This window comes from Pinus tabuliformis, chromosome 1_2 (genome assembly GCF_031772625.1).
Source record: "Pinus tabuliformis cultivar Carrire ecotype Pingquan chromosome 1_2, CPIR1, whole genome shotgun sequence".
NCBI classification, from domain to species: domain Eukaryota; kingdom Viridiplantae; phylum Streptophyta; class Pinopsida; order Pinales; family Pinaceae; genus Pinus; species Pinus tabuliformis.
The window spans coordinates 982,336,846-982,408,934 of record NC_142298.1 but is presented as its reverse complement, the minus strand read 5'-3'; the positions used below and the strand labels follow the sequence as shown (position 1 = coordinate 982,408,934).

General features: G+C 37.0%; 1 protein-coding gene, 1 long non-coding RNA gene and 2 pseudogenes across 2 annotated transcripts; 1 reads left to right on the top strand and 3 right to left on the bottom strand.

Annotated features, from left to right (window-relative positions):
• Positions 1-28,599: 28,599 nt before the first annotated feature.
• LOC149209310 (BTB/POZ domain-containing protein At4g30940-like) lies at positions 28,600-45,898 on the bottom strand (annotated as a pseudogene).
• Positions 45,899-46,382: 484 nt separating this feature from the next.
• Positions 46,383-48,311, bottom strand: LOC149209309 (glutamate dehydrogenase 1-like; annotated as a pseudogene).
• A 420-nt stretch (positions 48,312-48,731) lies between these two features.
• On the bottom strand, positions 48,732-50,282 carry LOC149209308 (vesicle-associated protein 1-4-like). The gene is made up of 6 exons (XM_089398570.1): positions 50,137-50,282; positions 49,869-50,047; positions 49,755-49,797; positions 49,415-49,496; positions 49,179-49,294; positions 48,732-49,089 (listed from the first exon to the last, which is right to left on the bottom strand). The coding sequence occupies exons 1-6, from the start codon at positions 50,245-50,247 to the stop codon at positions 48,841-48,843; spliced, it is 780 nt and encodes a 259-aa protein (XP_089254696.1). The 5' UTR covers positions 50,248-50,282; the 3' UTR covers positions 48,732-48,840.
• A 9,656-nt stretch (positions 50,283-59,938) lies between these two features.
• LOC149209307 (uncharacterized) lies at positions 59,939-60,875 on the top strand. Its single transcript, XR_016252209.1, has 3 exons — positions 59,939-60,026; positions 60,475-60,581; positions 60,791-60,875. It is a non-coding gene; the product is annotated as an uncharacterized LOC149209307 (long non-coding RNA).
• The last annotated feature ends 11,214 nt before the right edge of the window (positions 60,876-72,089 follow it).

Genomic DNA, 72,089 nt, shown 5'->3' with positions numbered 1-72,089 from the left:
GGAAAATTAATGGGTGCATGTAGCTTTCGCCTCCTTATGCTATTTGGGATGGACAACTATGCAAGACCCATGTCATATTCACCTGCCTTGTTCGTACCCTTAATCTGAACAGTGGAGGTTTGGTCCACGTGAATCGAAAGAAATTCTTAGCCAATCTAAACCTTGACCTTGTACCCTTTTCAACCTATCAATCATTCCGTAATTTCTGTATTTTCATGGTAACTCCACTTGTGAAGGTTTTTGTCTTGTGCCTTCTCCATCTCGCCACGAGGTTACAATATGCTTACATCTAGACGAGGCATCGAATTGAATCCATGGCTGATCACCACATTTACCAGATGACACTATTTCACCTTCACTATAGTTACCTACTAATTTATTATGAATTGACCCCTGCCGCATACTCTATTCATAACATATTTTAGATCAGGTTATTATAGAAGTGAATGTAGCTTATTTTAGTGTTCATAAAGATAGTATCTTGGGTAATGATGTAGTGTTCCATCTTTCACCCATCTTGGTTATAGACTCAAGGGAACGATGAAAATATTAGGGGTTTTCGAGCCACCTTACGCAACTCTTGTGAGGATATCAGCTTCAATGTCTATTCTTTCCTTGCCGCACTTACATGTATGTTTTCTTTTGTAGGTTTACTAGCATTCTAAGGATAAAACTTCATATCTCTCATGTACTTATTAATTTTGACTCACAGATTGGGTTTATTATTTTTTAATAGAGCTTTTTCTTTGTTTTGTGGTGATGCTCCAATAGAGGGCAACGGATGCATCCCTGGTGGAAAAAAGAGTTGCGTCAATGATAATAGTGAACCCAGTTTTATGGTTATGTGCAGGTGTAATCAATTACATTTCCTGGCTCTTCCAATGAATTTACTTCCTCCTACAGGTGATACATTTTTGTTCTTATGTACTTATCTACTTTGTATCGTTTTTGGTCCCTATCACTACCCATTTATGTCTTGGATTGATATAGGTTGTGGAGTTGTAGGTCTTTGCAATCCTCGCTAGGAACACCAACACCTGCCCCAAAATTTCTCTTTCACAAAAATTAATGGAAAGTAGAATTGTTTCCTCACAATTCTATGAAATATTTATGCTCTGTATATCAAATTGTTCTAATTTGAAACTAATTCCTCTTTTATGCTTCTCTATCATTTCTTACAGGTAATAACCTTGTCCTCCTAGTTGGTCAGCTAAAGTTTCAATGTCGATGCTAATTGCAAAACCCAACTTTTTTTTCTAGTTCAGTCTTTTACTATTTTCTTATCATGCGATTTTCTAGTACTGGAACTAGTCTGGAGCTCATTATTGAGCTAACTTTGCCTAGATAGGGTATGACAACCATTTATGGTTACTGATAATTCTTATGGGATAAATTCCAAGCTGAGTCCCTCAATTATGTGAAACTGACTCTTTTGTATTACAATTATTACCAATATTTTTAATTTATATTGTCTTTCCACTTCCAACATATGTTGTAGATTTTTTGTTTCTTCTTCTATCTTTTTGTTATAATGTGCATTTGTCTATGTCTATTCCAGATTTTCAATACCAAAGTCTTTGATGCGTGGTTATCGTATCATAACTAGAAAGAAGATTAAATGTCTAATATTATTTGGTAGAGTTCTTCTCTATCTTATCATACATTTTAATATACCCATTGAGTGAAATATGTATTTCTTTCCCTTTCGATTTTCTTTTCTATCCATAGTTTTTGTCACCGGTCCTAGTTATATGGCATGTCTAGATATTTACATTAATTTCTAAGTTATGTACTCATAGCTTGAAGTTGGGTCAAATTCACTTTGTCGTTGTAGTGTATCTGAGACAAATTTTTACCCTTATACGATATCCCTAATAATTTATCCTTTCCAATACTCTACTCATTCTGAAATTCATAACAACTATTGGGAATTACCCCAATTACCAATTTAGACATATAGTAAGTTGATCTATCTCTTGAGCATACATCTCTACTTATTGGTTATATCACTTTCAACTAAAAATGATTAATTTTTTATTGAATGTGTCTCATGTACCATCCACCATGGAGATTTTTTCTTTTCTATATAGAATCTTTACTACTACCGAATAAGCCATGACACTAAAGACTTGAAAGTTCCAAGCTTCTCTTCCTTCCAATCAATTTTATTTTTTTCTTCAAGAAATGCCGTTGCCTCACCTAACCCATTAAAATTTTTCCTTCTATGTTTTTAAGTAACATATCTATCCTTATGATGACCCTTTAAAATTATAACATGGGTTCCTTTTCTATTAGTTACCAAATTCCTTAAATTCGTAAGTTAACACTATCTACTGTTGTTTTTTCCATGGAATAGCTTGGTTTTTAAAAGAACAATAATCGTTTCTTGTATGCGATAATGCAACTTCACATAGGTTCATTCCTCCTTTTGCCTAAATCTATCCTTAAATTTTTTTGTTCAACACTACAACATCCCTACTATATATATATATATATATATATATATATATATATATATATATATATATATATATATATATATATATATATATATATATATATATATATCTGTGTGTGTGCACGTGTGTATAGATATATATACAATCTTAAATAATTCCCATTCATAGATCGAGTTTTGCATTTCTCTTTGTCCGTAGTATCTATTATAACATGCTTATCATCACATAATTACGATATCCCTTCTAGTCCTATCTTTCTCATTGTAAAAAAATATTGTCGCAATATATACATATTATACAACTTCCATCACAAATTCCTATTCGTTTACTTCACATTGATCCTAACATATTATTATTTGGAAATTCATTGGAATATAATATAATATACATGTTATTCTACTTCTCTATAATAAAATCCTACTCCTTTTACTAATTATAGAACCTATCACCTTATCCATTCACCAAACTATCTCCATTGTTTATAAATTAGATCACATACCATTCATACACATATTTCATAGCCAACCACTTATAAATATTTATGAGATTATTTCAATTTCATACTAAAATAATCACATAGAATTATGCACATATATTCTGAGAAATTAATTTTCGCAGATCGTACTTAATGAGCACATTATCCACCAAACCACGAACTGCACCTTCAGTTCCCCGTGAGATGAGATCATTTTCCCAGCATCAAGGCCCCCTGTTGATGTCTTCAATATGTATTTAATACCTTTCCTTCTTGATAAGGTTTCCTTTAGTGGCATCCCGCTTTGTGGACCTTTTCTTATCCACTTGCCTAGGATTTTAAATAAAATCCCGCCTTTCTCTCCCACAGAGTTTTTATTCTTTTCCATGTTTAGCATTTTTCTCCAGCTAAACAACTTAATGGATCTTTGTCTCCCATCCATTAAACTTTCCTATAATTTCATCTATAATTATTATCATGAAGGCATGACAAGCATCTCATTTATAAGTCTCTCATTCTCAAGTACATAGATCTCATTTATTTATTAATAAATATTCACTTACATATTTATTCTAAGATTTTATTCCTGTGGATTTCCTGCAATTTTATCCAATATAGCTCAGTCAAATCAAAACAGTATTATAACAATGGAGAGATATTACACAATCTTCGCAATCAAAGGAGGTCATGTATCTGAATTCAATGGAATCACCAGAGGGACACTCTCTACTAGCACTCTTTTTATAACTCCAACATTGAAGAAAATCAACAACTCCATACATGGTTCCATGAAACAATCTATAACTCTTCCTCTCCATCTCTGAGTAGAAACTACAGTGTTGCTTCCAAACGAGTCCTACCACAAAAGACTCTTCATGAAACTACTTGCATGTGAGTCTATAAGAAAGAAATATGGCTTTCAGTTCGTGCAACTGTGACTTCTCTCCACATGAACAACTTCTATTTTCTTGCATATCCATTAGACTTCAACAAAAAAAAAATGCATTAAAAAAGTGATACAACATTCTAACAATCTTTGGAATTGTACAAAGTATAACAAGGACTTCTCGGAACATGACTATCATTACAAAAGTAAAATTGAGTTACATGACCACATTGGGCACCTAAAAAATGTGACAACTTTTAATGATGTAGGAAATGAGTTCATGGGAGTCATAGAAAAAGATATATTCCTTATTTATATTGAACCAAATGATCTCCAAGAAATTTGTGGATCGATTTTAGGTTGCCGCGTCTTGCTAAGACTTTCCATCAAAACTGACTTCTTCAATGATGTTGAGTGCTTGCAAACAATACTAGTTAATTCAGAAGAAATTCAATATGGATCTGCATGCAAGGAAGTCCTAAAGGACATTCATGCAATATCTATTGCACAACAAACTGTTATTAACCACCTTTTAACTTACTTCATTGTTGCAAGGAACTCTATTGTTTGTACATTAAGTATCATATCTATATAGATCATTGTTGAATCAATTTGCCTTAGCAATACTCTCTTCAATAATTCCAACATGTGTATGTTTACCCCTTCATTAGAGGAAATTTCAACTCAAAAATAGCCACCTAAGAAAAAAAATTAAGAAATTAATAAAATAATACCATGTAGACAATTTTTTAATATATCATTTTTATTATTTTACTTTTATAAAAATTACCCAAATAAATATGTTGTTTATAAAAATTAGGCGTATATATATTTTATATTTAAAATAATTTATTAGCATAATATTTAATAAAATTTAAATTAAAAGAAAACAAATTTAAAATTTAAATTAGTTACGCGTCATTAAAAATAAATAGCCGTATATATATTTTATATTTAAATTAATTTATTAAGAAAATATCTAATAAAAGTTAAATAAAAAAAGGAAATTTAATATTTAAATTAACCAATTAAATGCTCTTTTATCTAAAAAACAGTGTCTCTGTGTATACATATATTAATTTATTTACACAAGATTTAATAAAAGTTAAATTAAAAAGTAAATTTAAAATTTAAATCAGTTACGCATCATTAAAAACACACTCTAACCATGATTTACCCTTCATTAAAAATATTCTCAATACTATAACTTTTATTTAATAATATATTAATGGTATTTTCAACTTTTAATATAGGTGAATTATATTATTAAAAAATATGTCGGTGCTTAGTCCCACCTATATCTCTTTTGAATTGTAAAGGATTTTGATTGGCTTAAACATTATGACATGGAAAGTCAATGTTAACTTTTTAAAATCAAATTTACTCTAACGCACAATCTACATAATGTATGTATCAACATCTGTAGGGTCTCCAATACATATTTTTTTCGCTTTGTCATTTACATGTCTATAAACTGAATGTTTGCTTGTTTATATATTTATGCAATCGTTCAATGTTGGTCAAAAAAGAAAAAAGGAAATAGAAATTTTCTTATGTTTCTCTATTTCTATCAATGTTTGATGCTACAATAATGTATATTTTAACAATATGCTTGTTCAATAATTCCAACATATGTATGCTTACCCCTTCAAAATTTACATAACCTATATATCAACATCTTTGTCAATGTCAATTTTATCTTATTTGTAACACAATTTATATTCATGCTAACACAATTTTGATTCATTATGAATTCCTTATGTATCCAAAATAACGATAACTTATTTTCTACTTGCTTAGATATACCATGCAACAATGAAAATGCAGCTAACAACACACGAAGGTGTCTTCCTTATGCACAAAACAAAGATACAATAAATGTACGTCGATGACTTCTTTATAAAAACCGCAAAAAAATGATTGCCTCTACTACATCCCTTCCCACCTCAAGTTATCTCCCAACTGCGAAAACTAGTTCACTTCACCTTCATAAAAACCAATATAACCCACCCCCTTAAGGATTAACACTGTCGCTTTTAACAAAGGATAGATAAACTTTGTAACATGCATGTTTGCACAATATGAAAAGAATCATACCTAGGTATGAAAATAAGGATTTTACATGGAAATATTTCTTGCTTTCATTGTGCATCATCTAAAATTACCATTGATTTTCCTCATATTAACAACATGGACCCTCGTGAACAACCATATGTCCTTCATAATTTAACCAAATCCTATTTTAAACCCTGTCAAAGTATATTTGATTCTACGTATGATCCTGATGTTAAGCTAACTCCATTAGGTATCGAGTCTTCTTCTTTCGTACCAATTCTCCCAAATTCATGTACTAAACTTGAGCACCTTTGTGCTTATTTGCACTCAACCAATCCAAATTCAACCAGCTCGATTGACTAGCTCGGAGTATCTCTATCACCTATGAATGAATAAAACATTGACGGCCTCTCCACTATGACACTCCCTACCCTTTTTCCTACATGCATTTCCTTGATTACACAACCAAGAATTACAAAAGTTGAAAAGCATGAATATGATTTACAGTTTTTTCACTAACATGATAACCGATTCGGCCAACACCCAAGATTCTGGTACTACCTATATAAAAGTATAATGCACCACCATAGACAAGCAACTGCAATTGTTTTTGTGAAGAAATACATTCAAAACAACTTGCTAACAACTGTTTCAGATCTTCGACAATGTCTTTGTGACTTCCTGGATTCCAAATTTCCCAAACAAGTCATTCTCTTTAGTTTAGGATTACGAGAAATGCACTCTTTTTGGAACAAATGACATGTAAACTAATTGGCATGATCACGCAAATAGGAACCCCAACACTATTCTCCAATCTCAGTGTAGCTGATACCAAATTCCATGACTAGCACATGATCATGACTACTACTATTCCCTCCAGCACGAACAATCAGTACCAATGGAGAAGTCAGAACATAATTTAAATCCCACATTTAACAACAAAGTATATGCATTGCAATTTTATAATTTTCCTCGAAGAAGTCCTACTAAAAGGGCTTGACATAGTTGATTACTGGTGAAAATATGTTTTTTCAAGCCATTCTTCTCTCCATTGATTTATACATTGCAATTTTTTCCAATGAAATTTTTGAATTTCATATTTTATTCAGATACGAATGAAACATAGAGAATATGCACACATACATGGATTCATTTTCTTGCAATGTGCACCAAGTATGGACAATCTCGATTGGAACAATGAAATATAAGTTGATTATGTGAAGAAATATTTTGATCACTACGTAACTGCTTCAAATCCACGACACCTCCAACATCACAATCATGTGCTACACCAATCAACAATTCACAATCCATGCCTTCTTGACACAACATCAATATTCATGTTAACCCTTTTTGAAGACTATGAAGAGCTTGTCAACTCTTTTCAAGGTCACACAAATTGTCATGAATCTACATGCACTTGCACAAATGAAACGTTCTTAGATTTTTATACATAGTACCGTGGGATTTAAACTCCATATATTCAATGTTCATTAACAATAAAGGTAGAAAAATATACACCCTTGCTCACAATGATGATAGGTTGAACATCCACAATGTCAGTCTACTTTCAATTTGGAGAGAAAATATTGATTGTCAACTTTCTCTATCACACCATCCTGTGTTAAGCTATATTTAAAAGTATGCAACAAAAGTACAAATAAGATCAGAGAGATACTACCAAATGTTATCATGTCTCTCTCTCGAAATGGCTCTCCAGAAGCACCTACTATTACTATCATCCAGAAACTCCTTACAAAATCCATTACAGATACATATATTAGGGCACAAGAAATATTCCATATGTTACCAAAACTACCACTCTCTCTCTGCATTTGTACATTTGTTTCTTCCAATGTTAACATAATTGTTTTTAGATACGTTTCTCAAGATACTGAGAATCCCCTTTCAAGACCAACCTTTGTCCTTGCATACACGTATATACCTGTTTCATTGGAATCATTACCCCTCCTTGAACTTGCATGCTCTTGGTCATTTTCTTCCCGTGAAGAACAAAACCAATGGAAAAACATATTCCCTTCAACGATTGTACATGTCTTTCCACGATACATTGCCATCTATTCCTCTAACAATCCTTGTTATGCCACTTTTTGTTGGAGTGAACTACTATTGTATTTCCATCTTCGCACACTCCCCAGTGAGATCGGTTCCATTGATGAGGAAATAATTGCAGATTGGGAACAAAAGAAAGGGACATATATACCATGGGACGTCCACAAAAAAATTGAAAACCCACAAACCCCAAAACCTAAAGATCAATCTACTTCTGTGACTACCCCTTCTAACCCACCTCCTAACCCCATGCAAATGAATGAATGGTAAATCCTCTCTCAACTCCACCCAGGCTACAATATTGAAATTGGTGACCTCAAAATAATTGGACATCGCTACTCTAATGCTAACCACAATTGGTCGCCTACTTTTATCCCTTTCCACTTGTAAGAAACTATGATTAATTTCATTGAATTCAACCACTGAAATATTCAAAACCAACATCATCCTTTTTCAGACCTCCCCAAATATCACACATTCTCTCCCACCCAAAACATACATTTTATTGTTATTCTTTCTAACTTGAAAACCCCTTCACCAAAACCCCCATACAAAATCATCATACAAGGGACAATTGGGACAGGAAAATCTCATTTAATTAAATGTCTGCAAACTTCATATATGGAAAAATAACCAACAAACACAAACACTTTGTTGTTACTTACCCACACCAGCGTTTCACCTTTTAACATAAATTGCCTTACAATCCACTCTACCCTTCATATCCCTATCCAATCAATGCACCCTGTTGAAGGACAATCAACACTACACTTGCAAGAGAAACTCTGTCATGTAGAGTACATATGCTGGCTTAGGTGGGTTGGACCCAGGTTCAAAGTGTATTTTGCACAAACAAAATCCTCAGCCATTGGCTCTCTTGACAATGACTTGCAAGCAAATCACAGTCTCACACTAAGTTATTATGGGAGGTTGCAGAACCAGGTTTCTGTAACCCAATGGATACTACACTATGGCACCTGTGTCCCACACACATGGCTGCCTGATATACAACTTGCATCAACAAATTACTTCACACTTATATAATACTTTGCATAATTACATTCATCACTTAAGCACAATATAAACATTCATAAACTATGAAGTATTGAAATAAAGTGAAAATAATAACAAAATGAACACTGAGACAAAGATTTCATCATGGTTCGTCCCAATGTGGGACTACATCCACAAGAACTATTTCTTGTAATATGGAGTTTGGTACAACAAACAGTTCTTGCCTACACACATAGTTGCAGGGTGTCTTTGCACTAAGCTACAGACCCAGGCCTCTGCGTACAGAATTGCAAAACATCGACCTTCCTCTAAAGTACAAACAAAAAAAATATCATATAAACATAGATCTATTCTAATACATCATCCCTTATTCTTTATTATTCATCCATATATATACTATTACATGAGGGATTTCCATCGCTACATTACGATGGACCTGATACCATGGTTTTCCAACTATAAGGTACTATAGCCCAAAATCCACAACTTTACAATATTTTAATGTTTTTTAAAAAAGGAAGGGCCTTCACCGTGAAGTACTAATATTGTACGGTGATATTGATGTGTGGTCTTCATTGTGCTTCACTAATCTGTTGCACAGTTCACTTGGTACTCTACAACATCCTTCCTACTCTGCACTTCCACAAAACTTGGATTTCTTCCCAAAATCTGCCCAAAATCTGGCCAAGTTGGGTTGTACCCAATAGGATCCCAACACTCAAATGTGACTCGTCCTCAGTCACTCAGATACTATGCCCTAAATCTTTGTTGCGATGCTAATGTAGGCAACATTATAGTGCTAAAGTATTTCTGCTACGTCATTCTCCTCTCGACGCACTTCTTCAAGTAGTGCATTTGTTTTTGGTTCGATAATATTCTGTATCACTTCTTTCTCCCTCTGTCATAGCTCCTTGTCCCTATCATCTACTACCTGAGAAATATTTACGACCTCATCCTACCGCGGCTGAGTCCTCTTTGTGAAAATCTTCTCTTTTTTCAAAGATCTTCAATCTATTTTTGAAGATTCTGTCCTTAAGTGATTCAAGCGAGCCTCTGTTAGACTGGTAAAGTATTTGTAGTTTCTAGGAGTTCTTCTAACTAAATTTTCCTCGTCTAGAGCTCCTCTTCAATCCTCTGAATGTTTTTATTCTCCTACAGTGATTTCCAAATCTCCATAGTTTCATTTAGTAGTTTACCACAGTCTGCCACTGTGTCGAAGATTCCTTGTAGTGAAAAGTTTAGATCCATTTCCCTTTTCTTATGTACTTCTAGTGGTGTGACTAGTTACACCCTCATTTGTAGCTCAATAATCTTCACTTCATGCTCGAACTTCATTTCTGCAAACTAATTCTTTGAATCCCTTATTGCAAGGCCGAGATTCATGACCTTCTAAACTGGTGACTCTTCTTCGCAGACATTTACGTCCGAAACTTCACTACAAGTTTTTGTATGACTTACTCTAGCTTCTATTATTATTGGCATGATCCATCCATTTCCTTAATCAGTTGATCAAGCTCCTTCTTCAGTGAAGCTATTTCATTATCCACCTAAATATTTAACAATGAAGTGCATTGTTCTCACTCATCAAGTTTAGTTGTTATACCTTGGTGGAACTTGTGCAATTTCTGAGTTGGTAGTGCAACGATGTTCATATTGACACGGTCTCACCCTTTTTCTCTCTCTTTGTCTTCGGTTGATTCAAACTGTAATGCTTCAACTGGTATCTACATAACCCTTAATCCAACTGTTGTTTCTATCCATCGCTCTAGCTACAGTGATTGACCCGCCTGTTCCAGTTGTCTTAAGAGGTGCCTTTAATTCTGCAATACCTTGCTGAGCATCTGCTAAGAGCTCTTTGTATCGATTATCAATCCTATCCCATGTTTCTGTTGTTATTTCCTAGACTTTCTCTCCAATTTTTTCGATGTCCCCATTAGTAAGGACAAGTGGTATTGTACCCTTAGATTTGTAACCTCTTCTTGATGATGAACGATGATTCCTCTTTTGCCTCTTTCTCACTGAGAGGGTCCTGGGTACCCTATTCCTTCTCTAGTTCTATTTCGTCTACGTATTTTCCTTTTTCCTTTCCCCTTGGACCCACATCCTGCGAGGTGTCCTTCTTTGCTTCAATTTTTCTATGGTTGTAGTAATCCACTCTGCTGACCAGTGTTGTAATATGTCGAGAATTTCATCTTCGGTGACCAAATTTCGCAGAGGACGCCATCTCTCCATTAGATCCTTCTGAGCCTTTACATATATTCTGTGAAGGTTTGCCTTAAACTCTGATATATTGAAATATTGATCACACTAACTTGGTGACAACCTTGGATGTTGATTCACCACCATGTGTAAGTCCATATCCAATGGTACAAAGAAAATCGTGTTCTCTTGTGCGCCCAATGGCTCCTTGGTATGCTAGAGTGAGGCATATTGTGCAGCTTTACATACCTCTACTTCAATTGGAGGAAACAATGAATCCTCCAAATCCTTCCATGCTAACAGTGAAATGATCAAGATGAACCATGCATAGTGAAATGTCCTAACCTCTTCCTATGCTTCTTGGCAATCCTCCAAAAATTTCCTGCATAAATATCTGGCCTAGTTTAACTACTGCCCAATGTTGCACTGCGGCTAATGACACCATGGCCGTGGGGAATTTTTTTTCACTACGCTTCCTCATTATTTTTATGTCTAAGATGTGTGCGGTGAAGCACACCCCTTGGTCACTGATGGCATTAATATCATAACCTCGCGACTTTTTTATTAGTTTGAAATTCTGATTCATGGTTTGTGCTACTGCCTTGTCTTGGCTTTTTCCAACGAACTCTTGGGTGGGGTCCTTTCGTTCATACGGAAATACAGTAATCCCTCATATCAACATTTCATCAATCATAATCCTTTTCACTAAGAAAATGTATCTGTCATGCACTAATACTAGTAACTATTGAACACAGGTTGTGTTAGATGTGCTTCTATGGAAATGTGGCATGTTTATCATGTTCAACAAGCCTGATCTCTCCAATTGCTGAGCCCACTGGTGTGGATCCAACCATGTAACACTGGTCTCTAGATAGTATACCTATTGTAGGTACTTTATCAGCTCGAACTGTAGATACTTACTTTGGTCATTGAAGTCGCAATCCTCCATATTCAATTGCATAATTTTTCCTAGAAATTTTCCTTCAGATGGAACTTTTTCTGATAGCAACAATGTTAAAGTGTTGAATTTCGTGTCTTAGGGATATTTAATCGGTTTGGCACCTAGTTTCCTTGTAAGAAAATATGGTGGCAACACAAAAGGAATTGTTGCGCCCTCTATCTCCATCTGCTGCATCTCAACTTCCTCCTTACTGTCATGGATTTGTTTTGGTTCTTTCTGCTCCACTGGTTTCTTCACCTTCTATCCAGGTCTCTTATCCTACATGTTCTTTTTTCGTTGCTCTTTCTCTACCTTCTTTCTTGGGGATGTCCTTAGCTGTACTCCAAAGGGCTCAACTTGTCTCTTTTCTTGTCTTCTTTGTTGTTGTTCTTCTATGGCTACTTGTTTTCGCAGTGACCTCATGCGCGTTAGGGGAACATGTACACTTGATGTTGTCGATTTACTAGTTTGGGCTTCCAGATATCTTCTAACTCTTTCTCTACAAACTCTCTAGCAATCTCTTCGAAACTTCTTTGAAACATACATTAGCAGACATTTCTCACACTTGGTTGCAAATTCTCAAACTCAATTCTCTAGATGGAAAAGCGTAACATGTGGAGAGGGACATTGATTTTATAGAAAATTTGAATTTCAAACCCCATGCTTAGCCTATATATTGCTCATTCTATGTAGATATGGCGCTAGATTTGGCCAGCTTTGCTTGATAAATGCATTTCTCCTGTGCCTCTCAATGGAAAGTTTCTTTTAACGACATCTTTCTCCTTCCAAAGGTCACATTTCAAACGAACATCAATGAACCTTCCCTTATGGCACAGTAACCCTTCTTTCATCATGGTTATTTTAGACTTTGACATACTCTTAAATTTGGCACAATAATATTCCTTTAGCAGAGTTCCCTTCTTCAAAGTAGCTTATAGTCCAGTGATGACTTTCAACTACAGGTAGCTCTAAGACCCTACTCCTTTTGTCCTTTCCACTTAGACCTGCACGTTGTGATGTGCCCTTCTTTGCTTCAATGTCTTCTATGGTTGGAGTCATCCACTATACTGATCAGTGTTGTATTATTCCAAGCACTTCATCTTCAGTGACTAAAGTTGGCAGAGGATGCCATGTCTCCATTGGATTGTTCCGAGCCTTTACATATATCGTATGAAAGTTTGCGTTAAACTCTGCTATATTGCGATATTGATCATAAAAACTTGGTGACAATGTGGGATGTTGTTCACCACCATGTGCAAGTCCATGTCCATCAGTACAAATGGAATCTTGTTCTCTAGTGCGTGGGATGGCTCCTTGGTATGTTAGAGTGAGGCATACCACGTGGCTTTGCATACATCTACTTCGATTGGAGGAAATTGTGAATCCTCCAACTCCTTCCATGCTAAAAACATGATGATCAATATGAACCACGCATAGTGAAATGTCTTACCCTCTTCCTGTGCTCCTCGACAGTCCTCCAAAAATTCCATGCATAAATATCTGACCTAGTTCAACTGAAACTCGATGTTGGGCTATGGCTAAGGAAACCACGGCCGTGGGGAATTTGTTTTCTATACACTTCCTCATTATCTTTCTGACTAATATTTGTGCAATGAAGCACACCCCTTGGTTGCTGATGGAGTTAATATCATAACCTCATAACTTTTTTATTAGCCAAAACTTATCATTCATGGTTTGCGCTATTACCTTGTCTTGGTTTTTTCCAATGAACTCTTCGATGGGGTCCTTTCCTTGGTAGGGAAATCTAGTAATCTTTCGTATCAAAATTTCATCAAATCCTCTTCCCCAATGAAAGGCATCTTTCACACACTAATACCAGTAACTGTCAAACACAAGTTGTGTTAGACGTGCTTCTACCGAAGTGTGGCACATTAGCATGTTCAACAAACCCAATCTCTCCAATCCTTGAGCCCATTGTTGATGATGCAACCTTGCAACTCTGGTCTTTAGATAATATACCTATTGTTGGTACTTTATCATCTCGAACTATGGATACTTACTTCGGTCATTGAAGTCCCAATCTTCCATCTTCAATTGCGGAATTTTTCCTAGTGATTCTCCTTCAAATGGAACTTTTCTGGTAGTAGCGATATTAAACTATTGAATTTTGTGTCTTTAGGATATTTAATCGTTTTGGCACCTAGTTTCCTCGGTGAAAAATACGGCAGCAACATGATGGGCCTCTAAATTAGACACCAATTAAGGCCCATGCCTCTAAATTAAACATAAATTAAGGCCTATGACCATCCTTGAGCACATTAAACCTCTTTCTTTGCATTAGATAATATATTTTTAACTTTAATATATTCATTAGGAAGGTTTATGAATAATTTCATATTTGTGCCTAATATTATTTATTTTTGTGGAATATTATGAAAATATTGGGCATATTATGAAGATTTGGAGGAGGAGATAATTTAGGGATTCGTTTCCTACTACAAGAGGATTAATAACAAATAATAAGTCAACTAGATATTATGGAATTATGGAATAGATTGTGGAACTCCAATGGTTGAGAAAATCTAGGAATGTGTTCCTTGCCATTTCATGTAGATTCCTGGTATTGGGGACCAGATCCACTAATCAAGGGATTTTGGTGGGGAAAGATTCCTCCATTCATGAGGAATGATTCCTAATCATTTTTTATAAGTACCAAGTCAAATTTTCCTCTAGGGATAGATATTTTCATTAGTTTTATTTTGGAGAGAACTTGTATTTTTGCAGCTCCATTGTATTTCCTTGTAGGGATGTAATTATATTGATAAAAATAATGAAGATTGGTACCATGTTCAGTTTCTAAATATTTTTCTCCTTCATAGGTCTCTAAGTTTACTTGGGCTTGGCGATCCCAGGAACATCAAATCCCTATTGTATCATTTTCTTTCCTTCTTTCCTCTGCTTATTCACATGCATCTCTTGTTTTTATTTCTTTCTATTTCTGCGTTTAGTATTAACAATTTTTTGTTGTAGGATTGAGTTAAATGGTTGAAGTAAGTTATTTTGTAGGATCACAAGCAATATTCTATCTTTGGAAAGCTTTGGAATTTCATAGTAATCATTGAGCTGCTTGGATTAGACTTCTTGTTCCCAAATCTAGATATTTGGAACTCCTTTGTGGCAAAGAACAATAAGTTTCTTCTATTTTTTAGATGATGCTAATGAGCTTCAATCAATTTGGTTCCACTTGCATTATATCAAAAAATCAGTCTAGTTCATAACAAAAATTACCCCACTTCATTTGCACTTGATTAAGTTAGGCATTTTTTAGATTTACTAGCTCACTAGTTCTTGAATTTCTAGATTTTGGACTAGTAATGTTTTTCTATTTTTTAGCATGGGTTAACAGAGTTCTTTTTGAGTGATTCCACTTAGGAATGGGGATGTAAGACATACTTGTTAATAAAAAATTATGTCCCATCCAATTCAGATTTGATTTTCTCGGTCATTCGATGAATTATAGTAAATATGTATATCCTGTCGTAAATGATTGTAGCATCGTGTGGGAAAGTCAGTTTTGAGGCCAAATTGAGAAAAATCATCATTTAAGCTGGGATTAGGCATCTAATAGACCTCCATGCCATCAATACCATTTTAACCCTCTTGCTCCACAGTTAGGTCAGCATTTTTCTAGTTTGCAAGAGTAGCATTTGATTTCCATTTCTTCTATCTTCAGTCTTACATTAGATCTCATCAATGTTTTATATCATTCGGCAATTTTTTCCATGCATAAAATAGGAAGCTAGCTCATGAAATTATGTTTTCCTTAATTAATTGAAATCCTTTTTGTTTACATGATTTATGGATAAATGTCAATCGTTGATGCAATGCAGGAGTTTCAACAATACATAGAGATTTCATGATTGGCAACCTCATCCCAACTTCATCCACCCATGGTCCTCACTTTCTTTCACTAAACCCTCACCAATTTCATCATTTCACAAGGAAACTTCTCCAAGATTTTTGGGAAAATCTAGCCATCTCCGAACTTTTTTTTTGAGTTTTGAAGGTGGACTTAGGCACTCCCTTGCCTCATTCCATCCACCAACCACCTTCCCTAAGCTTTACATCACCTTCACCATCCATACTTTTGCTTTTGGTTCTATCCTATAGGTTTTGAGGGGATCCTGTAGTTTTTCAGGACATCCTGTAGGAAATCCTATAGCATCCTATAGGAAATTCTGTTTTGAGGCCGAATTGAGAAAAAATCCTCTAGGAAGCTAGAAGAGGGTCCCTACTTGTCTCCCAAGCCATCTGCCACATCACCTAAAGAGATTAGCTTTCGCATTTTAACATGAAAAATGACAAAAAATATACATTTATTTTATTCATTGACATGCAGAGCAGTAGAAGGTTTGATGGTTTGAATATGCATGCTTAAGATAGTAGGATTGCATACATGTTAACTTAGCATTCTTTCGAAGAAAAGCCTCTTAGCAGTTAGTTAGAAAATGGTGTCTTTTAGCATTTGATTTCAGTCTCTTTCCTTATACATTATTTCTTGCAATAGGTTAAGATTCCATTTTGAACATTTCATTTTCTACAATTAGTTTTGGATTTGCCTTCAGTGCATGCCCTCCATTACATCATGACAGTAAAGGAATGACACTTTGTATGGCACACATATAGTGCCGATACGTCTTAACTTTGTACGAACCTCGGGTTGATAATTAAAGTCGGTAGCCTTGGGAGTTGCAACAATATTGTTTTAATACCGAGGCTCATCACTTTTTGGTGCCGTTTTTGAGGAGGTGTCAAAGTATGCATTGTTTTCTACCCTAGTTGATTTAGTGCTTTTTACTTTTTGCAAAGACAAAACATAATTACATGAGGCATATTGCATTTCAAAAATAGAAAAGTGCATTGCATTAGTGTTTTCATTCAATCATAAAAAGAAAAATCTTCAACACCAACCCAGCCCCCCATTTCATCGCATGGTGGAGTAAGAGCCATATCACCATTCACTTTTGTAGGTAGAAGAAGAAGATGGAAAACAATGTAGAAGAAATGGATGGAGATGATGACAATGAGGAAGATCCTCTCGGATTTCCCATTCAAGATACTGATGGTAGCGTGCACATGAATAACATCCCTCCATCCTTTCTTCAAAAATTTCATGGTCTAAGGTCAAATGATCCAGAAACCTGTCTCTTTGAATTTGAGATTGTTTGTAGATCTTATGGCTACTTATTAAAAAATCAAAAAATGAGATTGTTTCCAGCAACTTTGAAGGATAGAGCTCTTAAATGGTTCATGAGTTTAGGGACTAATTCATTAAGATCATGGAGTGAGATGCAAAAGATATTTCTAGAGAAATATAAAGATCATGATATTAAAGAATAAATCTTTAGAATGAATCAAAGAGAAGATGAGAATAGATAGGATCTAATAGAGAGGTTCATGTATAATGTTAAGAGGGGAAAGTACATCATTTAGGATCTGACACACTAAAAACCCTCTTACTTTGAACAGTTAGATATGAGTGGATTGATATTCTTGATCTCATGAGTAGAGGTGATGTATATCAATTATCATTTGAATAAATTTGTGAAACATGCAAACACATATCAAGAGGAAAAGAAAGAGTAGGTAAATCAGCATCAAGATCGGTAAGTCAAGCTAAACTTGGAAATTTGTTTGATGATTTTAAATGGAAATTCTTAACAATCTAGAAAAAGAAGTAGAAATGTTAAGAATGTAAGATGAAGGAAAAGAAAATGTTGATATTTGTGTTGCAGAATGAAATGATGTTAAACATTGTCCATCATTACCAAGTTTTAAGGAAGTTTATCAAGAGGACAATGCAGAAAGTCAATTGCCAATGCAACTATGTTATGTAGCTCTAAGAGGACCATGGCAGCCTATTCAGCCTGATATGATGCAAGAGCCTAATTCACAATTTCAAGCTTATGCACATCCACCTCAAAGTAATTGGAACACACTCTTTCCCTGGAAGCATTGGCCATCTCAACCCCAAAACCAATCTTGGCAACAAGGTTGGAAAAGAACTTATGGGAGCCATCCACAATATCGTCAGTATCTTCCTCAATATCCTCCATTTCAAACTCCATGTTATACTCACCATTCACCTCCACCACAACCACAACCCCATCCACATCCATCTCAAATTTACACTCCCACTCAACTACCTATACCACCATTTCCAAACCCACACATTGAAGTAGCTCAACCCACTTACAATTCTGAGGTACAACACTTCCAAACATCTCCTCTTGAGGTCAATGGTATTCACCATATCTTAGGAAGAGTATTTCAAAAAAGAGATTCTCTTAATATCATTGAAGGACTACATCCAGGAGAAGAATATTTGAAAGAGAAGATCAAAGAACCATGAGCTGCAATTGATGAAGAATAAACATCAAAATTAGAGATTGAGAAAGTTACCTCATGGTTACCGCCAAATCCTCCATGTATTCAAGAGAACAATTAGTAAAAAGAGGAATATTTGAAGGTCATGATAGAAGAAGACATGAAGAATGATCCAGATCAGTAAAAAGACCAAGGACATCACAACTATACTGAAATATGGTTCCAAAAAGTAACTAAGTTGCAACAATACTCTCTTCTTCAACTGTGCTTGCATTCATCAAAGTCAAAGCATTTGATCACTCATATCCATGTACCTGCCAAAACATACATTTCAAGCCTACACATCATTTTGTTAGTCATGTTGATGTGCAAATGGCTGCATTGGAAGTATTCTTATACTTGAAAGTGGTTTTGTTTTTCAAGTAGGGTAGGGTAGAAAAAGAAATGAAAAATAAGAGAAAAAATAAAAATTTCAGGTTAAAACCTCCTTGGAGGCCCCTCAGATTGGCTCATTGATTGAAAACCTCCATGAGGCGGACAATGGGTTGGAAAAAAGAATAAGAGAAAAGAGAAAAAATAAAATATCCTAGGTGAAAACTTCCTTTGAGGCACCTTGGCAAACCTACTAGTTGAAAACCTCCTTGAGGCGGCTAGTAGGCCTAGAAGAAAAAAAAGGAAAAAAAAAAAAAAAAAATGTTTCATGTATCTCATTGATGAATGCATGTACTCTCCAACATCTGCAAGCAACAAAAACACGTTGGTACCAAAAGAAAAATTGGTCAAGCCTAGTCAAAAGAAGTCAATTTTTGACTTTCTACTCCTTTTCGCAAATGCTACAACAAGGCCAAGGTCATGCCAATCCATCACCCTCATCTATTTTCACCATCGACGGGTCATTCTCAATCCTCTACCATTTGGTTTTCCTGTTGTCCTAAAAAAACTACAGGATACTCTGTTTTACTACAGGATACACAAATACATAGAAAGTAAATTTGTTTTTTCCATAACTTGAAAACCATGCATCCATTTGCCAAGTTGTTTTAGAGGGTGATGCATATGGATGATGGTAACATTGTCAAGCAATTTCAACAAATTCCAGTTCACAGTTTCCAAGAAATCGACCTCCATCACCTTCAATGATTTTTTCATTTTCTTGATATCCATGCATGCATTTAAAAATATGTTTCATGGGGAGATGCATATCGATGATGTTAACATTCCCTAGAAATTTCAGCAAATTCCAATCCATGGTTTCCAATGAAATGACCTCCATCACCTTCATCCATTTTGATCTTTTCTCGAAATCCATGCATCCATTGACCAAATTTTGTTTATGGGGAGGTGAATAATGATGACGGCAACATGCTTAGAAAGTTTTAGGTCAATCCATTCTACCGTTTGGGAAATACGAACAAAACAAGTCGGATACAAAAGGTTGTCCTCAAAACCTACACAATTCCCTGAAATCCTATAAGATCCTATAGGAGATCCTACAGGATACAAAATACCACCTATAGGATTGGCAGTGAGTAGTTTTGAAAGGGAGAAATAGAGGTTGGCTTCATCAGAAAGTGATAAGGAGGTAGGAGAAGAACTTTCCCACATTTTTCCAAGTGAAAAGAATATAGAAAAATCTTGTATTGTGTTGACAAAGATTGTCGTCTAGGGGAATTGTATACACAAAATTTTCATCTAAAAATCCTCATCAATTAAATTTGATAAGGAGACATATACAACCCTCCACATCCATCAGACAAACATGATAGGGGGACTTAACAAGAGGGAACCCACCAGCACAGTGATGATTCATTACCATCACCATCCAGTACCTTCACATCAAGGAAAAACATCAGAGAAAAAAGGGAAAAACACATGCAACAAATACAAGCTAGGATTTCACTCTCCAAGAAAGAACATCTACAAGAAGGCCATCAGGTAGGTATAAGTATGCAATATTCTTGACCTCTTCTCTCGAGCATATTATAGTTTGAAATTTGTTGTCAATGCATTAGAGATGAGGTTTTATAAGGTAAGGATGGGTTAGTAGTCTCAGCTACCTTCAACTAGTTAATTGCAGCTCACTCCTTCACTCATGCAATATTGAAAAGTAAAGTTATGAAGGGTGATGATTTCAAGGAATGAGGAAAGCAGTTAAAAGAAGAAATTTTTGCAAATGCCAAAGTTACCACAGCACTCCAAGCCCTCTATCCACTTCATATTGATTATCTATTCATCATTCATCCATTGCATTTCATTATTACAAAAAAAAAAAAAAAACTAAGCAACCTCTCCATTTTCACAAACCTACACTACTCTGTTTGAGCCCTAGCATCATTTTCCAATCCCTCTTCACCATTTCTCATCACTCCCATTTAGTGAGAAGACCCTGAAAGAAGAGGAACGACTACTACAGGAAGGCTAAATGTTGCTACAAGAAGGAAGAAATGAACAAATTATGCTAAACCCCAAGATGGTAGAGCTTAAGCGAGACCTAATCAAAACAAAGAACTCCAAGGCCATTAGGTAGTCGTCTAGGCCACAAGAGAGAAGAAGAAGGCAACAAAAGGAAATGGGCCATTCACCATCAAAAGAAAACTCAAACTGTAGTGATGAAAAGACGTTTTCCATGAGGTCTCCAATCTCTTTTTAGCTTTTGTCCAAGGCCTAAAAATGGGAAAAGGGCATGGGAGTCAAGTTGAGGTTCTGCCCTAACCTCAAACTATCATTTATGCTCAAAACTGGTATCCTATAGTTTTAACAGGGTTTCCTATAGGTTTCTTGTAGTTTTGACATGAATTACTACAAGATGTCCTAGTTCTGATCTATAGGCAATTTGAACGTTTTAGAGGTGTCCAAATGGTGGAACAAGGTAGCAGAAGGTTGATAAGGATATGTAAGACCTTGCTAAACTAAAAAATATTCAAGAACCCATCTTGAATAAGGGAAAGAAAGCAAGCTAATGGTCTCAAGAAACAATGATTTTTCTTTGCACAAATATGTTTTTGGGCTTGTCCTTGCAGAACTTACAACCAAGATTCTTAATGCACAAGAGAGAGGCCACTAGGGCCATGGATGAGGCACAATGAGGTCACTAAGTTTCTTAGAGGATGAGCAACACTTTCAGTAGGGGGGTATGATGTGCCTCTAAATTATACATAAATTAAGGCTCATGCCTCTAAATTAAACATAAATTAAGGCCTATGACCATCCTTCAGCACATTAAACCTCTCTTTTTGCATTAGAAAATGTATTTTTAACTTTAATATATTAATTAGGAAGGTTTATGAATAATTGCATATTTGTGCCTAATATTATTTATTTTTGTGGAATATTATGAGAATATTGGGCATATTATGAAGATTTGGAGGAGGATATGATTTAGGGACTTGTTCCCTACTACAGGAGGATCAATAATAAATAATAAATAAACAATATATTATGGAATTATGGCACAGATTATGGAACTCCAATGATTGAGAAAATCTAGGAATGTGTTCCCTGCAATTTAATGTAGATTCCTAGTATTGGGGACGAGATCCAATAATCAATGGATTTTGGTGGGAAAACTTCCCCCATTCATGGGGAATGATTCCTAATCATATTGTATAAGTACCAAGTTGAATTTTCCTCTAGGGATAGAGATTTGCATTAGTGTTATTGTGGAGAGAGCTTGTATTTTTGCAGATCCATTGTATTTTTTTGCAAGGATGTAATTCTATTGATGAAAATAATGAATATTGGTGTCATGTTCAATTTCCAAATCTTGATCTCCTCCACAGGTCTCTAGTTTTCCTTGGGCTTGGCCATCGCATGAACCTCAGCGCCCTTTTGTATCATTTTCTTTCCTTCTTTTCACTGCTTATTCACAGACATCTCTTGTTTTTATTTCTTTCTATTTCCGCATTTAGCATTAGTGATTTCTTGTTGTAGGATTGAGTTAAATGGTTGATGTAAGCTCTTTTGCAGGATCACAAGCATTATTTCATCTTTGGAAAAACTTTGGAAGTTCATAGTAATCATTGAGTTGCTTGGATTAGTCTTCTTATTCCCCAATCTAGATTTCAGGAACTCCTTTCTAGCAAAGAACAATAAATTTCTCCTATTTTTTATAGCATGCTAAAGAGCTTCAATCGAGTTGGGTCCACTTGAATTAGATCAAAAAAATAATCTAGTTCGTAACAAAAATTACCCCACTGCATTTGCACTTGATTAGGTTAGGCATTTTTTATATTTACTAGCTCACTAGTTCTCGAATTTCTAGATTTTTGACTAGTAATGTTTTTCTTTTTTTAGCATGGGTTAACAAAGTTATTTTTGAATTATTCCACCAGGAATGGGGACCTAAGACATCCTAGTTAATAAAAAAATTTGTCCCATCCAATTTGGATTTGATTTCCTTGGTTGTTCGATGAATTATAGTATATATGTACATCATGTAGTAAATCAATGTAGCATCCTGTAGGAAATCCTTTTTTGAGCCCGAATTGAGAAAAATCATCATTGAAGTTGGGATTAGGATTCTACTTGACCTCCATGCCATCAAGACAATTTTAACCCTCTTGCTCCACAGCTAGGTCAACATTATGCTAGTTTTCAAGAATAGGATTTGATTTCCATTTCTTCTATCTTCACTCTTACATTAGATCTTATCAATGTTTTATATCATTCTGCAAGTTTTTCCCATGCATGAAATAGGTAGCTAGCTCACGAAATTTTGTTTTTGTTAATTGAAATCCTTCTTGTTTACATGCTTTATGGAGAAATTTCAATGTTTGATGCAGTGCAAGGGTTTCAGTAGTACATAGAGATTTCATGATCAAGAATCTCATCCCAACTTCATCCACCCATGGTCCTCACTTTCTTTCACTAAACCCTCAACAATTTCATCATTTCACAAGGAAAATTCTCCAAGATTTTTTAGCAAATCTAGCCATCTCCCAACTTTGGTTTTGAGTTCTAAAGTGATCCTAGAAACTCCCTTGCCTAATTCCATCCACCAACCACCTTCTCTAAGATTTCCATCACCTTCAACATCCATCCTTTTGCTCTCGACTATATCCTGTAGGTTTTCAAGGGATCTTGTACATTTTCAAGACATCCTGTAGGAAATCCTATAGCATCCTGTAGGAAATCCTATTTTGAGGCTAAATTGAGGAAAAATCCTCTAGGAAGATAGCAAAGGGTCCTACTTGTCTCTCAAGCCTTCTGACCATTCACAGTCATCTCGAAGCCACCTACCACATCACCGAAAGAGATTAGCTTTCACACTCTCACATGAAAAAATACAATAAGAAGAACAGATTTATTTTATTCATTTGCATGCACATCAATATAATGTTTCATTGTTTGAATCTGCATGCTTAGGATAGTAGCATTGCATACATGTTAACTTAGCATTATTTTGAAGTAAAGCCTCTTAGCAGTTCGTTAGAAAATGGTGTGTTTTAGCATTTGATTTCAGTCTCTTTCCTTGAACTTTCTTTCTTGCAATAGGTTAAGCTTCCATTTCGAACATTTCATTTTCTGCAATTAGTTTAGAATTTGGCTTCACTAAATGCACTCCATTACATCATGACAGCAAAGGAAGGACACTTTTTATGCCAAGCATATAGTACTGCTACCTCTTATGTTTGTATGAACCTCGGGTTGAGAATTAAAGTCAGTAGCCTTGGGAGCTGCAGGATTCTTGCTGCAATATCGAGGCTCCTCACAACAAGGAGGGAATTTTTGCATCGTCTGTCTCCGTATGCTACATCTCAGCTTCCTCCTCACTATCATGGATTTCTTTTGGTTCTTTCTACTACACTGGTTTCTTCACCTTCTATGGAGGCCTCTTATCCCACTTTTTCTTTGTCTACTTCTCTTTCTCTACCTTCTTTCTAAGGGATATCCTTAGATCTACTCTAGAGGTTTCAACTTGTCTCTTTTAATGTCATGTTTGTGGTTGTTCTTCTGTGACTACTTGTTTTCATGGCAACCTCAGGCGCGTTGGGAGAACACATACACTTAATGTTGTGGATTTACTAGTCAAGGCTTCCTTGATGCATACTAAGTCTTTCTCTACAAACTCTCTAGCAATATCTTCAAAACTTATCTCAGACATACAATAGCACACTTGCCTCACATTTGGTCAAAAATTCTCGAACAAAATTCTCTAGATAGCAAAGCATAACATGTCGAGCTGGACATGGATTTTATAGCAAATTTCAATTTCAAACCCCATGATTAGCTTAGATATTTCTCATTCAATGAAAATATGGTACTAGATTCAGCCAGTTGTTCTTCATAAATGTGTTTCTCCCACGCCTCGCAACAACAATTTTCTTGTAATGACATCCTTTTCCTTCCAACAGTCACATTTCTTGTGAACTTCGGTGAACCTTCCCTTAAGGCGCAATAATCATTCCTTCATCACGGTTCTTTTGGACTTTGACATACTCCTGAATATCATGCAATAATCTTCCTTTGGCGAAGTTCCCTTCTCAAAAGTAGTTTATAGTCCAACGACCACTTTCAACTATAGGTGGCTCTAAGACCCTACTCCTTTCATCACTTCCACATGGACCCGCATGTTGCAAGGTGTCTTTATCTACTTAAATGTCTTCTATGGTTGGATTCATCTACTCTCCTGACCAATGTTGTATCTTTGGTGACAAAATCTTGCAGAGAATGCCATGTCTCCATTGGATCCTTTCGAGCCTGTACATATATCCTATGAAAATTTTCCTTAAACTTTTCTATATTGTGACACTGACCATACAAACTCGGTGACATCCTGGGATGTTGATTCACCACCATGTGTAAGTCCATGCCCAATAGTACAAAGAAAATCCTATTCTCTTATGCGCACAATGGCTCCTTGGTATGCTAGAGTGAGGCATACCGTGTGGCTTCGCATACATCTACTTCGATTGGAGGACAATGTGAATCCTCCAACTCCTTCCATGATAACAATGTGATGATCAAGATCAACCATGCATAGTGAATTGTCTTACCCTCTTCCTATGCTCGTCAGCAGTTCTAAAAAAATTCCCTGCATAAATATCCAGCCCAATTCAACTGAAACCCAATGTTTCACTACGGCTAAGGAAACCACGGCCATGGGGACTTTGGTTTCTGTACACTTCCTCATTATCCTTATAGCTAAGATGTGGGCGGTGAAGCACAACCCTTGGTCACTGATGGAGTTAATATCATAACCTCGTGACTTTTTAATTTGCCTGAACTTGTGGTTCATGGTTTTTGCTATTACCTTTTATTGGTTTTTTCCTATGAACTCTTTAGCGGGGTCCTTTCCTTGGTTGGGAAATCCAGAAATCATTTGTATCAACATTTCATCAATCAGGATCCTTTTCCATAGAAAAAGGAATCTATCATGCACTATACCAGTAACTGTTGAACACAGGTACTGTTAGACATGCTTCTACTAAAGTGTGGCGCATTTGGCATGTTCAACAAGCTTGATCTCTCCAATCCCTGAGCCCACTAGTGTGGATCCAATGTTGTAACTCTGCCCTCTAGATAGTATACCTATTTTTGTACTTTATGGCCCTAAACTACAGATACTTACTTCGATCATTGAAGTCCCAATCCTCCATCTTCAATTACGAAATTTTTCCCAGTAATTCCCCTTCAAATGAAGTTTTTCTGGTAGCAGCAATGCTAACGTGTTTAATTTCACGTCTTTGGGATATTTAATCCATTTGGCACCTGGTTTCCCTAGTGGAAAATATGGCATAAACACAAAGGGAATTTCTGCACCCTCTGTCTCCATCTGCTACATCTCGGCTTCCTCCTCACTGTCATGAATTTGTTTTGATTCTTTCTGTGGCAGTGGTTTCTTCGCCTTCTATGTAGCTATCTTATCCTGCTTGTTCTTTGTTCTCTTCTCTTTCACTACCTTCTTTCTCGGGGATGTTCATAGCTCTACTCTAGAGGCTTCAACTTGTGCTTTTTTGTGTCTTATTTGTGGTTTTTCTTCTATGGCTATTTCTTTTCATAGCGACCTTGCGTGCATTGGGGTAACACGTACACTTGATGTTTTGGATTTACTTGTCTAGGCTTACATGATGCGTGCTAACTCTTTCTCTGCAAAATATCTAGCAATCTCTTCGAAACTTCTTTGAGACATACAATAGCACAATTGTCTCACACTTGGTCCCAAATTCTCAAACTGAATTCTCTAGATATCAAAGCATAACATGTGGAGCAGGACATTGATTTCATAGAAAATTTAAATTTTGAACCCCATGATTAGCTTAGATACTGGTAATTCAATGTAGAAATGGCACTATATTCAGTCAAATGTGCTTCGTAAATGCGTTTCTCCTATGCCTCTCAATGGAAATTTTCTTTTAATGACATCTTTTTCCTTCCAAAGGTCAGATTTTTGGCGAAATTTGATGAAACTTCCCCTGTGCCATAGTAATCCTTCCTTCGTCATGGTTATTTCAAACTTTGACATAATCCTGAATATCACACAGTAATATTCCTTTGGCGAAGTTCCCTTCTGCAAAGTATTTTATAGTTGAGTGACCACTTTCAACTATAGGTGGCTCTAAAACCCTACTCCTTTCGTCCTTTAGTGTGAGGCTCAATGGAAAAATTCATCCCTGTATACCTTCAATGTTCTACCATTCACTCATCGTGGAATTAGATGACCATTTAACTTCGTGAGTTGAACTATACCGCCATAAAAGATGTGATTGATGATACACAGTCCTAACCAACGTGTTTTAAATTTTCCTGGGAACTTCGCAAATTTTTTATCATATAAAAGTATAAGGTCTCCTTCCCAAAATGTCTTATGCTTGATGTGCCTGTCATGCCAGGCTGTCTCACTTGATTTTTGCACTTGTTTATGAAAACTTGCTATAAACCTGTCTTCTTCCGAAGGAATTAATTATGCCATCCTTTCTTTCATTATATCAGAGTCTTCCATGTCTGTGAAGGTTGTAATTCTTAAATTTGGCACAATGTACTCCATAGGCATGATTTCTTCTTGTCCATATACCAAGCTAAAAGGTGTTTGTCGTGTCAGTTTCTTGGATGTTGTCCTATATATTGATAACAGTGCTGGAGTATTTAGATCCCAATCATTTATGTTCACATCGCACACTTTTGTAAGTGCATTCTCTAGAATCTTATAGAATGCTTCCATAGTTCCATTTTCCTAAGGATGATAAGGAGTACTCTTCTGGTGGTAAAATTGAAATTCCTCAGTTAATGATTCAATGGTTTGATTCAAGAAATGTGACCCTTGATCACCCATCAATATATTTGGACACCCAAATTTGGACAAAATATATTCAAATATGAAGTTCATAACAATTTATCCACTGTAATCCTTCACAATTTGTGCTTCATCCCACCTAATCAGATAATTGGTCGCAGTGATTATATACCTCGCACTGGTCCTTTTTCATGGTGGATTGATCGATCCCACAAAATCAATAGCCCATTTGTCAAAATATTGCAATGTTGCTTGTGGTAATGGTCACATTTCATCTCTTCTTGAAGGTTTTCCTATTCATTGGTAGATATCACAAGCTCAATAATATTCCTTTGCATCTTTGTGTAATGTAGGCCACCATAATCCTACTATTAAAACTTTCTACGTATTATCTTTCCCTGCATAATGTCTAGTAATTGTGCCACTATGATCTTCTGTTAATTATCTGTCTTTCGTGCTCAAGAACATATATTCACAATATTTCATCGAGTCCCAATTTATACAAATGTCATGCTATTAGTGAAAAATCTACTGCCTTAACCACCAACTCTTTATTCTGTTGTGTAGTGTATTCTAAAGGGTCCATTCCGGTGGCTAAGAAATGAATAATATAAGCAAAGTTCTCATCTTCTACTTTGATCAAAAACCACTGTGCATCATGAAGATTATCCTCTATATTTTTTGGTTATTTTCCTATTTCTATCCTCAACAAATGCTCAGGTCCAACATTTAGTCTTCCTTGCTTAACAGTAACTTCAAAGTCATACTCTTGAAATAGTTATAGCCACCTGCAAATTTTTCCTCCTAAAACAACCTTGTTTACCAAATATTTATTACAGAGTGATATGTGAATATCTTGAAATGTGATCCCAAACGATAATGTTTAAACTTTTATAATGCATATACCATAGCTAGACCTTACCTTTCTATAGTTGTATAGTTCTTTTTTGCTTTGGAAAATTTCCTACTTGCAAAAAATATGGCACGATCTATCTCCCCTGCACCAGGTTGTGTCAATACCACTCCTAAAGTTATGCATGAAGCATCCACATGAACATGAAATTCCTTATTCCATTTTGGAAAAACTAATATAGGTGCAGCTAGCATCTTTTCTTTTAATATGTCAAGGCTCTTTTCACAATCTTCATTCCATAGAAATGTTACATCTTTCTTGATCAATTTTTCCATAGGTGCAGTGATCTGCACATATCCTTTGATAAACTTTCTGTAATATCTTGTATGTCCTAGTGTGGTGCGAAGGTGCCTCACGACCTTCGGTGCCGGTAAATTCACAATGATATCAATCTTCGCAGGATCCACCATAAATCCCTCCTTGCAAATAATATGTCCTAGAAATATGCTAAAAGGTACACATAATATACAGTTCTTGATATTAAAAAAAATCTAATGTTGTCTTCATGTGTCAAGTATCAGTCTTAATCTTGCAACATGTTACTTCAATAACCCAAACATTTTCCAAGCATCAAAGTATACTTCTAAGAAATTGTGAATATACTCTTTGAAACTTGTGACCACTACTCCTGAAAATATGGTAGGGGCCTTCTTCAACTAAAAATGCATCATTGTATACTGATATGAACCCCATTATGTAGCGAAGGTGTTATTAGGTCGATCCTCTAGTGCTATTCTAATTTGATGGTGTCCTGAAAAACCATCTATAAATGAATAGGATTCCTAACCTCCTACATTGTCCAGTAATTCTTAAGTGAAAGGAGTAGGGAATGGATCATGTAAAAATGCATCATTTAACTTCCTTAAATCAACACAAATCCTAATTTCACCCTATGTTTTCTTTCCTTGTACTACCATAGGGCTTACCCAATTTGATTCTTCCACTGGTTCAATGATTCCAACTACTATAATTTTCTCAAGTTCCTTCTTTAGTTTTTCTTTGTATTTTGGATTCAATCTACGAGGCTTCAAAGGAATATTCATAACTCCCAAGTCTCTTACTATGCCTTTCATATCTATGAACTTAGTGGGGAATAACTCCTGGTATTCATGCAAAATATCTGTCATTTTTCTGACTGTTTCTTCATCCCAGTAATCTCCTATCATTGCAAACTTCAACTCATCTTCTGACCCTATCTTCACCTTGTTTTTCTTTAATGTCTTTGCTATATCAAGAATTTCTATCTCAACTCCATTCACTTCGTGACAACCTTTAGATTCTCCTATGTAAATATTGCAAGGGTCTCCATCTTCTTCTGCAACGATGTTGTAGCATTCTATCACATTATGTAGCTGCGCAGCCTAATCAGTCTGCCAAGTGAGTGGAATTTCATTCCCAAAATTCTTCTTTTTAATGGTCTGAAGGGAAAAGTCTATATGTGGACAGTCTTCTTCAAAGATAAATGTCAATATAAACCCATCAACCATCATTGTCCAGCTCGCAGTACCATGTTGAAGTTCTGTTTCCAAATATCAGTTTTGAGGAATTGTTTCCAATGTATGGATGAACCCATGCACCTATTCCTCTCATGGAATCTCCTTCCATGTTGTCATGAAAAGCTTGATGTGCTCTCTAAAATCAGTTTGACCATCATATTTATCTATCAATTCTATGTCTACCTAACCAAACCTTACCCATATAAACCTACGACATTATTACCAACTTCTTATATTCTTCTTATGTGTAGCCCACCATCTAGCAAAAATAGTTCTTAGATCTATATCCAGGGCTACTAATCTCTGAAATTCTATACTCGTTCTTCATATTCTTGAAGAAAAATATTTATATCAGCCAGATCATCATAGTAAGGAAAATTACATACCTCATAGATTATACAACAAATTGACTTAGTCACTCTTGCACATCATTTTGTAGACACTTCATCTAACCTATTTTTCCAATGTTCTAATTCCTCTTCTGAATTAGAAGCATAGGAGCTATCATCCTCCCAACTCAACATTCCATCTACGGTAGGGTTGATCTGTTCTTCTTCTTTGGTTGTTACTTTATCGATGTTATCTATATCGGTCACGTTGTACTCCTCTTTAACTGGTTCAGTATACCTTGCTCCTTTTGATGGATCCAAAGGAATGATTACTCTCATATTATTGCTTTCAAGTATCATTTTCCTCTTCTTCAAGTTGATTATAGCCATGTTAGAAAATTCCCAATCTAATCTAAGTAATGCAAGATAGGGGTACTTCCATCCACAATTTCTATTATCCCAAAATCAATAGTTGTGTGCACCCCTTCAATGTCCGTTTTAATGCCCAATAATATTCCTAGAGGAACAATCTTCTGTTGATTCACCATTCTCACATGACCAGGTAACCATTACAACTTTGATTTACCCATTGGTTCCAATTTTTTCTTTTTCAGGACATTAGCTTCGAACCCCAGATCTAAAATAACTTTGCCCCTATCATATTCTCCTATTTGTGCACTAAGACTCATTTCTTACCCAGTTCTCTTTTGTCTATATAAATTATTTACTCAGCACATTTCACTTCATGATACTTCCTTAGATGCACAGGATTCTATCAATTCATTAAGTCCTTTTACAACCTTTTGGTTTCTTAACAACTTCATACAAGTTTGTAGGAAATATTTTAAAATTACTGGATCCATATCTTGTGTCACAACTTCTATTATGTCATTGTTATTCTTATGCTTCGGTTCCACGCTAGATGTTGAAGCTCCTAAGTCCATAAAGATTCGCTTTCCCTCCATAAGGACTTCTTTTTCCTTGTGACCATCGAACATTGGTTCTTTCCTTGTATTCTTTCTAACCCATGTATCTTCAGCTACCTTCCTCCCATCTGCTTTTTCATTTCCCGTCATAGCTCCACTCCTTGTTAAAATATTGATGTGTGGTTCATCTGCCCTCGGTTTTTCAGTCATCATCTAAATGTTATGGGTCGGTTGTGGATTGTTATTTTCTTGCATTTTCACTATAAGTACCAAACACTCTTCATTTACATGATCAAATTCTTTACAATACTTACATGTTGAAGTCGGATTCTAACAATCTCTTGTGAAGTTAGTTTCCTCGACACAATTATAACAAATAATCTAACCTCGACCTCACCCTGCATAGCCACCTCAGCCACCGCACTGTCCACTTCCTTCATGTCCTTTTTCTTCGACTTGAATTCCATATGTATCAACATCATGATCCATCATCAATTCATTGGCTCAATAGTTATTTTCATCATCCCCAGTGACTTATAGACCTTGAAAAATAAATTCTTTGCAGTATACACATATTTTTGTAACAAATAACAATCTTCAAAGTGATTTTCACCTCTACTTCTACATATCTCACACCATAAAATAGATCCAACATTCAAAGGATTAGGTGCTCCAATAGCTATGTAATTTCTAAAAATAGGACATTGCTCTTGAGTGACCTTCTTCTTTGCATTTTTCACACCACACTTCATCGCGAACTTCCTTACTCTTCTTCATATCCTATAACTGCAAAGTAAAATTTTCCAGCTGACTTTGTATCTACTGGATACCTGCATTTGCATCAACTATCGACCAACCTTCTAACTTCATTGCCAACTCCAAAGCTTCGGCTTGAGTCTCTATTTCTATTGTTTCAAAGGCAATATGATGTGTGGCAGCAACATAAATATAAACCATTCCTTGTGCTTCTAGGAACTATATCGAAGCTCACCTGATCCAACAATACCTTGAACCTTTGATCAAAATCCCATGCTGACCGAGTTAGCCCTTGTTTGGTCTCCTTTATTTCTATGATGCATTGCAACTAAGATTTTGGTTTCTTGAATTCTTTTACCAATGTTGATTTAATGTCTGCGTAAGACCTGATCTCATTACTCGAATATTTCATATACCAATTTAATGCTTGATCTTTAAATGTTGTGGAGATTAATGTTTTTTTCACATTTTCATCATGGACATGCTTCACAGTCCATACTGCTCTACATAACAACCAGAACTGCTTTGGGTCCTCTGATATAGTTCCTTTAAAGATTGGCAACTTAATATCATCGGCCATTGTTCTTTTCGGTGGTGGGGGAGGAGGAGGGGGATTGACAAGGGGAGGGGGATGGGAGGTGGGTGGTAGGGGGGCATGGAAAACCAAAATTTGTCTTACTCTAGCTAAATTTGTGCTTCAATGCACTTTCAAAATGAAAGGGTGAATACTATGGAGCTCCTTTGGGATTCTCGGGAGGGTTTCCTTCACCTTCGAATTCACTCAACAAAGGGCTATAGTTAGTTTCTATGAAAATCTTCAGATATTGGGCACAATATCTCCTCTTAGTATCTACTCTATACCTTTTTCCACTTCACATTGTTCTAGTCTCTTCTTTAGATTTTTTCCAAACATAATCTCCTAACCTGACTGCATTCGAAGAATTCCCTTTTCACACAAAATAATTTTAATTGACGATTTCAAAGATCTCGAGTACTTACCTCTTAGTCCTTTGAAAAAATTTCGTTCAGTGTCGCTCTATGACATAGTTGAATCTACCACGAACTCCGTAATAAATCCTCCTAAAATGTTGTCAACCCAAAAATCAACAACTCTTGAAATTTTGTTATCAATGTTCTTTAGTTGTTGTATCAATTCTAGAGTCCATTGCTTAAGTTCATCTCCTTTAAAACAATTATTTCTCTCTGTAAATCTTGAAATCCACTCATATAGCTGGACGTGAAATGAACCGAAGAAGATTTTGGACTGATCTTCAAAGATATACTTCTCCAACCGCCTTTTAGATGATAGTTTAGGGCTTTTGTTCTCCTGATATACAAATTATCATTCCTTATTTTCTTCCCACTCTTAGATTTCTTTCTTCAACAGATGCCAAAACATATCCCTCAAACAGATATGAATGCAAACAATAGAACAGTTTGTTGGCTTAGGTGGACTAGACCTAGGTTCAAAGTGTATTGTGCACCAACAAAACCCTCAACCACTAGCCCTCTTGGCAATGACCTACAAGTAGATCGCAATATCACCCAAACTGATTATGGGAGGTTGCAAAATGAGGTTTTTGCAACTTGAGGGATACTGCGCTATGGCACTAGTGTATTTTCTTTATGATTTAATTCTTATAAACATATTGCATCAAAATATTGCTTCACTCTTATATATTACTTTGCATAATTACATTCATTGCTCAAGCACAACATAAACATTCATAAATTATGCAGTACTAATATAAAGTGAAAATAATAAGAAAATGAACACTGAGACATGCATTTTACCGTGGTTCATCCCAATGTGGGCCTATGTCCACAGCAATTATTTCTTATAATATGAAATTTTGTAGAACAAACAGTTCTTCCCTGTGCACACAGCTTCAGGGTGTCTGCACACTAAGCTATAGACGGTTTGCGCACTAAGTTGCAGACCCAGGCCTCTGTACACACAACCGCAGAGCCTCGCCCTTCCTCCAAACTACATGGCACAAAAATATCACGTAAACATAGATATGTTCCAATACATCATCCCTTCTTATTTATTATTCATCCCTATACATACTATTACATGAGGGATTTCCATAACTACATTACCATGGATTCGATACCATGCTTTCTGAAATAGAACGGACTCTAGCCCAAAACCCACAACTTTACAATATTTTAATTATTTTACAAAAAGGAAGGGGCTTCACCGAGAATCCTTGATGCTGCGCGGTGACTTTCCTACATGGTCTTTGTTGTACTCCACTTCTCCACTGCGCGGTTCACTTCGTACTCCACGCATTCCTTTCTACTGCGAGCTTCCACAAAAGCTCGATTTCTTCCCAAAACTCTACCCAAAATATAGCAAAGTTGGGTTGCACCCAACAACATCCTCATTCATGAAATGAGCTTCATCTGTCAAAAAATGATATCCCGCACTGATGAGCGGCTAAGAGAGGCATTCCCCCTTCATCGAAATGCACCATTAAGAAATCACTCCATTATCCCTGTTGGATATTTAAGCCATCTTCCACCTGTGAAAGACATTCCTCTATATGCTAGCAAATCACATGACACTGCACATTGGTGCAACTTTGCCACATTCGTAACACTTTCAATTGTTTTCCACCAAAAAGGGGCTAACCATTCCGAGTTTGCTTTCCACTATCTCCTCACAAACCTCATAAATGGAACACCTATTCTTGAATATTGGAAACTCCTAATGTCAAGGAAAAATTCATCTCTTTCACATGAAGAGAAACAAACATTTCAAGACTCCATGCACCTATATGCGACGAAAAACTCAGTTTCTTTACATAATAATACAATGGTTCAAGAATTTAACATCCTAGTAGCACTTTTCTCTACGGAGAAACAAAGGAAACAGATTTCTACTACAACAGAAGATGAACATTTGGACGGAAAGGTACTCTTATGAGATGAACAAAAGCTTATACTCGCCAACAACTTGTGGGTAAATGTAGGCCTTGTTAATAGCACACTTGGAAAATTTGTTTCAATATTTTATTCACATGACTCAAATCCCCCAGAAGTGCCATCCTTCATGGTCATCAACTTCAACCAATTAAAGGAACACCATGGGACAATTCACATACAACATATGTATTCATTTCCCCCATCACAAGGGGTGGACACCGGCAGATACCACTTTTAATGGCATGGGCTTTAATAATACACAAGTCACAAGGAATGACATTAGACAAAGAAACGATTGACATTGGCACCAAAGAAAACCGAGGTTTATCATTCACTGCAATTTCAAGAGTACGATCATTGGGAGACATTCGAATCAATCCAACATTTCATTTCTCATGCATTGCATGAATACACGAGAATCCATATCTAAAATGTAGACAACAAGAGGAATTATTGCTTGCATCAAAATATGTGCAAGAGAATGAACTCTAGCCAACCATGCACTATGTCTTCCAAATTTACCCATGGTAAAACCACTTGCTACTTAACCAAATTTCACATATACTTTCTTGCTATTACATTTAACCTCATATCGTTTTATTCTTATTTTAAAAAAAGGTTTATATTAACTTTATTTTAAAAAAATTGCTTTCAGCAAACACATCCATTATCACTTACTATTTCTCCTTTTTAATGACCAACAGGTATGAATTCAGACTACTTACACATGTAACATGAATATTGTCGTGAAATTCAACAATAGGAACTTACCTTACAATGTATACAAACAAGGATCCTACCTTGACAATCATTTCCTATTTATCATTTGTGTCAAACTATTGAATTGTTATGGAAGATAAGGAAAATACTAGAAAAAATAATTCACAACCATGAAAGAGACCCACACAGGAAAATACATGCTCACTTGCAGGAACAACATTCACATCTTGGCACCACAATAAACATCAATTGGTGTTGTTGATGCCATGCCTCATCATGCATATATGATTAGTTTCTCACTGTCAATTAAATCTATATGACATAAAAGACTCTTATTGTATATATGTTTAGTCATTAACTACCAAAAACATCTCTATGTATATAGGTCATGTTTCATTGAACTACTGCACCATATGTAAAATTTCAAACATTGTATATGATTTAACTTTCATTTATTTATTGTTGTATATAAATACTTGCTAATGTTGTTACCTTAAATTGTATCGCTTTGTAGTCAGATTATTCTCATCAAGTAAATGATTTGAGGAAAGCACAAATGTTTTGCAGGTGTACAATGATCTAACACCTCTAACTGATGAGTCCACTGATATGTTATATCTCCCCCACAAAAAATTTAATGTGAATGTATAAATTATTTTCATGCTTTTAGAGCTTCCAATTTTACACTAACATTTTTGTTGTGAGTAATATCTTAAGTACAATGCCTTGCAAATTTGTATATCATAATAGAAATGCCATTCAAGAAAATGTTGCTTTCAGAAGACAAGCATATGTAAGTGATTTCCTTTGACAAGAGGCTATGTTCTAGAGGAAAGGAACTTCTTTTGCCCTATATATTTTATAGTAAAAATCTTTGTTCTATAAAAGTGTGCCATACCAAATTGGTTGTACATATATGTAAATAGTGAATCCTAAAAATTTGATAGCATGTGCTAAATGTACCTTAATTTTTCATCTTGCTGAAGGTGTTGCTTGAAAGGGGGTATATGTGGTGTAGATGAATGGTGCATCTTATTTCTTTTGAAAAGAAAAACAATTTTTGTCTTAAAACGTGGCTTTAAAATACATGCTGACTTTCCAGATTTTAATCAATTAAAATGATGGACGAATAAATAGGCCAACAACGATAACCCTGTTGCAATTTATTCTCAAACTTGCTCTAAAAATTTAGAGATATACATTCCCATGCCCATTAATTATCAAACCATCCAATATGTTACAAACATAGGTGATAAACAGTAGAAAAAGAACACTCATTTACACCACATATGTGATACAAATTTTTACAAGAAAACCAGCTTAATAATGTTGCAATTAATTCTCAAAATTGTTAAAAAAAACGAAGTTATATGCCTTTTGAACATATAAATAATAATTGGGTGTATAGTTAAGGCATTCCCTGGTGTTAAGCTTACAAGTTCAAAACTGATGGATAGTCTCACTTCATGTTAAAGTCACTTATTCAAAAACCATGGATGGTTCTACTCGATGTTGAGGTCACAGTTCAAAATCCATGAACATCCCCAGTGGATGTTAAGATCACTGGTTCAAAACCCATGGATGGTCACCCATGGATCATCCCACTTGATGTTAAAATCATCTGTTCAAAACCCATGGATAGTCCCCATTAATGTTAAAGTCACCAGTTCAAAACTCACAGATGGTCCCACTTGATATTAAGATCACTGGTTCAAAAACCATGATTGTCACACATGATGTTAAGATGACCTATTCAAAACCCATAGATAATCCCACCTGCCAAACCAATTAAAACCATATTATCATTATTCTTACCTACCAAACTCTCGCGCGCCTTCTATCAATTATAATCGAGTCCTTTTATGAATTTCATTTCGGTCACTTTTATAGGTTTCCTATACCCACGAGGGCCTTCCCAATTCTCTCAGCCCTCCTTATTTATTATAATGCATTTCAATTCCTTTTAAAAATATGTAGTAATATAATTAGAGAACTTGCCTTGAAGCCAATGATAAGATTAATTCTCCCATCGAAGAAATTAACAAGCTCAGTAAATAACCAATACTCGTTTTCAAATGCAACTGATAGTGTCCGCAGAGCTGTGCTCCAGTGATCGAGTCAAGAATTTGCCACCAAAATTACCCAAAGTTCAAACCTAAAAAAAATCCAAGTTCAAGCGTAGGTAGGTTTACAACATTGACAAACCTAAGTTTGACAGGGTTATCGTTTTCCCTCACCACTAATATTAAAAGAAATAAGAAAACACCAAGGGCACTGAAAAGGAAGAAGCCTGTTCACAGGCCAGAAATTGAAAACTAAGACTTCAAGCATAAGCTAGATTTTTGACCCCATCCACCTCTTTAACTTAGGGTAGCGTCACAGCAAAAGGGAATGTATTTTGATATGATTACTTTGCTCAACAGAGAAAAGTTGCCAATCCAATTGAGAACCATGCAAGAGTTGATTCTGCGTAAGCAACACAGGCAGAGTTTGAATGGCAACCAAGATGGCAGCATATTAAAATTGAAAGAAAACACCTAACACAGAATGAAAACCCTCAAGAAAAGTACATATGACTCGACAATGTGTAATTGCTGGGGTAAATTAATTTTCGGAAATGAAAAGTTAATCGAAATATTAAAGTGTGATACATGGTGGAGTTTTAAAATTGTTGTGCGGTTGTAAAGTTTCGGAGCTTTATATGCCTGAGCTTTAGGGTGGATAAAAGAAAAAGAGTTATGGTTTCAGAAAGGGACATAAAAGTGGCATTTTTGACAAAATACATTTACGATATTCCAATCAAAAAGAGGCTGCCACAGGGCATCTTTTATGTGAAAAAGAATAATATTTTAATAGCTCTTTAATTCCATTAAAGAAAAACAAATGTTCAAAAATTATTTAAACCATTATAAATTTTACTATAAAACTGAATTTAATATTTTTATATAGAAAAGTTTATATAAAAATATTTCAGAAACTAAACTTAATATCAGAAATATATTTGAAGTAGAGCTTTGAAATAATATATAAAATATAGACAAATAAATAATACCCAATATTAAGCAAATAATCCCTAATTATCATTTCAAAATTGATTTTGAAATAAACAATCTCTTGATAGATAATATTAAAAAATTAAATATTATGTGACATTTAAAAAAAGTATTATTTCATTCTATGAATATAAGAAAAAAAAATTATAAAATAATTTAATAATTAAAATTAATATCTAAAATAAAAATAACAATATCTTTCATCATTAGTAAAATTAAGATGAGTGATGGCTTTGAAATAGGTCATGATTTTTTCAATTTCTAAGTTGAGAATGTAAAGGTAAAATCATTTTTTAACTATGGTGAATTCATAACTTGTTGGGTACCTTGGATGAAACCCATGTTGGAATATTAATTCCAACTGCCGTGGAGCAGCGACGAGCCGCAATAGAGGACATACAAGGAGTCGGCTTATTCACGCCACCGCCATAAGTGTCCTTTCACCCTTTGCCTTTTTGTGTTCCCAAAGGAGGAGGAAGATCAGATCCGGGCTCTGCGCAATAACTGATCACCTACAGCATTAAAGAAGAAGCATGGCCGAGAAGGAGAGTACCAGCCTCGAGCCAGCCGCACCATTTATCAGTCTTGGGTTTCCACACAACCGACTCATGAAGCACAGCAGAATGTCAAAAGATCAGATTTGTTCATTATGTGCAGCAGAGACTCTGTCAGAGAGTTGAGGCAGTTGATGGATAAGTTATGACCGCTTCCTGCACTATATATGTGTAGAGCCACATCAGTGTTAATCTCTCTGCAATGTAGCGTAGCAACGCTCAAATGTAATTTCTGTGTGTTTAAAAAAGAATGTGCAGCAGCACGAGCTCACATGAATGAAGCCCTCTTGCGCAGCAGTGCAGGGACTGAAAAGTAAGAAGAGAGGCGCAGCAGCGTAAGGTTAGAAGAAGTTGTTTTATGCACAGCAGTGCAGTGATAGACAGAGTTACTGAGACAGAGCGATGGGACAGCAATAGAGAGAAAAGGGGAGCACGCAACAGCGTGATGTTTTGCAGGACAATACGCTGCAGCGCGTATGTGCAAGAGGAAGATTTAATGAACAGCAGTTCTTTGTGTTCGCTGTGTTTTGGAACAGCAATACATTCTACAAACGTGTTTCAGCAACTGTCTGCCAGATGCTGAAACACGTGTTACAGCAACTGTTTGTATATTTCAGAACTGTCTGCCCATTGTTGTAAGAGTTGTAACAGCAACTGTTTGCAGACACATATTGAAATGCCTCTGAAGAAGGCATGTTGGTGAATCCCTCTATTAGAAGGAGGATGTTATTTGTGTGGAACTGAAGCGTTCCCTGGTGAATCCCTCTATCAAGAGGAAGGTGCTCTTAAGCACAGTCTTTGAAGAATCCCTCTGTTGAGAGGAAGGTGCTCTTAAGCACAGTCATTGGTGAATCCCTCTGTTAAGAGGAAGATACTCTCACTGTGTTTTGGAGCAGCAATGCATTATACAGGCGTGTTTCAGCAACTGTCTGCCAGATGCTGAAACACGTGTTTCAACAACAGACTGTGTGGCTGAAACTGTAACTTTCTGAGATAGTGAGAAATTGGTTTGTGGAACTGAAGTGTTCCTGATGTAATCTCTCTGTCAAGAGGAAGATGCTTTTCAGCATAATCTTTTGTGAAAATCCCTCTATGTGAGGAAGACGAATTTGTATCAGTTGGTTTACTGTTTATGAATGCAAGTTATTTTTTACGTTGCTGTTACACCGTAAGTCAAAAATAGGCTTGACGTCAAATCACCGTTGTTGTTACACCAAGATCAACAACTAACGAAATTACGTTGCTCTTTCACTGCGAACAACAACTGACGAAACTGCGTTGCTGTTATACCAGTTTCAGCATTGCTGTTACACCGTTTCCAGCAAACGATTTTCAGTTTTTCTGTGCAAAACAGAGTGCAAAACAGAGCAATTTTTGTTGTCTGTCTGTTATGGAATTTATCATAAAATTCCAACATGGTATTAGAGCTAGTCCAAGCTCTTTGAAGTGTCAATGAAGCTGAAGGAAAGATTTCTTGCAGCAACAACTTCTCCAGCAGCGTGAAGACTCAGCCAAGAAATAATCCAAGTGCAAGGAATGGCCAGCGTTAGCACTAGCGTGGGTATGATTGAACGGCCAACAGTTGAAATTAAAAGGGGAGTGTTGGAATATTAATTCCAACTGCCGTGCAGAAGCAGCGAGCCACAATAGAGGACTTACAAGGAGTTGGCTTATTCACGCCATCGCCATAAGTGTCCTTTCACCCTTTGCCTGTTTGTGTTCCCAAAGGAGGAGGAAGATCAGATCCGGGCTCTGCGCAATAACTGATCACCTACAACATTAAAGAAGAAGCATGGCCGAGAAGGAGAGTACCAGCCTCGAGCCAGCCGCAACATTTATCAGTCTTGGGTTTCCACACAACCGACTCAAGAAGCACAGCAGAATGTCAAAAGATTAGATTTTTTCATTATGTGCAGCAGAGACTCTGTCAGAGAGTTGAGGTAGTTGATGGATAAGTTATGACCGCTTCCTGCACTATATACGTGTAGAGCCACAACAATGTTAATCTCTCTGCAATGTAGCGCAACAGCGCTCAAATGTAATTTTTGTGTGTTTAAGAAAGAATGTGCAGCAACACGAGCTCACATGAATGAAGCCCTCTTGCACAGCAGTGCAGGGACTGAAAAGTAAGAGAGAGGCGCAGCAACGTAAGGTTAGAAGAAGTTGTTTTATGCACAGCAGTGCAGTGATAAACAACAGTGATAGACAGAGTTACTGAGACAGAGCGCTGGGACAACAGTAGAGAGCAAAGGGGAGCACGCAACAGCGTGAAGTTTTGCAGGGCAATACGCTGCAGTGCGTATGTGCAAGAGGAAGATGTAATGAACAGCAGTTCTTTGTGTTCGTTGTGTTTTGGAACAGCAATACATTCTACAAACGTGTTTCAACAACTGTCTGCTAGATGCTGAAACACGTGTTACAGCAATTGTCTGTATATTTCAGAACTGTCTACCCATTGCTGTAACAGCAACTGTTTGCAGACACAGATTGAAGTGCCTCTGAAGAAGGCATGTTGGTGAATCCCTCTATTAGAAGGAGGATGCTATTTGTGTGGAACTGAAGCATTCCCTGGTGAATCCCTTTGTCAAGAGGAAGGTGCTCTTAAGCATAGTCTTTAAAGAATCCCTTTGTTAAGAGGAAGGTGCTCTTAAGCACAGTCCTTGGTGAATCCCTCTGTTAAGAGGAAGATGCTCTCGCTGTGTTTTGGAGCAGCAATGCATTCTACAGGCGTGTTTCAGCAACTGTCTGCCAGATGCTGAAACACGTGTTTCAGCAACTGAAGTGTTCCTGATGTAATCCCTTTGTCAAGAGGAAGATGCTTTTCAGCATAATATTTTGTGAAAATCCCTCTATGTGAGGAAGACGAATTTGTATCAGTTGGTTTACTGTTTATGAATGCAAGTTATTCTTTACGTTGTTGTTACACCGTAAGTCAACAATAGGCTTGACGTTAAATCACCGTTGTTGTTACACCGAGATCAGCAACTAATGAAATTACGTTGCTATTACATTGCGAACAGCAACTGACGAAACTGCGTTGCTGTTATACCAGTTTCAGCGTTGCTATTACACCGCTTCCAGCAAATGATTTTCAGTTTTTCTGTGAAAAACAGAGTGCAAAACAGAGCAATTTTTGTTGTCTGTCTGTTATGGAATTTATCAGAAAATTCCAACATGGTATCAGAGCTAGTCCAAGCTCTTTGAAGTGTCAAAGGAGCTGAAGGAAAGATTTCTTGCAGCAGCAACTTCTCCAGCAGCGTGAAGACTCAGACAAGAAAGAATCTAAGTGCAAGGAATGGCCAGCGTTAGCACTAGCATGGGTATGATTGAACGCCCAGCAGCTGAAATTAAAAGGGGAGTGTTGGAATATTAATTCCAGCTGCCGTGCAGCAGCAGCGAGCCGCAATAGAGGACTTACAAGGAGTCAGCTTATTCACGCCACCGCCATAAGTGTCCTTTCACCCTTTGCCTGTTTGTGTTCCCAAAGGAGGAGGAAGATCAGATCCGGGTTCTGCGCAATAACTGATCACCTACAACATTAAAGAAGAAGCATGGCCGAGAAGGAGAGTACCAACCTCGAGCCAGCCGCAGCATTTATCAGTCTTGGGTTTCCACACAACCGACTCAAGAAGCACATCAGAATGTCAAAAGATCAGATTTTTTCATTATGTGCAGCAGAGACTCTGTAAGAGAGTTGAGGCGGATTGATAAGTTATGACCGCTTCGTGCACTATATATGTGTAGAGCCACAGCAGTGTTAATCTCTCTACAATGTAGCACATCATCACTCAAATGTAATTTCTGTGTGTTTAAGAAAGAATGTGCAACAGCACGAGCTCACATGAATGAAGCCCTCTTGCACAACAATGCAGGGACTGAAAAGTAAGAAGAGAGGCGCAGCAGTGTAAGGTTAGAAGAAGTTGTTTTATGCACAGCAGTGCAGTGATAAACAGCAGTGATAGACAGATTTACTGAGACAGAGCGCTGGGACAGCAATATAGAGCAAAGGGGAGCACGCAACAGCATGAAGTTTTGCAGGGTAATACGCTGCACCGCGTATGTGCAAGAGGAAGATGTAATGAACAACAGTTCTTTGTGTTCGTTGTGTTTTGGAACAACAATACATTCTACAAACGTGTTTCAGCAACTGTCTGCCAGATGCTGAAACATGTGTTACAGCAACTGTCTGTATATTTCAGAACTGTCTGCCCGTTGCTGTAACAGCTGTAACACCAACTGTTTGCAGACACAGATTGAAGTGCCTCTGAAGAAGGCATGTTAGTGAATCCCTCTATTAGAAGGAGGATGTTATTTTTGTGGAACTGAAGCATTCCCTCGTGAATCCCTCTGTCAAGAGGAAGGTGCTCTTAACCACAGTCTTTGAAGAATCCCTCTGTTAAAAGGAAGGTGCTCTTAAGAACAGTCCTTGGTGAATCCCTCTGTTAAGAGGAAGATGCTCTCGCTGTGTTTTGGAGCAGCAATGCATTCTATGGGCGTGTTTCAGCAACTGTCTGCCAGATGCTGAAACACGTGTTTCAGCAACAGACTGTGTGGCTGAAACTGTAACTTTCTGAGATAGTGAGAAATTGGTTTGTGGAAGTGAAGCGTTCCTGATGTAATCCCTCGGTCAAGAGGAAGATGCTTTTCAGCATAATCTTTTGTGAAAATCCCTCTATGTGAGGAAGACGAATTTGTATCAGTTGGTTTACTGTCTATGAATGCAAGTTATTTTTTACGTTGCTGTTACACCATAAGTCAAAAATAGGCTTGACGTCAAATCACCATTGTTGTTACACCAAGATCAGCAACTAACGAAATTACGTTGTTGTTACACTGCGAACAGCAACTGACGAAACTGCGTTGCTGTTACACCGCTTCCAGCAAACGATTTTCAGTTTTTCTGTGCAAAACAGAGCAATTTTTGTTGTCTGTCTGTTATGGAATTTATCAGAAAATTCCAACAACCCAAGATAAAACCTAGTGGCTACCAATAAATCCCTAAGAGTATTTCTAACACTAAGTAAGACAGATAAATCAAGAATTTATTACTTAACAAGAGTTGAGACTCCACCAGGGCGGGGGAGCCTAAGCAAATGTATAAATTAATATGATGTTAAATTAAGTAAATAGGTAGGTCTGGCAAGAGGCAGGATTGCTCTATGGCTCCAAGGAAGTTAAAGTTGTGGAGTATTCATGGATCTTATGATGCATGAAAACTGACCAAGGTGAATTTTATGCCATCAATGAAAGGATTCAGTTAACCAGAGAAAAACAGATAACTTCTCTCACTCTTTTGGGAGATTACTTCTTCATCGTTTAGTGAAGGATTCCTTAGTGAGGGACAAACATTAGAATGTCCTATGAAAATAATTAGGCAAGCCAGAGAAGAGTTCTCTTCAAAAACATATTTCCATGTCCTCTGTGATCTCAATAAAAATGTAGAGTTATGTGCTAATGAAAGGTGTAAATTAAATTTAGGGGCCTATAAGAGAATGAGCCTGCCACCACTTTCAAGTCGTCCAATAAATGGTAGTCTGTCCATGATAAGGCCACACTATTCTTGCCCCGAAAACCCATCAAGCTGATGACTTTAGCATGATCACTTCAAGGATACAAAGTTGCCTCAGGAGGAGATTGCTCTTGGGAAGCCACATTAGCTTCCCTGCATCTCCGAGTGGCCAATCTTATACAAAATCCAGGAGATTGCTCTTGGGAAGCCACATTAGCTTCCCTACATCTTTGAGTGGCCAATCTTATACAAAATCCACTTTCTCACATGTACTTGGATCAAGCTGATGTTAGCATGATCACTTCAAGGATACAGAGTCGCCCGAGGAGGAGATTGCTCTTGGGAAGCCACTTTAGCTTCTCTGCATCTCCGAGTGGCCAATCTTATACGAAATCCACTTTCTCACATGTACTTTGATCCCACACCCCTACTCCATATTCGACGTTTAACCCTCTGCAACTGGCATACACGTGACCATGGCTACTGCTGGCAAGCTCTCCGACAGTGAAATTTTGTCTTAGCCTCCTTGATGGCACACCTCAATTCTATGTTGCAGCTTTCCCGTTCTCGTATTGCATCTCACCATGCCACCATGGCTGGGCTTGTCCACGAGGCGCTGGGACTAGAAAACCACGTCGTTAACAAGATAGAAATTAAAACTGAGGGGTTGTAGCTCCTCCATGGTCCAATCATAGACATGAACCATGCTGCCATGTGCCACGCAGCATCGTCCGTCTAACACTACTCTGATAGTGGTGGCATCTCCCATGACTTTTCTATGTATGGAACGCGAAAGCTGAATTCGGTTTCCATCCAAGTTTTCAACCCATGTGGTACTATGGAGTTTGTCAACGAGACCATAGTAGATCACCTCTTTTTAAAGAAGCTTCTAGGACATGTGTGGAGGGACGTAAAATTCCCCTGTTCACAGCAAGTCGAGGAGAAGAGTGCTCTGTCTCATCACAAATCGTTTTCCCCCAACATCCAGTTTCACTTTCTGACCATCATCTTGCTCTCTTCTGATCGTCATCACCACACGGTTATGAAACTAATCTGTATAATGAAAAAACCCTCTGCTGTGAATCCTTGGTGGTAGTGGTCAACACTTAATGGGCGTTATGTAAGATGCAGTTGTTCTCGTTGGGGTTTGTTTGAGTGCTTGGCCCACTATGGTGTAAAATGGGTGAGATACACCTTTTCATTGATTGGTTTTTCGTTCTAGTGGAATACACTTTATTATTATTCATGTTCAATAATAACACTTAAACAAGGGAAGCTGTGAGGCAGCGAGTCCCTGCATGAATTTAATATTTAAGGTCTAAGCGAGTTCGAATACCAGTCGCAGCAGTTTAGCTTGTTTACTCCGAAGGATTCTAGTTAGCATTCAAGCAAGCAACACTAGGAACAGAAGCAGGGGCATCATCAACACCAATTGCATAGAAATAAAGGGCATCATAGGTAGAGCCAATTTCAGATTCTCCGGTTACAGGGCATCAGGAGCATCATTCAAGTAAGCATATCAGCCATCAGATCCAAATCCCATGCCCGTGGGGGCAATTTTTGGTTATTAAGGTAAAGGCAGTTCGAATACCAGTCGCAGCAGTTTAGCTTGTTTACTCCGAAGGATTCTAGTTAGCATTCAAGCAAGCAGCACTAGGAACAGAGGCCATAGAGACAGAAGCAGGGGCATCATCAACACCAATTGCATAGAAATAAAGGGCATCAGAGGTAGAGCCAATTTCAGATTCTCCGGTTACAGGGCATCAGGAGCAGCATTCAAGTAAGCATACCAGCCATCATGAAATGCATGTCATGCATCCAATATTACATAATAGAGCTGAATTTTAAGAAGCCTGAGAGAAGTCAAATTACTCCAGCTTCTGGATCTGTGGGATGATTGGCTGCCTCTATAATAAATTTGGCCTTTACTTCACTAGCATTCTCCCTCTGACCAGTACGCAGTAGCAATCAAATTACTAAATTAGCATCTCCAACTTTGCAATAACAGTGATTATGGAATATATGTATCAAAACTAAATCTCAACAAAGTAGCCTATGCAATGCAGTGTTTTGTCAATTGAATTAAAAAGTACTTTCAAATCCCTGTCAACTTCCAAATGCCAGATGGTCTTGTGAAAATTAAATTGGATGGATACTCACCTGTTCAGAACACCACCTAAAGCAGCAGGGATGAGCACGTCATAGTCTTCAAGCAAGAGAGTTTTGGGATCAATTGAATCTGCTGCTTCAAATCCTTTAACAACACCATTAGTCTTTGTGTGCTTCATTAAAGCTGGAATGTCAAGCCCATTGATGTTCTTTATAGCTCCTGAAATGTCACTAACTGCTACAATATTTCCACCCTTTTCATGGATAAGTTCAGCTGCCCAGGAACCGACATTTCCAAAACCCTGAAAAGGTCAGAGAGGTTTTGGTTCAAGAATGTATTTCAGTCTGTAATGGTTCCAATCCCCTCGAATTGATGTTATTGCCATATTTATGCAGCCAATTTCATTTCATTTAGTGTCCATAGATATCCTTTGAGTAAAGCAAAAGCATGGTAATGAGTTTCTTTGATGCAATTAGTGCAACTAGTAAATTCAAAGAAAGGCAAGCAAGATGGTGTTTTTTTTTATGCGGCTAGACTTACATTCACAGTAAAGGCTGAAGAGAAAAACAATCTACCTGGATTACAAAACGTTGACCTGAGATGATTTTACCATACTCAGCTAATAAAGCTTCTGTTGCAAACATAACACCTCTACCAGTTGTAGCATCCCTGCCAAGGGATCCACCTAGATCCTATCCATCATAAACGAATCTTTCTAACATCAAAAAGCTATGTAAATTATACACTCAAGAGGTTGGTGAGGTCTTTTGGAATAAAGATTTATATACTTACAACAGGTTTTCCAGTAACAATTGCAGGTGAGTATTCGTGGAATTTTGAATACTCGTCTAATATCCAGGCCATTGTCTGTTCACATCAACCATGTAAGCATAGTGGATATTGAAGAAATATGTATTAAATCTCGGAGCTAATAACATCTATGTGGACTCCAATCAAATCATGGATCTTCTGAGTAAAGACACGAGTAAGCCTTTCTAACTCATTGAAACTTAAACTCCGTGGGTCGCAACCAATACCACCCTTTGCTCCCCCATATGGTATGTTAGCTACAACAGTCTTCCATGTCATTAGTTGTGCTAAGGCATTTACCTCATCTGGGTTAACCTGCATACCCCAGCGATAAATAGATTATTTATAGCATTCTCTGAAATGATTGTTGCAGGGTACACACCTGGTATAATTCATCTGAAATAAGTCCCTTTCCATGTGCAAAAGGCACCTGTGTGCTGTCAAATGCTTCATTTGTAATTCGATTTCCAACCAGATAACCCTGAAAAACTAGCCATGCAAGAAGCCAGACAGGTATGCCCATACCCTGTCAGTAGTGAAAACAAGTGTCAAATGGATAATACAAACAAGGGGCAAAGATACAAGGAAATGTGAACACCCTAGTTAAAATAACAGGCATTTATTGAGTAAAGATGAGTTATAATAGAAACATCAGACAGGCATAAAATGTGGAAAGATACAAACTAAGAATACACCCTAAGTTAAAATGACATGAACTAAATGCACACAGGTTCCAGTTTCTGGTTATTAAGTTTCCTTTTACCTGTATCCCTTCATAGATATGCATATAAAAAGAACAAAAGCTCACAGTAAAAAACAAACTAAGACAACCAAGGATTCAATGCACACCAGCATAATAGCATTTACTTTGTAACATCCACCAAGAGTTTATAAAACAACCTTTCATTCCGCTCCTGCCAAGAGAAATTGTGTAACCCAGTAAACTATACTGTCAAACATATTTTATGCAATTTCCTTCCAGTAGTATCAACCACTTGCTTTCTCAGTAACAACATTGACCTCAAAAATACAACATGCTAAAAGTAGCACCCTTATAAGAAGTTAAAAGCAGGCCTAAACAAACCAGAAACCACATGAAAACAAATACAGCCAAAAAGCAACACATTCTTCATGCTCACATTATCCACTGAGGAAACACTCTGACTCCGATTGTCTACAGATTCCTTTGGTGCTGAACCATCCTCTAATGGTTGTCGTTCAGGAGAAGTGGTCTGGACTGGAGATACATACACCACCCTCAATTTGTGTTCCTCATATACCTTGTCAGATTCCTTGTTGAACTGGATGACACAAAAAATTGTTTCAACTGAGAGAATCCCTTGCAATGAGCACTAAGCTTCAGGGAAAATAGTTTTTAGTGTGAACTCACCATATCTGGAGTAATATCTTTAGCAGTCGTCCCAGCAGGGACCATAACACTCTGCACAAGAAATTTGTCCTTACATTGCATATCAGGCGGTATCTCTTTTTGCGCTTGCATGGTGACTACAAATAAAACAAAACCAATGAGAGGACAATCAAGCTCACATTAAACAAGCTCTTTAATTTATCATATTCAAGCAAGAAATATTAATCGATTAACCTTTAAAATAAGAAGCTTCAAACCTGTCACATCACATGTAGACTGAGGTGGGATGACACCTGTATTGGGTCGTACACAGTACTTCTTTGGAGATGTAGTTTTCACCTGTCATAATAGAATGCAGCAATAACCTCTGGTCATCTTGTTAAAACAAGTCTTGAAAAGTGGTCCCACCCATCAGGCAGAAAATCTAGAGTTGTATCACAAGGCATAGAATAAATAGAAAATACGGCAATCTCAAGTGACTTCACCCTAGACATTGATGCCTTTCATGTGTGCAGAACTGTAATACCTCCATGGAAATTGAAATTAGAGAAATGAGCAGAATATTTACAAAAGAAAAACAAAAGGAAATATGGCTACCTTAAATGCAACATCGAAGTCCATGTTGTTGAAAAGTAGCACCCTTATGAGAAGTTAAAAGCAGGCCTAAACAAACCAGAAACCACATGAAAACAAATACAGCCAAAAAGCAACACATTCTTCATGCTCACATTATCCACTGAGGAAACACTCTGACTCCGATTGTCTACAGATTCCTTTGGTGCTGAACCATCCTCTAATGGTTGTCGTTCAGGAAAAGTGGTCTGGACTGGAGATACATACACCACCCTCAATTTGTGTTCCTCATATACCTTGTCAGATTCCTTGTTGAACTGGATGACACAAAAAATTGTTTCAACTGAGAGAATCCCTTGCAATGAGCACTAAGCTTCAGGGAGAATAGTTTTTAGTGTGAACTCACCATATCTGGAGTAATATCTTTAGCAGTCGTCCCAGCAGGGACCATAACACTCTGCACAAGAAATTTGTCCTTAGATTGCATATTAGGCGGTATCTCTTTTTGCGCTTGCATGGTGACTACAAATAAAAGAAAACCAATGAGAGGACAATCAAGCTCACATTAAACAAGCTCTTTAATTTATCATATTCAAGCAAGAAATATTAATCGATTAACCTTTAAAATAAGAAGCTTCAAAGCTGCCACATCACATGTAGAGTGAGGTGGGATGACGCCTGTATTCGGTCGTACACAGTACTTCTTTGGAGATATAGTTTTCACCTGTCATAATAGAATGCAGCAATAACCTCTGGTCATCTTGTTAAAACAAGTCTCTGAAAAGTGGTCCCACCCATCAGGCAGAAAATCTAGAGTTGTATCACAAGGCATAGAATAAATAGAAAATACGACAATCTCAAGTGACTTCACCCTAGACATCGATGCCTTTCATGTGTGCAGAACTGTAATACCTCCATGGAAATTGAAATTAGAGAAATGAGCAGAATATTTACAAAAGAAAAACAAAAGGAAATATGGCTACCTTAAATGCAACATCGAAGTCCATGTTGTTGACTAGCTGAAGAGAGCATGAACTTTGCTTCTTCAATTCAACTGATCACCATTGATACAAAATCAGATATCCATTAGACTACCAAAATGTTGGCAATAAAACATAACTATCAAATGCTGAATATAATTTTGTTTAATATCCTTCCTTGTACAATAAGGCAAACATTTTTGTTTAATACCCTTCCTTGTACAATAAGGCAAACATAAAAATCATACATAAGATGCTCATACAATGGTGCACTATAAATAGTATATACTATTGTCAAACGAAAATCACTTTGTATTTATGCATTCTACAGTTCTATCAAAACCAAATTATGAAAATGAAACACAAAAAAAAAAGTGTTATATATTAACTACAAAGGACACCAATTAAAAAGTTTCAAAACCTTCTTGCGTCCGCAAATTCAATAGAAGGAATTAGTATTATGAAGCTATTCACTTATAGAGAAACGTAAGTTCTCCCGGCTGAATTGTGACAATTTCGTTAGTCATGACTAGTTTTATGCCAGGTAACCTGTATCCTTGAAGTTGGCCACTGACAATATAAATAATATCGAGTTCGCAGAATGATCAATTCACACACCTACAATCCAAGCTACAAGAAACAATCAGTTATAAACAAAAATAATCTAGCTTACAAAAGCCTGAGTTTGCACAGAATTCATTGTGTGCTATTAAGAGACAGATCAATGATCTCATGTGCTAAAAGTGAATTCCTCCCCGGTGATCCGACAATATTTGGACAATCCATCCAAACACGGTAATTGCATGCATTCAAAAGAAAGATTTTACCCTTGACCAAGGAGGAGGGAGATTCTGCCAATAACCAAAGTTTAATCAACGATCCAAATAAAGCCTGGAAGCAAAATCAAGAACTGACCGACAGTATACTCCTTCGCCTGCCCAAAGAAGAAAATAAAAGATTCACATCAATGCCAAAAATTTCAACACAGAAATCGAAAATACATAAATTCATCTGCAAAAACCCTGCTAATTTCAGAGGGCGAGGCAATAAACTATGTGAATTTGCAGTTCTATTATCTTCAAACAAATTTAGCGGGGACCTGAAGCAAAAATCTAAATCTATGATCGGAGACTCGCAAAGTTCTGCATAAAGTGTAAACTCCGAGTTATCGCAAATTACGAAACAATCTAACGAAAAGACCAGGCAAAAACCTAACTCTATACGGAAAAAACGGCATTTGTTTCCTGTGTGGAACTACGAATACTTTAAATGTAAAGTTCGCGTAATTGCCGAAGAATTTAGCAGCAGAAAACTCCCTCTTGAAAAGGGATACAACATTAGAAATTCCTCAGTAAGGGAAGTAAACATTGTAAGTTCAATACCTCTCTCAGGTAAAGAAAAGGCAAATTATGCACCCGGGAAAAGGTAGAATCCGGTGTCGGGAACGAGAGTCAAGAATTATCACCAGCAACTTCAAGCGAGTACCCAGTAAGCTGAGCTAGGGCGTTACAGGCACCTGTGTGCTGTCAAATGCTTCATCTGTAATTCCATTTCCAACCAGATAACCCTAAAAAACTAGCCATGCAAGAAGTGAGTAGGCCTGAATGAAGCCTCTGAATTTCAATTAGATTAGCAAAGAGACTGGACGTAGTAATAAACAGGATAGTAATAAAAAGAAAAAACGAATAATTAAAAGTTATATAAAAAATTATTAAATAAAATAATATGACAATTAGAATATATAAATATATAAAAGTCGCCACAGCTGGACCGCTGGACTTCATGCTACCGCATGGATACCAAGTGTCGCGTTAAGTCCCGACGGAAAATCCCAATGGCGCAATTCATGCAGTGAATGAATGGCTTCTGTGCGCAGTGGGTGAACCACTTTCTGTGTGCAGTGGGTGAACCACTTGAGTTAATGGCTTATTTGAATGGCTTCGTGCAGTTAATGACTTGGGAGAGAGACAGGGGCAAACCGACGAGAAAACGGGCTTAGGCTTAGGCTTAGGCTTGTTGGCAGGGGAAAGTTTGGAGTGGCCTTCTGAAGAAAACGAAAAAAAAAATGCGGGGCAGATCTTCCGGGGGTTTGTTTTCCCCCAAATTGATTGTGCTCCTTTGCGTTCCTCAATCGGTCACCTGTCCTTGAGAAGCCTGATGGACAAGGCCCCGAGGTACGCCAGAAGGCATTTATGCTGTCTGTAGCATTTCTAGATATCCGTTGATTTTGATAATTGGACCTTTTGTTCCTCACAGGATCCAAACTGAAGCAGTTGGAGGAGAAGAAAGGCATTGTTATTAGATTCGTTATTGGACACAGTGTTACAGCTGGTGGTATTTTGGATCGTGCCATTGATTCAGAAGACGCACAGCATCATGATTTCCTTAGATTGGAACATGTTGAAGGCTACCACGAGCTCTCAGCAAAGACCAAGACCTATTTTTCTACAGCAGGGATTTCTTAACTGCATGAAGATCTTGCCGTCAAAGAGGAGGGATTTCTTAACTACATGAAGATCTTGCAATCCTAACAATCCTCCATGATATCAGTGTCGTCATCAAGCCTTCTAGGTAAGTTTTTCATATGCCCTTTATTCCTAGCAAGATCTATTTCAAAAGCAGCAAGCAGCTCCACTAATATGAAATCCTGTCTGAAAGAAGGTGAAGATACCTCGTTCTGGGGCAAGTTTTGATTTACCGCCTTGTTCTGTAAGATTACTCCCTAGGGTTAGGATTTCGAAGATTGAGAGGCTCTACCAAACACCACGGTAGAATAACATGACCACGCCTTCATGTTCCACGTATTATAATGGCGGGTATACGGCCAGGCCTATTGAAATTCAGACCTCTATTGTGATCCAGCAAAACAAGCTGCACAATGGAGGAGAGACCGTGGCAGACCCGGCTATAACAAAAAAAAAACGAAGACCTCACCTGCAATTTCAGTGAATTGGAGGATCAGTCGCCAAGTTGCAGAGCTTTTTTTCAAGCAGAGGCCTCGCTGCAAATGATCGAGCCGGAGATCAAGGGTAAGGGGCAAAAAAAAAAAACGTAACTGAGGACAGATTTAGCTATGGCACAATTTGTCCGTGGGAATAAACCCAATTATTTTTCTCCCGAGATATTCAGAAAACTCCCTCTTGAAAAGGGATACAACATTAGAAATTCCTCAGTAAGGGAAGTAAACATTGTAAGTTCAATACCTCTCTCGGGTAAAGAAAAGGCAAATTATGCACCCGGGAAAAGGTAGAATCCGGTGTCGGGAACGAGAGTCAAGAATTATCACCAGCAACTTCAAGCGAGTACCCAATAAGCTGAGCTAGGGCGTTACTGTGCAAACCCTCTGCATGCAAAAGATATTAGATGGGTTACATAACACGCAACATTATGGAACAAAAGCCTTAACAGAAATTAAACCTGGAACAAACCCTAGACCTCTCAGTAAGTACCTGAAGGTGCTTCCCCGCCATATCAAGTCTGCGACGCCGCAGGAAACCGGGGATGGTGTGTTAGCTAAATCCTCTCTTGAAGATTATTGAGAGGCAGAGTAAAATGTTGAAAAGCAACTTGTTTCCGCTGAAGAGCATCAGAAGGAACCCTCACCTTAAATGTAAAACAACAAATCAAAGAATGTGTGAAATTCTGGAGGAAACAGAAGTTACTAAAGGCACTGCGCAGAAATGTCTGAGAAGGTCGAGTGACAGAGATCCCCAGCAGGCTCACCATGCAAATGACTCGCAAACCCCACGGAAAAACCAAGTACAACTGAACCATAGGATCATAACCTTATCTAACCGACGGTGATGCCGCTCCACATGTTAAACCAAAGTACATCGAGAAGGATCCAACAGCGGTTGAACCACCGCATGCACGAGCTGCCAATGCACAACCTTGTTATAACCTTAGGAAACCCTGCAACCTTAGCATATACATATACCTGTTTACGAAATAAAGAATTAATGCTAGCATTAACACTAGACCGTTGACGGTCAGGCATAATGAAACTGGGCGTAATTTTCAACTTAACCTATGTTCGGGCCTCTTCCGCCTCGGGAAGAGGCCAAATAAGATGGGAAAGCTTCACCGGGAAGCAGACATAGGTTATCTAGGCAGAACACCACACAGACCTTATTCTAACCGTCGTATAACAGACAAGAAAAACGGTAAACTAATGCTAAGTCGCGTCATAACGATTACTATAATCCCTGCCGGATGCGACTAATAACTTGCTAAAACGCTTCCCTGATGCATCTCACATTGGGAAAAACACTGACATTGCGAAAAATGTTGAAATGATAGAAACCGAAAATTAACGACCCACACAAAAAGATAACGTACACATTATACAGCGTTGAACGTGGAGCCAACGACAATGATTTCAGAAACAGAGGGTTCCATGGAGGGAATACTTCAGAAATTTGAACACTGACTCCAATAATAGACATGATCAAATTACCGACGCAGAAATAATTACAACGCACATCCTTCGATCTATGGGTCACGCCAAGCGCAATCATTTCATAAAGCAATCCGTAAAAGAGCACTTCATGGAAATTCATGTTGTATTGTACTTGGAAAGTAAATTGGTTAGACTACGCTTTTAATATTTATATTCACTTACTTATTTTTTCCATCCATGATTTGATTAATTTAAATATATATTATTTATTTATTTAAAAGACAGATAATTTTGATTTATCTAAATTATATATTCATTATGATAATGATTAATAATTTATTTATAATTTATTTATAGATGTATTTAGAAATAAAAACTAATTTATTTATTTTTAATAATTTATTTACTAATAAATTTAAAAGTAAAAAATTATTAACATTTTTCATAATTTAAAGTTGGAGATTTGATAGTTAATGATCAATTAAGATCATCCTGCGTCAAAAGTTGGATTAAGCTTAGATTTTATGTTCAAGTATCAATCAAACAACTCATACGAAGTGTTCAAACATGAATGAATTAGTGGATCCCAAGAAATATGTTGTTATGAAGGATAATATTTTAAATTAGATTATATGTACTTCAAGGTTTGTGTAATTTTGCGGCTTTAATGGACGGTATTTACGTCCAAATCCTTATAGGTTATTTTAAGAGAATAATTTTGATTCAAAAATATATAAATGATATTAAAGATGAGGAAAAATTATAATATAACTAATATAACTGTGAGTGATTCTATATTAAAATTTATAAATAATATAATTAGCAAATTGCTTCAAAAGTACAAAGAGACACAGATAAGTTTTCTTAAATGGAATGTATTGGAATGCATTTGTAGACATGATTTGTATTATTAAAGTGCTCCTAAATATTAATTCATTGGTTTAATTTCCCGCCTTATTAGTCCCTGTCATCTGGCATCCGGCAGGGACTATAGTAATCGTTATGACCCGACTTAGCATTAGTTTACCGTTTTCCTTGTCTGTTATACAGCGGTTAGAATAAGGTCTGTGCGGTGTTCTGCCTAGATAACCTATGTTTGCTTCCCCGCCGAAGCTTTCCCATCTTATTTGGCCTCTTCCCGAGGCGGAAGAGGCCCAAACATAGGTTAAGTTGAAAATTACGCCCAGTTTCATTATGCCTGACCGTCAACGGTCTAGTGTTAATGCTAGCATTAATTCCTTATTTCGTAAACAGGTATATGTATATGCTAAGGTTGCAGGGTTTCCTAAGGTTATAACAAGGTTGTGCATTGGCAGCTGGTGCATGCGGTGCTTCAACAGCTGTTGGATCCTTCTCGATGTACTTTGGTTTAACATGTGGAGCGGCATCACCGTCGGTTAGATAAGGTTCTGATCCTATGGTTCAGTTGTACCTGGTTTTTCCGTGGGGTTTGCGAGTCATTTGCATGGTGAGCCTGCTCGGGATCTCTGTCGCTCGACCTTCTCAGACATTTCTGCGCAGTGCCTTTAGCAACTTTTGTTTCCTCCAGAATTTCACACATTCTTTGATTTGTTGTTTTACATTTAAGGTGAGGGTTCCTTCTGATGCTCTTCAGCGGAAACAAGTTGCTTTTCAACATTTTACTCTGCCTCTCGATAATCTTCAAGAGAGGATTTAGCTAACACACCATCCCTGGTTTCCTGCGGCGTCGCAGACTTGATATGGCGGGGAAGCACCTTCAGGTACTTACTGAGAGGTCTAGGGTTTGTTCCAGGTTTAATTTCTGTTAAGGCTTTTGTTCCATAATGTGCATTGTAATTATTTGTGCGTCGGTAATTTGATCATGTCTATTATTGGAGTCAGTGTTCAAATTTCTGAAGTATTCCCTCCATGGAACCCTCTGTTTCTGAAATCATTGTCGTTGGCTCCACGTTCAACGCTGTATAATGTGTACGTTATCTTTTTGTGTGGGTCGTTAATTTTCGGCTTCTATCATTTCAACATTTTTCGCAATGTCAGTGTTTTTCTCAATGCGAGATGCATCAGGTAAGCGTTTTAGCAAGTTATTAGTCCCTGCCATCTGGCATCCGGCAGGGACTATAGTAATCGTTATGACCCGACCTAGCATTAGTTTACCGTTTTTCTTGTCTGTTATACGACGGTTAGAATAAGGTCTGTGTGGTGTTCTGCCTAGATAACCTATGTCTGCTTCCCGCTGAAGCTTTTCCATCTTATTTGGCCTCTTCCCGAGGCGGAAGAGGCCCGAACATAGGTTAAGTTGAAAATTACGCCCAGTTTCATTATGCCTGACCGTCAACGGTCTAGTGTTAATGCTAGCATTAATTCTTTATTTCGTAAACAGGTATATGTATATGCTAAGGTTGCAGGGTTTCCTAAGGTTATAACAAGGTTGTGCATTGGCAGCTGGTGCATGCGGTGGTTCAACAACTGTTGGATCCTTCTCGATGTACTTTGGTTTAACATGTGGAGCGGCATCACCGTCGGTTAGATAAGGTTCTGATCCTATGGTTCAGTTGTACCTGGTTTTTCCGTGGGGTTTGCGAGTCATTTGCATGGTGAGCCTGCTGGGGATCTCTGTCATTCGACCTTCTCAGACATTTCTGCGCAGTGCCTTTAGTAACTTCTGTTTCCTCCAGAATTTCACACATTCTTTGATTTGTTGTTTTACATTTAAGGTGAGGGTTCCTTCTGATGCTCCTCAGCGGAAACAAGTTGCTTTTCAACATTTTACTCTGCCTCTCGATAATCTTCAAGAGAGGATTTAGCTAACACACCATCCCCGGTTTCCTGCGGCGTCACAAACTTGATATGGCGGGGAAGCACCTTCAGGTACTTACTGAGAGGTCTAGGGTTTGTTCCAGGTTTAATTTCTGTTAAGGCTTTTGTTCCATAATGTTGCGTGTTATGTAACCCATCTAATATCTTTTGCATGCAGAGGGTTTGCACAGTAACGCCCTAGCTCAGCTTACTGGGTACTCACTTGAAGTTGCTGGTGATAATTCTTGACTCTCGTTCCCGACACCGGATTCTACCTTTTCCCGGGTACATAATTTGCCTTTTCTTTACCTGAGAGAGGTATTCAACTTACAATGTTTACTTCCCTTACTTAGGAATTTCTAATGTTGTATCCCTTTTCAAGAGGGAGTTTTCTGAATATCTCGGGAGAAAAATAATTGGGTTTATTCTCACGGACAAATTGTGCCATAGCTAAATCTTTCCTCAGTTACGTTTTTTTTTTTTCCCCTTACCCTTGATCTCCGTCTCGATCATTTGCAGCGAGGCCTCTGCTTGAAAAAAAGCTCTGCAACTTGGCAACTGATCCTCCAATTCACTGAAATTGCAGGTGAGGTCTTCGTTTTTTTTTTTGTTATAGCTGGGTGTGCCACTGTCTCTCCTCCATTGTGCAGCTTGTTTTGCTGGATCACAATAGAGGTCTGAATTTCAATAGGCCTGACCGTATACCCGCCATTATAATACGTGGAACATGAAGGCGTGGTCGTGTTATTCTACCGTGGTGTTTGGTCGAGCCTCTCAATCTTCGAAATCCTAACCCTAGGGAGTAATCTTACCGAACAAGGTGGTAAATCAAAACTTGCCCCGGAACGAGGTATCTTCACCTTCTTTCAGATAGGATTTCATATTAGTGGAGCTGCTTGCTGCTTTTGAAATAGATCTTGCTAGGAATAAAGGGCATATGAAAAACTTACCTAGGAGGCTTGATGACGACACTGATATCATGGAGGATTGTTAGGATTGCAAGATCTTCATGTAGTTAAGAAATCCCTCCTCTTTGACGGCAAGATCTTCATGTAGTTAAGAAATCCCTGCTGTAGAAAAATAGGTCTTGTTCTTTGCTGAGAGCTCGTGGTAGCCTTCAACATGTTCCAATCTAAGGAAATCATGATGCTGTGCATCTTCTGAATCAATGGCACGATCCAAAATACCACCAGCTATAACACTGTGTCCAATAACGAATCTAATAACAATGCCTTTCTTCTCCTCCAACTGCTTCAGTTTGGATCCTGTGAGGAACAAAAGGTCCAATTATCAAAATCAACGGATATCTAGAAATGCTACAGACAGCATAAATGCCTTCTGGCGTACCTCAGGGCCTTGTCCATCAGGCTTCTCAAGAACAGGTGACCCATTGAGGAACGCAGAGGAGCACAATCAATTTGGGGGAAAACGAACCCCCGGAAGATCTGCCCCGCATTTTTTTTTTCGTTTTCTTCAGAAGGCCACTCCAAACTTTCCCCTGCCAACGAGCCTAAGCCTAAGCCTAAGCCCGTTTTCTTGTCGGTTTGCCCCTGTCTCTCTCCCAAGTCATTAACTGCACGAAGCCATTCAAATAAGCCATTAACTCAAGTGGTTCACCCACTGCACACAGAAAGTGGTTCACCCGCTGCGCACAGAAGCCATTCATTCACTGCATGAATTGCGCAATTGGGATTTTCCGTCGGGACTTAACACGACACTTGGTATCCATGCGGTAGCATGAAGTCTAGCGGTCCAGCTGTGGCGACTTTTATATATTTATATATTCTAATTGTCATATTATTTTATTTAATAATTTTTTATATAACTTTTAATTATTCGTTTTTTCTTTTTATTACTAGCCTGTTTATTACTATGTCTAGTCTCTTTGCTAATCTAATTGAAATTCAGAGGCTTCATTCAGGCCTACTGACTTCTTGCATGGCTAGTTTTTCAGGGTTATCTGGTTGGAAATGGAATTACAGATGAAGCATTTGACAACACATAGGTGCCTGTAACGCCCTAGCTCAGCTTACTGGGTACTCGCTTGAAGTTGATGGTGATAATTCTTGACTCTCGTTCCCGACACCGGATTCTACCTTTTCCCGGGTGCATAATTTGCCTTTTCTTTACCCGAGAGAGGTATTGAACTTACAATGTTTACTTCCCTTACTGAGGAATTTCTAATGTTGTATCCCTTTTCAAGAGGGAGTTTTCTGCTGCTAAATTCTTCGGCAATTACACGAACTTTACATTTAAAGTATTCGTAGTTCCACACAGGAAACAAATGCCGTTTTTTCCGTATAGAGTTAGGTTTTTGCCTGGTCTTTTCGTTAGATTGTTTCGTAATTTGTGATAACTCGGAGTTTACACTTTATGCAGAACTTTGCGAGTCTCCGATCATAGATTTAGACTTTTGCTTCAGGTCCCCGCTAAATTTGTTTGAAGATAATAAAACTGCAAATTCACATAGTTTATTGCCTCGCCCTCTGAAATTAGCAGGGTTTTTGCAGATGAATTTATGTATTTTCGATTTCTGTGTTGAAATTTTTGGCATTTATGTGAATCTTTTATTTTCTTCTTTGGGCAGGCGAAGGAGTATACTGTCGGTCAGTTCTTGATTTTGCTTCCAGGCTTTATTTGGATCGTTGATTAAACTTTGGTTATTGGCAGAATCTCCCTCCTCCTTGGTCAAGGGTAAAATCTTTCTTTTGAATGCATGCAATTACCGTGTTTCGATGGATTGTCCAAATATTGTCGGATCACCGGGGAGGAATTCACTTTTAGCACATGAGATCATTGATCTGTCTCTTAATATCACACAATGAATTCTGTGCAAACTCAGGCTTTTGTGAGCTAGATTATTTTTGTTTATAACTGATTGTTTCTTGTGGCTTGGATTGTAGGTGTGTGAATTGATCATTCTGTGAACTCGATATTATTTATATTGTCAGTGGCCAACTTCAAGGATACAGGTTACCTGGCATAAAACTAGTCATGACTAACGAAATTGACACAATTCAGCCGGGAGAACTTACGTTTCTCTGTAAGTGAATAGCTTCATAATACTAATTCCTTCTATTGAATTTGCGGATGCAAGAAGGTTTTGAAACTTTTTAATTGGTGTCCTTTGTAGTTAATATATAACACTATTTTTTTTTGTGTTTCATTTTCATAATTTGGTTTTGATAGAACTATAGAATGCATAAATACAAAGTGATTTTCGTTTGACAATAGTATATACTATTTATAGTGCACCATTGTGTGAGCTAGTTGTTTGTCGTATTTTTCCTGGACTAAAAGAGTTGGACTAAGGGTGTTTTAGAATTTCACTTATGAGAATAAGACACAAGGCATATGTGAACAAAAAAATAACAGATTATCATACCAAGCCATTGAAACAAGTGGTTGAAAAAGTAAAAAATCCAAAAGAACATCTATGCATAACAATATAAAGCTGCTTCAGCCATGTGATGTAAGTTTGTTGTCTTTTCCCTTTAGAAAGGTTGGACTATGTGCTAGGAATTTAATTATGAAAATAGCACAAGGCATATAGGCACAAGCAGATTACAAATTATCGTACTAATCAATTGAAAAAAGATCTTGGAAAGTACGAATCCCACAGAGCATCTTCAACCATATGCCATATGCGTGGTTGCTTGAGCCATGTGATGTGAACTTGTTATGAAATAAGGTACAAGGCACATGACCAAAAATAGATTTTCTATTACCATACCAAGCAATTGAAGAGGTTGAAAAAGTACAAATCCAAAAGACCATTTATGTTCAACCATATGCTGGTTGATCCCTGTGACGTGAGCTATTTGTTTGTGTCTCTGCCCTTAGATTGGGGAAGTTTTAGAACATCACTACTAAGCTTTAAATAGATATTTTTGAGCAAATTTTTATGTAATTTTTTACTCCATTAAATAGTTCTATTGTCTGTCAACATTGTAATCCTATTGGTAGTAATATGGGAACTTGGAAGGTCAATATGTGGAGAAAGTCCCCTGATATGGAGGCCATGTTCAGTAGATAGGGCCGAGAACGGTGTTTATAGGATTCTTGGCTAGAAGACAAAAAAAATTACAAATATAAAAAATACCCAATTGTGACTTTGCTTACATCCTAATATCTCCTACTGGGTCTCTCCAAGATGTAAACAAAAATATGTTATCCTATTAAGATCACCTCAATCTATGAAAGTGTTATCCAATACGATCAGACTTCAAGAGAAGTATTGTTCAATTTGCGTGGTGCTGGAACATGAATATTAATCAATCCCTACACATTTTGATTGTGTTGGATTCCTGGCTTAGCATCTCGTAACATAAATATTCGCAATTTGTTTAGGAAGCATAAGCATAGAGAAAGAAACTGTACCAGAGTCTCCAAAGACTTCTTGTATGTCTCTCCTGTGATGGATGCCACAACACTAATGTTACTTTTTGTCATGTAGAAATTCAGCAAACTATGGAACCTTCTCTTATTTAAGAATTCAAATAGCATTTTTCATGCTCACCTTCCAAATTAGGAAAACGGGTTTGCCTTCTCTGCCTACCAATTTCTGGAGTATTTTTCTTCTCAAACCCTGCATTCAAAATAGCCAACATACAAACCACCGAGTTTTCATCAAATTCTCCTAACAAATCCGTTTGTTGAACAACTATAACATATCAAACTTGTCTCGGTTTTAAAAATCACAGAGATAGATAGAGAGTGACAGGACCTTCAGCTTCTGTGCAATAAGAATCCCTGGATACAGCCTGCAGTGCTCCAATCTGCCATTAAAGTCACTTTCAGCTCTCTGGTAAGAACAGAGCATATAGATACAGAGCTTTTAAAGAAGAAGTGTTGGCTTTAATTAGGACTCACCCCTGCAGCTTTCACGAAACTCTCAGTTACACGATTCAACAGTGGATGACCCAAATCGAAAAGGGATTGCCCGTCAAATTTCTTCAGATCATTCAGAAGACAATATGTGAGCTGTTTGTATCAAGAAGACAAGAATTAATTGGCCGTCTATTAACCGTGTTATTTTTCAACCAAGTAATTTATTATATTTAAACATAAATTGAAGTTCATTAAAATTATTAGTAAAGTGAATATGCCGGTTAGAAGCATGCACAAAGAAACGTGGCCACATGTTATCAACGTAAAGTGTCTTCTCGTACACAAGACCAACTAAACAGCAAGAACCAACTGCTGCAAGCTGTGGTTTTGTCGACCAAGCATTTGTCACAAGAGATATAAATCCCTCTTGAACTTACGATCTTAGCATCGTTGTTCCCTTTTCACTGTTGTGACTGTGATTACTTTCAGGCTCTGTCAACCTAGCCCTCTATCTCTGAATGTCTCATCTATCCGGCCTATGCTCTCCCTGAGGTGTATTTCTAGGCTTTTGTTGAAAGATTCGTGTAGCAGCCACTGTCTTATCTCTCTAATGTCCCATCCTCTCATCTGTCTCATGTCCCAGCTCTGTGATCGTTCTGGGACCGGTTCTGTTCTCGCTTGACAAGCTGCTTTCGCTTGCCTGTAACCCTGCCTGCATACAAATATTGTTGAGGATAGCTCTCTCTGTTCACTCATGCTTGCTGCTTAAGACTCTCTTTTCCCTCTCAGTCCGTGGGCGCTATCGGTTCACACCCTTCCCTTCAGTGATCTTGCAATTCCCATTGCCAAACCCTAATACCCCTTGGCCAGAACCACAACCACTGCACTGAACCGCACACCAGGAACTAAGCTTTCTCATTGCATCCGGTTAAGGCAGGAAAATAGCATGGTTCCATAGCGTAAAGCTTAGTTAAGCCAGCGGAGTTCACACCCCTAGGCTGTGCGCTGCAGGTGGCCCTATCTGTCTATGAGCCCCGGAAAGATACAACTGATTTCTTCAGACAGAAAGCAATGACAGGATATGCCCTGCCCACTGCCTTAGAGGAAGTAATAACCTGCTAGATTCACCGAATCGTCTTGATGTGTTCAGAGATAAAAGACTATCATATCCTACCAGCGTAGGAATTGGTTTGGAATGCAGCGCCGGAACACAGACATATATAGAGGTAGAGGTAAGGCTGTTTCATGCTCACCTTCCAAATTAGGAAAACGGGTTTGCCTTCTCTGCCTACCAATTTTTGGAGTATTTTTCTTCTCAAACCCTGCATTCAAAATAGCCAACATACAAACCACTGAGTTTTCATCAAATTCTCCTAACAAATCCGTTTGTTGAACAACTATAACATATCAAACTTGTCTCGTTTTTAAAAATCACGGAGATAGATAGAGAGTGACAAGACCTTCAGCTGATGTGCAATAAGAATCCCTGGATACAGCCTGCACTGCTCCAATCTGCCATTAAAGTCACTTTCAGCTCTCTGGTAAGAACAGAGCATATAGATACAGAGCTTTTAAAGAAGAAGTGTTGGCTTTAATTAGGACTCACCCCTGCAGCTTTCACGAAACTCTCAGTTACACGATTCAGCAGAGGATGACCCAAATCGAAAAGGGATTGCCCGTCAAATTTCTTCAGATCATTCAGAAGACAATATGTGAGCTGTTTGTATCAAGAAGACTCGCCATACCTTCACAGTCATATTTGAGGAGCCTGAATAGACCGGGACGGACGCTCACGCTAGGCTTACCGGGCCATACGAACCCATTGCCAGACATACCGGGCATTTCATAGCGGCGGAGAGCTAGCACATAGGGCACACGCTTCGATCCAAAGATTGAGAGGTGTTCTCCGAGGGGCCGGACCTTGAGGTGTCCTCCGAGGTGCTCTACGGGTATAGATCCAGATCTAGTTGCAGTCGAGGATCCTGTGTATAGAGAAGACCCATTCGAATTCAGAGCGAGGGCTTTGACAGGCGTGTCTGAGATTAAATTTGAGTCCCTGTGTTTGGTTTTCCCCTGTAGGGTTCTTAACAGAACGTGCGGCACACGCTTCGATCCAAAGATTGAGAGGTGTTCTCCGAGGGGCCGGACCTTGAGGTGTCCTCTGGAGGTGCTCTACGGGTATAGATCCAGATCTAGTTGTAGTCGAGATCTAGTTGCAGTCGAGGATCCTGTGTATAGAGAAGACCCATTCGAATTCAGAGCGAGGGCTTTGACAAGCGAGTCTGAGATTAAATTTGAGTCCCTGTGTTTGGTTTTCCCCTGTAGGGTTCTTAACAGAACGTGCGACGAAGGCTAACAGCTGTTGAACCATGGTGCATCATGGCATGCACCAGCTGCCAATGCAGAACATTGTAACAGGGAACACAGAGCTTTACTAAACCTTCGCATACCCGGGCAGAAGTAATGCTAACATTAAAACTAGACACCCGTGACGGTTAGCGAAAATGCACCGGGCTTATTGCTTTTAAGCTATGGTCGAGCCTCTTCCGCCTCGGGAAGAGGCCAAATAAGATGGCGAAGTTGAGCTGCGAATGAAACTTAGCATACGTCCCCCACAAAGCATTTCGAAAATTTACCATAACAACCGAAACAACCGAATAACACCTTCGAATTAATGCTATCTCCGTCCGGAACGATTACTATAGTCCCTGCCGGGGGATTATAGGTTGTGTTAGTATTTGTTTGATAATATTATTGTTTACGGTAATATAATTTTTGGTTATTTTTCTTATAATAATAAATAAATTCAGTAAAATGAAAAGTCCCACACCACTTAAATTACGTAACATACACAAATAAAACTTATAAGAATTCCATCAAATTCCAATTCCATTAATTCCTGTAAAGATTATTCCAATTGCAATATAAGATTCAGGTCAACATTGAACGAAAAGTATGAGAGGCCAAAACACAGAAAAGTCATTACACGCAAATAAAGAAAGGTCTATCACGTTCCAATAAATTCTTGGGAGAGTTGCGCCAATATTGACCCCTTTATATGAAAGGCCAAAACATCACCATCTCCGAAAGTTTCCCGACAGGCAAGGGAACGCTGACAACGCCAGAGAGCCGTTTCCGTCCAACGACCTGTCATGTTTATCATACTTCGTAGGAGTGCGGTGTGGAAAATTCCAGCGCCACAGTAAACCACGCCACAAAGTGAACTATTCTTCTTACTAAATTAACTGCGTAACCTCTTTCGGCCATTAAATTTAACCATACATATAGTTTTATTACCGTTCAAGCTTTAATTCAATCCAGCTTATTATAATTTTCTTTTCACGATGGAATTGAGCTGTAATTTAAGTAATACCGACTAGTATGGATGTATTCATACAACCATTGATCAAATTTATTTGAAGGGTTAGTTTTAGTTTCAATTTGAAAAGTATATATTTATGTAATTTTTTCATTAAAAAAAAAGTTAAAAAATTTAGTGGTTAATTATGGTGCATATTGAGTATATTCTTGTAGTTGCCACAATATTAATGGATTGAATTCAAACCACTAACTTCCGTGCATAACTTCTGTGCATATCTAAATTCCATGATTAAACCTTGTTTAAATTATTTTTTTACAAAGATCCCTTAAAAATATGCCATTTGTTAATTGACACATATCAAGGTTAACCATAATGGAAAGACTGCAAAATGTAACACACACCTTACACATACACTTGGCATAGTAGTGGCAAGTTGTATTTCCTAATGAGATCATCATCCATTTCTAACTATTGGTAACCTGATAACAGGTGTCTGTAAGTTAAAAACTAACGTAGGAAGATAACGGGCATTTTCATTTTCTCTTAACAATATGTTTAAAACTTCTTTAAATTTCCTTGTAAAATAACCTATTATACATTTAGTTAGAAATAAGAAATATTCCTTAATCTGTTTTTTATTAAGCTAGAAAACATATGTTATCATTTAATCTTTAATTTTTTCCATGGCCATAAACTTTGTGAATGTAACTATATTCACATTCTTTTACAATGAAAATTTACAATGCCAATTAATTTGTATTTTTTTTAAAGAAGGATTATTCCGCATAAGAGTTTTTTGGCATTCACTCATTTTATGAACCTCTTAATTTCAATTGACATTTAATAAATTATTTTCTATTGACTTATATTTTTCATTGTACCAACTATTACAAGCTATCTTATTGTATATTTTTGTACCTATTTTGAAAGCATTCTTTCATTATCCACACATAGGTAAATTTCACTATTTTCTCATAATTTACTTTATAATAAAATGATTTGGAGCATATAAATTATGTAATTATAAAATAACTTCAAATATAATATAAAATAATTAGATATTGAGATAAACTAATTATTAAATATTGTGAATAAGTAGATATTGGAATAAAATAATGAACAAATGTGTTGAATATGCATATGTAGATATTGATATATAATGAGATGTCAATATATAATAATTTAATCGCTATGAAGTTTATAAGTTGTTAGAAAATTTAATTTAAAGGAAAGACAAATTAATTTTTTAAATTAATTTTTGAGTTTATGGACGAACTAATATATTAATAAATAATGATAAATATCTTTCTTTCCTTCTCTATTTGATTCTCGAATTAATAATTAGTTTGCTAATTAATTGATTTTCCTTAGATATCCCCCTTTAATGTAACTAGAAAAGCCTCATAGAAGATTCTCTATTATGTCATTTTTGAATTCTCCATTTTATACTTCAAAACTCCTTTATACTCTTTGATTAAATAATTCATTTTTTCCTTTACTTCTCTTACTTCCACTTAATATATATCACTTTTATATATATATATATATATATATATATATATATAATTCTTTTGTTAAAATAAGGTTTAAATAAACTTTAATTAAAATAATTTTAATATTTATTTTCAAAAAATTGTTTTTAATGAAACGACTCTACCAAACACAGTATGGTGATTTGGTGGTTGGCATATTAAAAACTCTATGTAATTCAATAAACTTTATTCCCTTGCATGAAAATTGTTTTTATACTAGAGTTGATTTGCTTTACAACGTTAACTAATTTTCTAAAAATGACAATTTTGGTGATTTTAGTTTTGTTTCTCCAATGGTATGATATTTTTGTTGTTGCTTCATGCATGGATATACAACACTCTTCCAACAAATTGCGCACCATGGATAACACTTTTCTTTTTTTAATTTAGAGTAAGATTAAATGAAAACAAAAGTTAAAGTTGATAGTCGCCTCACCCTAAATAGCGTGGAAGGTAAATTAGATATCAAACCAATTAAAGATGAAATGAAAAATTTTATAGAACTAGACCATGAGCATAACAAAAGGGCCTTGAACCTTATAATCTTCGATTTGAAAGAGGAGGTAGACGATGATACTTTAGCCATAGTCCAAACAGAATTACATAACAGATTACAAATTGAAACAATGTATCTCACAGAAACAACAAGGTTGGGGAAACTGACTGAGAATAAAAGAAGGTTGATCGAATAACGGTGAGCTCTACTGACCATAAGTATGACATACTTAGTAAAACCTCAAGTCTAAAAGGAATGAGAATATTTATAAATGAAGATCTCATTCCAGAAGATCAAGCAGAATTGAGAAAAGAGGTTCAAAAGGTAAAGGAAGCTAGGAAGGAATGAAAATGGGCAATAATCAGAAATAGAAAAGCCGTTATTCGAGATAGAAACCAAAAGGATAATAATAAATAGCAATTCAACATGCTCTGGATTCTTTCTTGGAATTTTCGGGGCTTTCCATGGAACAAAGGCCCCAAACTAAGTTGGATCTCAAATGGTGTTGATATTATTTTGCTTGTTGACACTTGGGAGCATGAAGAATCTAAGGTACCTAACACAGATGGATTTACATTATGGTCTACCTAGATTAAGCAATCCTCACGTAGAGGCATTGGGGGCATAACTTGTTACATTAAGAAGAACATCTCTCCCCAAGCTAGGATTTATAAAAACGATCCTTACAAGCAATATAGTTTGACAGAAACTACTGACATTTATGATAAAAATACCTACATAGCAATCCGTTACTCCCCCCCATCAATTCTAAATTCTATAAGAAAAAAAATCTAGATAAAAATAGTCCTTACAATGGTTTAGAGAATGATATTTCTAGCCTAAGGAATGGAGGAAATATCATTTTAATGCGTGACTTTAATGCTCTAACTTCAAGCAACCATGCTATTCTTCTAAGCAATCATTCCAACCCTAATCCTCTTTGGTTAGAAAAATACCTTCCTCTGGCTAGCCGGTATAAAAGCAGCTCTGAAGACCTTGGCGAGAATTTGTTTGGGTCGGAGCTAGTCAAACTTTGTAATGCTCAGGATCTCATAATTTGCAACGGTCTAAAGAAGTGGCCCAATTCTAGCTAGATGACCTGCATCCATGGGCTTGGTAGCAGCGTGGTAGACTATGTTATCTCTGATCTCCCTCTATACAATGAAATAACAAATTTTTACATCTTAAACAACCACGAGCCTGACTCTGATCATAGGCCTTTACTTATAACTCTCAATTTTGTCATGTATAGAGATCCCATAGAAGATAATCGTTATAGCCAAAATAAGTTAATCTTTGATAGAAATAAAAAATATCTCTTTCTAAATGAATTAAAAACTAATTTGCTTCTTTTATCTAGTATAGACAACATAGAAGATCTCTATCATAATTTTACTACAACCCTCTCATATTCTATTAACAAGTTCTCAATTGAAGTTTCAGGTAATAAAAGAAATAGCAAAACCAACCCATGATATGACAAAGATTGTAAAAGTGCGAGGAGGAAATTAAGGAAGTTGTTGATGAATCTCTTAAAATTGGCAAGATAAAATATACAAGGCCCTAACTAAAAGGAAAAAAAGGCAATATATTCATAAAAGATAGGAGAATCTCTTACACCTTTGGAATTCCAGTCTTAAAAAGCTTTATGGATCTCCAAGTGTCATGGATAACTTTGAAACGCTGCTCATAATGAAAGAAGTTTTTTCATTAGAAAACATTGATTTTGGGGTTAATCGCTTGGCTAATGGGAAAGCTAAGGACATTGAAGGTTACCAGGCGGAAATCTTAAAAATTGGAGGTCATATTCTCATCCCCCACATTCACAAGCTTTTCAATCAACCGGTCAAGCAAGGGTTCCCTAAACCATGGACTCAAATCCTCATTATCCCTATTTTTAAAAGTGGGGATACAAATAACCCCTCTAATTATCAGACAATTATGATCAACCCTCTCCTAGCCAAGTTATATGGTATTATTTTGGAAAGAAAGTTGAGCATATGGCTTGAAAGTGAAGGTAAGCGGGCTAAAGGCCAAGTGGGTTTTAGAAAGTAGCATTTAAAAACAGAACACCTCGTTACGCTTAGGATCATTGTGGAGGAATGTCGCAATGATAAATCCAATCTCTTTTTTTGCTTTGTGGACTTTAGAAAGGCTTTCGATACGGTTCCTAGAAACAACCTTTGGAACATATTAGAAGAGCTAAAGGTTCCTTTTGAGTTAAGAGCTACCACTATAAGGTTATACAAGAATGTAATTGCCAAGTTAAAGAGCAATGAGGGGTGGTCGAAAGATATTAAGAGTAATATTAGAGTTAATCAAGGTTTCCTCTTCTCTCCTACCCTATTTGGCATTTACATCGACAAGCTAGAAGGTTGTTTAGAGGAAGCAGGATGTGATGGCACGATCTTAGTTGGGATAGTCATCATCCTTCTTCTTTGCGCTAACGATATTGTTCTTCTCGCAAGGTGCCCATCTGATATTGATAAGCAACTTATACTTAAGGATTTATGCTCTACCATGGGCATGATTGTTAAAATTGACAAAACAAAAGTTATGATTATCAAATCCAAGAAGGACTCTTACGCTAATTTTATCTATGACAATAGTGACTTGGAGGAAGTGTCTTCCTACAAGTACCTAGGAATTGATATTCATCACAAGCTGAACTAGAGCTATAGCACTGAGAAAAGGATTAATGGGGGTGGAAAGCTTATTTTGGTCTTGAGAATAATTGTAAAATGGTAAACCTCGTAATGTGTGATAGAAAGAAGTTCCTCTTTGAAACTTTAGTATCTTCGGTTATCTTATATGGATATGAGGTTTGGAGTAATAGCATCTCTAGAGAATCCTGGAGAAATATTGAGCAAATATAGATGTGTTTTATAACGTATAACCTCAAAATTAAAAGAAACACACCCTATCCTATTCTCCTCATAGAAGTGGGTCTTTCCCCTGTCGAGAGCCTAGCTATGACTAGACTTCTATTGTACAAGCACAAACTCAATAACATAGGAGACCATAGACTTCCTAAGCTAGCTTTAAATTCTAGCCAAAACCACTTAAGGCTCAAATGAGGTTGGTATAAAGACATTAGGGCCTGGTTAAACCATTAGGAGATCAACAAGAATGTTGCATTGCAAAACATTAATAACATTAAACACATTGTTACCTCTAAGCTCAAAGAAAACATCTGGTGTGAGAAAGTTTTAGTAGCTAAAAGAAAATTAAGATATTATAAGAAGGTCATCAACCCCACCCTAGAAGATCAAAAGTATCTCTCTGTTTTAGCTATCTCAAAGAAGAAAATTAATATAGCCGAGATTAGAACGAACTCTCATGAGCTCCATAGTGAAACGGGTCCTTGGGCAGTTCTTAAAACACCATGGATGGAAAGGTTCTGCCATCTCTATGAGAATACGAACATCGAGGATGAAAATCACTTCCTCTTAGAATTCCTTGCATGCAACCACATTAGATCTTAGTTTCAAAATATTTGTTGCAATACTGACCTTCCTAGCCTTTTACGTTGTCAAAATTACAGTGAGCTCGGCGGGCTTCTCTACAAGCTTTTCAATCATAGGAATAAAATCTTAAATCAAACTAAATAATTCATTTCTTTAGGTCCAATAGACCAATGTTTGGTCTCAGTGGACATTAACCATCATCATCATCATCATCATCATATTTTTAATTATTTAAAAAATTTGAGGGATAAGAGGGATAGTGTGTATACTATTAATTATTTAAAAATTTTGAGCAATAAGAGGGATAGTGATAATGATAGTCATAGTGATAGTGATAAATATTTTTCTACCATTTTAAAATTTACATATGATAGAAAAGTATATGTTTTTTTTTATTTGATTATATGGCAATAAGAGCATTTCAAACCATTGGTGACCTGCCCAATTTGAAATAACACTTGTTTGTGGTTTCATTAAACTGTACAGCAATTTCCCCCTTTAGTGCTATTAATAATAACTCCAAAGAACAGGTGTCTCTATAACTCAAAAAAATAG

Coding starts and splice junctions, on each gene's coding strand:
- LOC149209308 (XM_089398570.1), bottom strand. CDS start 50,247: ATGCAAGCGCAAAAAGAGATACCGCCTAATATGCAATCTAAGGACAAA. Junction 50,048..50,136: donor AAGATATTACTCCAGATATG/GTGAGTTCACAC, acceptor TGTGTCATCCAG/TTCAACAAGGAATCTGACAA. Junction 49,798..49,868: donor AATGTGAGCATGAAGAATGT/GTTGCTTTTTGG, acceptor ACTTCTCATAAG/GGTGCTACTTTTCAACAACA.